The sequence below is a fragment of the Aristolochia californica genome, unplaced genomic scaffold (genome assembly GCF_029961685.1).
Source record: "Aristolochia californica isolate CCGP_79_NKW_82.1479 unplaced genomic scaffold, dmAriCali1.0.hap1 SCAF_10, whole genome shotgun sequence".
Classification (NCBI taxonomy): Eukaryota; Viridiplantae; Streptophyta; class Magnoliopsida; order Piperales; family Aristolochiaceae; genus Aristolochia; species Aristolochia californica.
This window is the reverse complement of record NW_027181771.1, coordinates 3,888,102-3,960,190: the sequence shown is the minus strand read 5'-3', so window position 1 is coordinate 3,960,190 and position 72,089 is coordinate 3,888,102. Positions and strand designations below refer to the sequence as shown.

The window sequence follows — 72,089 nt, the reverse complement described above, 5'->3', positions numbered from 1 at the left end:
TCGTTCCAAGTTGGTTGAGTAGACGGAAAGGCATCTCTGGTCTACTCAAACACTCAAAAGAATTGGAAATGAGATGGCTTAATCCCAACCATAAGAAACTCTCTCGCAACTGTCTTATTCTCATTCAAACTGTTATTCTTCAATGGGTCCGAGTTGGTGAAGTGAGAGCCGCAAATAGCTCTGATTCTGAACCAGACAGCAAAATGGGTCTAGTATTGAGATATGAACCACACACAGAGCCCTGAGGTCACAGCATTAATCACAAGGCATCCACGGCAAGTCATATCTTCCTTCAGGAATGCTCCATGGCTAGAAAAATTATGGTTGTGGTTCTGCCACTCTTTAGTGTTTTTGCAAACAAATACACACTGCCGGATATCGCCGGAGTCATTTCTTCAACTATGAAAGTGAATCCAAGCTATCACACCATCAGACTGATGGTACTACTTGCACAGATTTTTATCGATTCTGCACATCCTCTTCATCGTCCCCGCCCGCCTTTCTGCTCCATTAAGTTGCCTTACTTTCTGTATTGTTACTGTAACAGGGATCCCACCTGTCTTCCTGAGTCACTGTCACGTCCTTGAAAAATCTCGAAAAATCTAGAGAAGTCCTCCTCTTCGACCCAACTCCTTTTTGAGACTCCCAGAATAAACTATTTATTTTTACATCGTTTCATTTATAGTGCCAATCTTCAAGTATTTTTTTCTCCAATTACATCAAACTAACCTCGTAGGTGCCAACCTTCTCTAGATTCATTAATGGTTGTATCTGCCACTTGAGACAGGTAAAGCTTTAGTTGGACCGCCCAATTATTATTTTGTTGCTGGTTTCTTTCAATCCATGATGTAACCCATGAGAGTTTTTTTTTTTTTTTTGTTTAAATTCTGCTTTTAAACAGATCTTACTCTAATAATGCATCCCAAAAGTGATGTATGTATGACGATTTGCTGAGGTTGTTTTCAGCTTCTGGATTACACAACTTTGAAAGTCCGGAGTTCAAACATTTTCACACTAGTAGCAGCTGGTTTGGGACAAAATGTGAACATAGAGAGGGTGCCCAAGTGCAATAACTCCCACATCTCATGTTTATTTGTGGGTATTGTGAACTCACTTGAGGACCAACCGTTCTTATCACATATGAATTATAATGACATTGCCAATCTCTTACACCATTCAAATAGTTGTACCTTTCGATGAAGAAACTGTTGAATTTCTGCAAAATAGAAATACTTTACTGATTTATTGTAATTTGAGTACAATGAGTCTCTATTTATAATAGAAAAAAAAATAGAACCCAATTACAATTAAACTGTTTTTGTTTCAGTTATACACAAAGTTAGACACTAAAAGGTAAGTTCTAGAATAATAAATAGAAGATTAACATAACTAAAACACATTTAACTGAGACTCTTCTGTGAGACTGGCTTCCTTCCATGAGACTCTTCTTAGACTCCACCATATTAATTCTGGCTCTATGAAACTTTTTACTATGAGAAAGACTCTTCCATATTTGCTCTCCAACACAAGAAAAGTGTAAAAATCTTGTACATAATTGTGTCCCTTTTTCTCTCGGTCTCTCTTTTCAAGGCAAGACAACCATGAAATTGAAAAGAAAATCTTGGCCATTCAAGTCAACATAGACAGAACAGGCATCATTATCATTGTATTTCAAAACATCTTCAAATAGGGCTACATACCTAGTGGCCACTTTTGCTTAAATCAATCAAGCAAAAGTCTTGTTGACTGCTATGACTTGTTAGCTCTTTCGTCCATTGTTCTTCAATCAGCTGTTCCAAGTAAAATTTGCGAGTTCGAACATAGAGGATCAAACTAAGGATAGTTCCAACGAAACAAAACGATCCCCAAATGAAGAACGTAGTCCTATAACATCGCGACCCCATGCACCTCTCTTTTTTATCAGGTGCTTCCATCTGATAAAGAATTGCTGCCATATACCCAAAGATAAAGGATCCTATTGGAATGTTTATTACGAGGATATTGTGGTTTATGCTGAAATTTTTAGCACCAAATAACTCAGAAGTTGTAGAGATTGCAACAGAAGTGATTGCACCGGTGCACACTCCTATAATAGCTGTTGTTAAGTACAAGAAGAAGTTGGTAGTACTAAGAAGCATGAAGAAGGAGCCCGTCATCATTGCCATGAGAATAAATGTGGTAGCTGGTCTTGAAACCATGACCTTACTCCTGACCAAACGAATGAATAAAAAGATGAACTGTTAGCCGTCTAATGTTTTAAAGTTTCATCAACAATATCTAAAAGAGAGTTTGATATCAATTACTGATACCACATGAAGGAATCACAGGTCTAGGCGAGATCAAACTACACAAATAACACTAAAAAGAAACTAAGTAAAGAATCTAAGACGAAGACAAGAGGTGAATTCAAGTTTAAAAAATATAACGAATTCCAGAAAATCACCAAAGAAAACAAACAAGGAACAGATCTTCATTTTCAAGTTTTAAATTCTCAGCATCTGGTGAACTACAGAAGGTGGATTAAGGAGCTTACTTTGGGAGAAGATAGTCCACTAAAGATGGCACAAGACGACCAAAGAATCCGAATGAAGATGACAAAGAGACCAAAGAAGAAGCATTAGACATCCCACGAGATTCAGCTATTTGTCCCAAGTTGTTCAAGAACACCAACCCAAGAGTTACACCAAACATATACTCAAAAAAGTAGAGCCAAAAATCCAATCTCTTCAACATCATATTAGGCATAACTTCTTCTCTTACTCTCATTTCTGCAACTACTTCTCCCACCGCTCTCTCTTCACTCTTACCCACTGCTCTCTCTTCAACAGAAAGATCATCCATCGTAAAATCATGCACCCTTTCACTCTTCGCTGACCACTCTCCTCTTAAACATTTTGTAACAGTTGGTTCCAAAGAAATGATTAATGGTGCTGCAAGCAACAGTCCGAGTCCTACTGCATGAAGCTCTGGTGAGAGCAGGGTTGATAGTGGGCCAACGCTGCAAACGATTGCATAAATTCCAGTCATCCCAGTTACAACAAACATCATGGCCAGCCTACCTTTTATTTGCTCGGATCCTCTGAGACGTATTTCTCTGACCAGTGGAGCAGCAATAACAGAAACCACCATAGGAACGATCGAATTAAGGAGGAGGTAAGCCTTAGCCTTTTTGCCTGGTGAGTTATGGAAAACCGCATCAACAATGGCAGTATAAACTTTTGCACTTAATCCAACATAGCTTGTCGAGAGCCCAACTGCAATCTGACGATTAGAAGGGAAGTTCTTTATGGTCACTATGTAACAGACTGTATTGATCCAACAAATGCTATTTCCAGCAATAGTGGTGAGGAGAAAGATAACCCAATAGGGCAGTGAAGAGATCGTGTTGACAAGGAAAAGATACTGCACACCGTAGCCAACTAACCCGAGGATGGCACCTATAATTAGCACTAACCAGAGTGGCAGATGCATTGCTGCAATGCCGGAAAACCAACCGAAGAGCTTCCCTGCATCGGAGGCGAAGGCAAGGTTGTTGAGCTGAATTTGGGAGATGGAGAGGAGGTCCTTCAGTTGGGATGAGTAAGCCGGAAAATCAGAGTTTGTCCCGTTTATGGATTGGAGCCAGATGATACCGATCAGGCTTAACCATTGCAGTGAAGACGGAGAAGACATGATTGAAGTTTGGAGGTAGGAGACGATGATTTAGTGTCGTACAGATATAAGGAAATCGGAGTGGGTGTATAATGTTTGGTGACCATCAATAGCTATTTAAATTATGTGGCTACGGAGATGATACATAGCCAGCTTTATCGGCTCTCCCCCAAGACAGGAATACGGGTGATCGTTGGAGTAAATGATGCAAAAAATTATAATAAGACCCGTAGCTTTCAACGGAGAGGGAAGAGAAGGAACCGCTACGTAGGTGAAAGAGAAAAAAGCTTGGTTAAGATTCCACTAAAACCTTTGAACAAATCTCATTAGAGCCCTTTGCTACATAGAGTTTGAATTAAACTACGAAAAGGTTAACCTAACAGGCCAGCTAGGACACAGGCTCACAGTCGTTGATCGCACGGTAAAGAAGGATCATGTAAGGAAGAATGGGAAAATCACCATTGTTGCACGATGGTAGAACTCAGAACTGTTGCAAAAAAGAAAAAAAAAATGAGAGGCAGCGTGGAGCCCTGCTCCTCCCCCTAGAGCTGCCGGTTGGGAAAAACCCCTCATGCTCCCCTCTGTCATGTGGAAGCTTCAAATGACAAAAGAGAGGATGGAAGCCCTTCCCACTGACAGTGGAAGGAGGAAGCCCCACCCCATCTGTAAAACAAGATCCAAGGAGGGATCCACCTTCTTTATTTTTTCAAATTTTTTAACCTGATGGCATCATCATGATATCATCACCAGTTAAATGGGGCTGAATCGAACTTATGACCTCACAGAATCAGGAGTCGGGTTTTCTAACATTCAACTAGAAGTCTTATTATCATTACATCACCCCGTCACATTGGAAAAAAATTGAAAACGAGTGTCTGCAAAAACTTTGGGGCTGAGAATGCTTTAGAATTATGAATCATGACGTGAACCGGAATTGACAGAGGATCATGACGTGAACCGGAATTGACAGAGGATTGTTTTTGGCTAGAAACATCACTGAATCCATCCCCAAGGCTATCGGAAGTGAGATTTTTTACGTGGTGAGTTCACTATCTGCTTGGACGAGTTACTTGTCCTGACTCTTCCGAGTTCAGACGGTTTCAACATGTCCTGAAACACTTAAAAAAGAGCAGCAAAATGGTTGTGCCATTGTGATTAAGCTACTTCCACGTAGTCAATAAAATGGCAGCATTAATAACAAGGCAATCAAGACATGTCAAGATCAATCAATATGAACAAATGAGAGTATTTGGTTGGGAGCCCACATGAATGATCTCATTTAATTCATTCACATTACTTGAAGACTGTTTACGGATTTACGGATAGATAAAGGTCGGTGGAATGTCAGCACTACCTGAAGCAACATTTCCCACAAACCACTTTGAAGTATCCATCTCTTAACTTCGATTCACCAAAGATACTCCTGAAGGGGTGGCATCGAGCCGAGCCGAGCCCGAACGTGCCTATATTCGAGCCGAGTTTGATTTAAATATTTCGAGTCGAGCCTCGTCTCGAGCCTAAAATTGTTATCGAGTTCGAGCCCAAAAATTTTAACCGAGTTCAAGCCGAGCTCGAACTTCAACATACATTTAAAACTTTTCAAAAAATATATATTAAATAAATTTTATATAAAAAATTATGCATACATTTTACATAAAATTGGGCATGACCTCTACATAAAATTGGGCATAACCTATATATATAATACATGTACAAGATTGGGCATGACCTCTACTTAAAATTGAGCATAATCTATGTATATAATACCTATATAAAATTCGGATTGACCTCTACTTAAAATTGGGCATAATCTATATACATAATACTTGCATAAACACTCCATAAAATTGTATATATATTCCATAAACACTCTTTGAAATTGATTATACACTCCATACACTGTATAACATTACGAATAAACTCCATACAATAATCAAACACAACAAAATTAAATGAAATATCACTATCAATTTACAATCACCCAAATAAAAACTATAAATCCATTATAAATTTACAAACTATAGTTGTTTCTCTTCATGCTAGAAAACAATATACGTCCCTTCATGAGCATAATCTCCACCTATGACAAAAACAAAAAAATAAAATTAGTTATTGTCAGATAAAAAAATACTCTTCCACTACTAGTTACTTAATATTGTTAAAAATATTAAAATTACCATGATGAGAAAAACATGAAAAATCATGTAGCTGGTAGCATTATCTCTACACTTTTCTTCTCAGGTTGTAATCATAAAACAAAATTTTAATAAATAAAACTAAAAAAATACTAAAAAATATCATAATAAATAATTAATCAAAGAAATTCACCTTTGGATTTTTTTTACACCGTGAAGAGCCCGAACCCAATCACTGCCACAAATCAAAGCTTGAACTGTATTTAGTGCCAAGGAAGAACGATATGAGTATATTACTAATTGTAGACTTTGAAGCTAGTGCGGATATGAGAATTATAAGGGGGGTTAGTCAACAAACTTAAAATTTGAAGTTCATCTTCATCTCTTGCTTCAAATTCATTTCATTCATCTACATAAAATTCAATTTCAAACATGGTATTAGAGTGGACAAGTTCATGTACACTAGAAAACAGTTTCCAATGTTAGTGTCTCAAAATGAGAAAAATAAAAAAACAAGAAAATAAATAACTTATAATAGTATACTTAATTAAAACATAATACGTAAACCCCAAATTAGGTAAAACAAACATGATTACAACATGAATAAGTAATTTAATGTATAATTAAAATAAATTATTATATTAATTAATTAAATTAGATATTATATTATTTAATGATTACAGTTTATTGTACATTAATACAATAATTACGAGAGCCAATTAACTGTGCACATGATTAATTATAAAAAATAAATAAATAAACAGGAAAATTTGATCAAATGCTAACTTTAACATACTATATTTTTATGTATTGTTGCATTGTCCAGAGGAAAAACAGAATTAGAGGCAGTTAGGGCTGACAAAATTGCATCGTCCAGAGGAAAAACAGGTTGAGAATAGGATTTGCAAGTTTTTTTTTATATAAAAATCGCATGTACGAAACTCGCATGTGTGAACTGCATGTGCGAGTTCGCACATTGTGTGGGATGGAGAGTCGAGGGGGGAAAATAATTTCCCCCCTCAACTTATGTATCGGGGGGGTTCTGTGTCGTTCCAGTGAGAGCGATGATCGGCTGATCTGACGGCGACAGCAGGCGGTAGTAGGGGGTGACGACGACGGGAGAGGGTTCAGAGTAGCTGTTCGAGCTGGGGTATGAAGAGGCAAGGGCGACGCTACGGAAGTCGACGACGACGGCGATGAGAGGCAGAGCAGGAGGAAGGATTAGGTGCAGCGGTGGCGGCGGAAGGGGCACCGACGGCGAGAGGGAGAAGGGAGATGGAGGCCGAGAGAGGGAGAAAAAAATTTCGGAGGAAGAAGAGAGAAGGGAAGGAGGAGACCAAGAGAGTGAGAACGCGGGAGAGAGACCGAAAAAAAAAATTGGGAGATGGCAGACTACCAAAAATTTCCCAAATCCCCTCGAATCCGTTGCTCGTTAAATTAATGAGCCGTTGAGCCGAATTTGGCTTTGGTCGAGCTCAGCTCGTTAATTTAAACGAGCCGATTTCGGATCTCAAGCTCAAGATATACCGAATCGAACCGAGCCGGCTCGGTTCGAAGCCACCCCTACTCTTGAAGTAATCTTTAAAGGCAAAGTTGAAGGCCTGCGTCAAAGAAGCAGTTGCTTACTGTGTTGGGTTGAAAAACTATTCTAGATTTAATCAAAATAAAATAGAATGTAGCACAATAGAAGTAATGTTCAGTCAGTTAATCTTCTTCCAACTCTTCATCCCATTCGGCTTAGTTTGAACTAGTCATCCAATTATATGAATGAATTACTTCTAGCAAACTTTTCTATCTCAACTCGTCTAGTTGACCCTCGATCAACTTTCTCCACTACTCCTTCATTTTTTCTCCTTAATCATTCAATTGTTCCGGCAAATGACTTGTAATAGAACCTTTTCTCTCTCCAATCTTTTGGATGGGCTGAAGTTGGATGGTCAGCCTTCCTTACTTCTCCAACATTTACATGCAACATTTGGTCGGTTTGACTAGCATGGCCGAACTTCTTCCTCCTTCAGTTTTCCTTTCTAAGTTGTTTTGCATGGAAAGTTTGGTCCACTTGGATCCCTTTAGGCGACTTTCCTCTTTTCACCTTTTCTCCTTACTTTCTTATTTTCTCTTCTTCTTTTTTCTCCATTTTGGGGGGTTGCTTACTCTGTTTGAGCTTTCTTGCTTTGGCATATGGTACTACTCAATAACTTGACAACGTGCCTTTTGGCAATGGTTGCTTACTTGTCTCCATCTATGGGTTCAGTCATATACTAGTCAAACAAGTGTATTGCCCAAAAAAATTCTTTGGAGCTTTTTGAGCTACAAGTCAATTACAATGCACAAATTAGTAACTTGAGTGTTTGCTATCATCAAAATACATTCCTGGAGTTTCTTAAGTTCAATAGAATGATGAAGCGGTTTTACTTAAGCTAATGAAATTTGTGTTATCACAATAAATGGGAATTTCATTTTAATTCAACAGTGTTCTAACTATTTTTCATTGATGCAAATATATAATAATCATTGGTGGTTGAAAGAACCACTAAATGTTGTTTCTTGAAAAATTAAGAAACTAGAATGTTTCCTAGCATTTGAAAACTGTCACATGTGCTCTGTCTTTCAATTTTACTATTGAAAAAATCAGCATCAAAGTACCCAATGATGTTTATGGTTGTATCATTTAAGTACCAAACACCTAAGTTTGGTGCCCCAAACAAGTATTGAAAGATTCTCTTTACAGGCTCTAGGTGTGAATCTCCACATTTTGGTTAGAATCTAACACATAGGCAAACTAAAAATATGATTGATCTATTAGTTGTCAAGTAAAGTAAATACCCAAACATACTTCAATATGATTTCTAATCTATGGGCCTACTACAATTTTCCAAGGCACTCATGGGTGTGCTAATAGGTTTCACATTTTCTATATTTGAACTTCTTAAAGTCCTTTGTGTACTTGGACCCATTCATGAAAATTCCAATTTTCAATTTGAAGTCCAAGAAAGAAAGAGAGTTCATTCATTAAACTCATTTCAAATTCATTTTTCATGACCTTAACAAATTCATCATATAAAGAGGTGTTAGTTAAGCCAAATATAATGTCAGCCATGTAAATTTGGACTATAATTAAATTATGTTCATGACTCTTAGTAAATAAGTTGTTATGCACACTGCCTTTGATTCCCATTTTCACTCTAGGAATTCATTAAGTCTCTCATACAGAGATCTAGGAGTTTGTTTCAAACCATATAACGCTTTAGGCAATTTATACACTTGGTTTGGTTTGGTTAAGTCCTCAAAGCCTTGGGGTTTGTTCTACATAAACTTCTTACTATATGTAGCCAGTCAAGAATGCACTTTTAATATTCATTTATTATAATAAAGTTTTTGTGACATGCATAGGATAAAAGTATTATAAAGCTTCCAATATTACTTTAGAGACAAAAGTTTCTTCAAAATTTATTCTTTCTTCTTGGTTATATCCTTTGACAAGTTATTTGGCTTTGTTTCTCACAATTCTAATTTGTCTCATCAGTTTAGTTTTAAAAAACCCATTTTGTATTAATGACTTGTTGATCTAGAGGTCTAGGAACTAGAGTGTAAACTTAGTTTCTTTCAAATTGATTAAATTCCTCTTGCATTTTCATTATAAAAAATTCATCTTTTTCGACTTTGAAAATTTGTGTGGGTTCAATTGAGAAACAAAGGCACTATTTGCCTTATGTTTATGTTCAGGAGATTTCTTTTGGGGTTCCTAGGAGGGGAGGGGGGGGGGGGGGGGGGGGGGGGAGGAGTCCAAAATGAAGCAGAGATGATTTACTTGTGCATTACTCCGTTCATTCGATTAGGCCATTAATGGTGAATGAGCTCCTCTTCATTTGAATCATGCCAGGTATTTCATACCTATTTTGCAAATCATTCGTATGAAGCGATCATGCGGGATGCCTCTCCCTCCCTCGACGAAATTTTTTTTCTCATTTCGCTCTGTTCTCCCTCTCTCTCGACCTTCCTCTCCCGAAATTGTTTTCCCTCGCTCTCTTCTCCCTCTCGGTTTTTCTCCCTTCTCAGCCTCCGTCGCAGAGCTGTCATCACAGAGCACGGGAGATCAAGCCTCTGTCATAGAGCCTCTTGGCCTCCCTCTCTTCACCCTCTAGGCCTCCCTCTCTTCTCCCTCTCAAAGTACCATTGGAGCACTGCCACCGACGTTGTTGCTTGTTGGCCCGTCGTTGTCTCCCGCCATTATCAGCGTCGTGAGAAAGACGACGCTGGTTTAATTTTTCCTAAATTAGGGAAAATTAAACCAGCGTCATAACTTCATTATATTTATTTTGTGAAATAATCCATATTTTTATTTATAAATTAATTATTTTTATTTATTCAGTATATTCATTTTGTAATTAATTCATTAAATTAGTGATTTAATAGTTATAATTAAAATATTGTTAAAGTAAACATTTGATAAATTGTTTTGGTTTAGTTATCCCATTGATATAATTAATTAAACCAAAGCTTTTAAGTTTTGTGGCAATATATTATTAATTAATAATATGTAAAAATATTATTATGTTATTGAAAATATAATATATTTATTTATTTATTACTTTATTAAATTAGAGGTTTTAATATTAAAATATATCTTATGTTATTAAAAAATAAAAATAAAAATTTATTTATTTATTATATTCGCTTATGTTATTTTTTAATTAATTTATTTATTTATTATAATTTATTCTAGTCACATGTAATTATTATATTAATTTATAATAATCTGTAATCATTAAGTAATATAATATAGTCATTCATTAATTAGTTTATTAATATATTTTAATACTACACATTAAATCACTTATAAGTGTAGTAACCATGTTTATTTTGATTAATTATCTATTTAGGTATATGTTCTATTTAAATATATTATAAAAAGTTACTCATTCTCTTGTGTATATCATATTTTTCATTTTGGGGCATTAACATTGGAATCTATTTTCCAGTGCACTTGAACCGGTCTACACTAGTCCCCCAAGGATGAGTTGAAGTTGAATCAATTCATTTAAGATGAATTGAAATCTTAACTTCATTTCAAGTTTATTGAGGACTAACCCACACCCCCCCCCCCCCCCCCCCCCCCCCCGCCCCCCTTAGTTTTCGCCTTACCCATGGGGTCTCCAATAATTTGTTCAAAGGGTGATCAACCATAAATTCATAGTTCTTAGGTTATCTCCAATACATCGACCCTTCAAAAAAATTTACCTAGGTTATCCTTTAGTTCTTTGAGTATGAACACTTTGCATCCAAAGATTTTAAAATAGCTAATGTTGACTAGGTTATCCATGTACAACTCGCATAGTGTTTTCTTGAGAGTGGGCCTAATACTAACTCGATTGACTACATATTTAAGCTTTGGTAAAAAACCTACTAGGTAAGTTGTATGCATGAACAACATCGACCCTTGAATAAAATTTACCTAGGCTATCCTTTAGTTATTTTATATTGAACACTCTGCATCCAAAGATTTTAAAATAGCTAATGTTGACAAGGTTATCCATGTACAACTCGCATAGTGTTTTCTTGAGAATGGGCCTAATACTAACTCAATTGACTACATATTTAAGCTTTGGTCAAAAACCTATCAGGTAAGTTGTATGCATGAAGTATAACTCTTTTCGTTTCAATTAAAATTCTAATCTTTCTCTCCACTATTGATCTAGGTTGATTCATATCCTAGATTTTGATCATAACAAAACTTAAGCTAAGTGAGCTAATAATGTGCAATTCAAAGCATTTAAGATGCATTTCCTTCAAAGGTGACACAACTACAAGGTCTATGAGGAAGAACCAACAAATCTGACACAAAGACCTTAGTGACAAGTCACCATGAAAAAGCACCTATGAGGAAGATGAAGAATTTAAGACCTAGAGTCTAAGTCATTTAGAAATATCTCAAGAACTCTTAGCTTTATAAGAGGATAGTTGTCCAAATTTCAATTCTTAAGTAAAAGTAAGTTTTGAAGCATAAGACATATAATATTTTCTAAAATCATGTTTTCCAAGCTTATACATGTTGAAGAATTTGTTCTATGGAGGATTAACTTGTAGTTTTTCTTTTTGTTTACTTCTCTTAATTGTCCCTACGTAAGAGGAGTCATTGTAATTTTTTTGAGTGAAGCATATAAATAAGAAGCTAACGGAGGAAGGGGGGATATGAATCATTCTTCTTCTCGTTCACATCTTCTTCTTCTTTTTCTTTTCTTCACATCTTTTTTTTTCTTCCTTCACTCCTTCACACCACCTTTGGAGAAACTCAAACTCAGTGCGTGGAGTCCTAGGATCTAACATGGTATCAAATTGGGGCTCTACGATTCCATCGTTTTATCACTTATAAATGCCTAAGTTTATTTTGTTGGTCAACAACCATGAGCTTGTAACCTTCAAATAAGTTTCAGTTTTCTTGCTTCCTTATTTTTCTTTTTCTTTTGTTAATTGAGGATGGAGAGACTTACGCATTGAAAGTCCACGTGAGTGTATCATGCATGTGGCAAGATAAGTTTAATCTTTCTTGTTGAAATTGTTCCTTCATGCATACGTTGATACTCTTTATGAAACCAGTATTTTTTTCTATACTTCTATGTACAAATGCAAAAGACTTCCTTTTTTCTGGTAACCATGAGATTTGTAGGATAAAAAACATTATGCATGATAATTGAATAATTTCTCTACTCTTGCTCATTAGTTTGATCGAGTTTAAAAAAAAAAAACAAATGCATTGTTACTGGAATTCTAGAACTCTAAAATTTTGGAAGAAGTGTTTGTTGAAGGAAAAGATATGCCCTATGTAGCTATGCATGCAATAAGTGTAATTTTTACATATTTTAGTACTTAACTCATTCATGGATGTATAAGGCTATTTTTTACCCTTAGTATATTTTTCCTCATTATAAATAAATAATAAGAGAGAGTGCTCGAGTATGAAAGTGAGCATTCTCTTTCTTTGGTGATCAATTTACTCTCTTCACATGTTACCTCTCTAAAACCCTAGTTCTTCTCCTTCTCTTTTGTTCATCTTCTCAACTCTTCTCTTTTTTCTTTTTGCCTTCCTATTAATTCTACCAAGCCCTTCACAAGAGATGAAACTCTAGAATCTTACATGGTATAATTGATTTCAGGATTCCATACTATCAAGATATTCAACTTAGAATGTTGGAGAGAAGAAGGAAGAAGAAGAAGAGAAGAGAAGAAGAGAAGGAGGCAATGTGGATTGCTGCTTGATTGAGTTCCATCGGGCATTCTTTGTGGAATCATAATTCGTCTTGAAGAGATTTAATCCATAGAAGCTCACTTACCGCATGTGAAATGGCTTTGTATTATGCTTTTGCACGGGACCTTGCAACCACCTTTTATTTTTTACTCCTCCATGTAACAAGGTTGACTCCAACTAGAGTACCATACCCTGAAGTAGATTTTCTATCATCTGATGATCCAACCCAATCCACATCGGAAAATCTTTGAAATGCCTTTTTCAAGTACATAAGAATCCTCTCCAATGCCTACCAATGAGACATTTGAGGTTTATGCATAAACTGACTGACACACTGACTGCAAAAGAAATATTTAGTCCAATCACAGTACGATAGATAAGCTTGCCAACTAGTCTCTAGTACTTGCCCACATCAACTTCTTCTCTTGAGTCGGCACATAGTTTTGTATTTGTCTACATAGGGGTGTCAATAGGGCGACATCCCATTATTCATGTTTCTTCAAGCAAGTCAAGAACATATTTTTTCTATGATAAGATAATAACATGCTTGGACTAAAAAACCTCAATATCAAGAAAGTACTTAAGGAGCCTCAAGTTTTTCGTCTTGAATTTATTGCATATCGTGTTTTTTACTTGACTAATACTATCGGTATCACTATCCATCAAAATAATATCATCCACATATACAACAAGTAGTATGACACCTTTTTCAGTATGCTTGACAAATACATAATGGTCCCTAGAGCACCTTGTGAACCTGAATTGAATCATTGCTTGACTAAACTTGTCAAAACCAGGCCCACAAAGATTGGTTCAAACCATATAATGATTTTTTAAGGCGGCACACTAACTCCCCCTCAACCACATATCCATGTGGTTGTTGCATATAAATTCCCTCCTTAATATTGCCATTGAGGAAGGCATTATTTACATCTAGCTGAAAGACAAGCAATCAGGAATTAAAATCGAGAGATAATAATAGATGCATCAAGTTGAGCTTGTCGACTGGAAAAAAGGTTTCCTTATAATCATTCTCATAACATTGTGTATAGCCTTTAGCCACAACGTAGGCTTTAAGGCGTGTTATTGTGCCATCCAAATCCTATTTAACAATGAAGACTCATTTACAACCCACCAATTTTTTGCCAGTTGGTAGGGAAACAAGGTGTCATGTTTGATTCTCGTAAAGCGTTGTCATCTCTTCGTCCATGGCTGCTTTCCATCCTGGATTCTGTAGGGCCTCCTGATAAGACTAAGGAATAGTAACATAAGAAATAGAGGCAAGAAACTATTATGGTCTCTGACCATGGACCGTGTAACCCGACGGAAGGAGAGCTCTGCGTCCAGCACAGGTTCAACACCAAGGTGTTGTGGATGTCCTGGTCTTCATATGATTTCGAATTCTGGGTGAAGTAAGTGACGGAAATGAGAAAAGGGAAGTGCTCGGAATAGAGGGGAGGAGATGGAGGATAAGCCGACTCTGAGGGAGACAGTAACCTGGTTCGTCGGAGAAGAACCTGTCCTGTTTTCTTATTTCAATTTCATTCCCTTTTTTATTTCATTCTACCTCCTCTTAAGTTGTTCGCTGAGGGCCCAAAAGATTTACAACATTACCATTATACGACTTACACGCTCAAGGTTGAATCATACAACATAAGTTAAGTAGCTACTGAAATAAGATTTACAAAAGTGCCATTATGGCTTACACGTTCAGAATGTTGAGATAATTGTTGATATAATTGCTGAGAATGCTGAAATAAGTCAAACACAAAACACGAGTGATCTGCCTCAACAGCGTCGTCTTTGAATGACTCATTCGGCTATCGAGTCTATAAAATCACTCCCCCCTTTGAAAGAGAGTTTGTCCTCAAGCTCAAATAAAGGGTACACTTGCTGAAACACTTGTAAGTCTTCCCAAGTGGCCTCGGTCGGATCAGTATGTGACCACTGAACCAAAATCTGGGTGTTGTCCTGGAGCTGCCTAGACTGAAAAATGTTGACCGGAGTGAGAGAGACCTTACCTTCTTCAACCAGTGGCAGAGCAGGGATGGACTGAGGTGTTGGTCCCTTGAGAGGCTTGATCAGGGAAACATGGAAAACATCATGGAGTTGAGACTCTGGGGGCAGTTGGAGCTGATAGGCCACTTGTCCCACTCGCCGCAAAATTTTGTAGGGACCAAAGTACTTGGGGGATAACTTGTGGCGCATCTCGGCAATGGAGTGTTGGCGATATGGATGGAGTAAAAGCCAAACAAAGTCGTCGGGGTGGCACTGCACATCCCAGTGGTGTTGATCATACTGAAGCTTCATGTGGGCCTGAGCTTGCTGAAGCCGGGCGAGGGCACTTGCTAACAACTGATCTCTATTTTGCAAGGCGTCATCAACTGCATCCACTCAAGTGGACCTTGTGGTATATGAGAGCAGACAGGTTTGGGGGGGTGGGGGCGGGGGGGGGGCGGGCGCTTAGAGAATTTTGAAGGTCATCTCCTGTAAGGCGGTATGAAAGGAGGTGTTGTAGCAATACTTGGCCTAGCTAATGTAGTGAACCCATTTTTTGGGGTTGTCCCCCACAAGGCACCGCAAGTACTTCCCAATGGTGTGGTTCACTACTTCCGTCTGACCATCTGTTTGAGATTGATAGGCCGACGAGTATTTGAGTTTCGTGCCACAGAGCCTGAAGAGTTCCTTCTAGAAGTCACTAGTAAAGATCACATCGTGATCACTAACTATTGACTCTGGAATGCCATGCAGACAGACAATGTTGTCAACAAAAACTTGGGCGATTGTGGCTGCGGTATACGAGTGGGCCATGGGCATGAAATGGGCATACTTGGAAAGGCGATCAACCACAACCAAAAGGATGGATTTGCCTGCTACTCTCGGAAGGCCTTCAATAAAATTCATGGAGAGGTTGGACCATACCTGAGTGGGAAAGTCGAGGGGTGGGAGCACCCCGGCCAGAGACAAATGGTTGGCCTTGTTGCGCTGGCAGATCAGGCATGCAACAACATATTCAGCAACGTGAGACCTCAACCCAACCAAATAAAAATCGTCGCGTAACCGCTGTAAAGTTTTCTGGAGCCCCTCATGGGCGTTGTCATGGTAGGCTGATAAAATTTTCAATACCAAGGAAGATGAAGGTAAAAGGTAGATTCGCCGTTTGTACAGGATGAGGTGGTTCAGGATGGACCAGTGAGGCGTCATCTGACCTACTGTAATTTTCTGAGACAGCTATTGTAATTTTGTTGTGTACTGGTGCTCCTGACGTATAGCCTTTAGCAGCAGTGGTGTGGGGGTGACTGATGGCTGCAAGGTGCATTGCTGCTTCTGATCGACGGGAGAGAGCATTCGTTGCTCGATTCAAGGGACCCAATTTGTGTTTCACGGTAAAATTGAAACCCATGAGCTTGCTGATCCAATGTTGTTGAGGTGGCGTGGAGATGCGTTGGTCCAACAAGAACTTCAGGCTGGAGTGATCAGTGCGGATGCGAAAGAAACGACCCCACAAATAAGGTCACCAATGCTGCACGACCTTCGCTAACCCGATTAATTCTCGCTTGTAGGCTGGTGATTTGTGATGGTGGAGGGAGAGTTGTCGGCTGAAGTATGCAATGGGGTGCTGGGATTGATGAAGGACTGCCCTAATTCTGCTGCCAGAGGCATCACATTCCAGCACAAAGTCGTCGTCAAAATTTGGCAACTGCAGCACCGGTGCTGAAGCAAGAGCTTGTTTGAGCACATTGAAGGAGTTCTCTGTTGTCTCCGTCCACTGGAAGGCGTTACGGCGCAGCAAGTTGGACAAGGGCGCTACAAGGTGGGCATAATTATGTATGAACTTTCGGTAATACCCTGCTAAGCCGAGAAAACCTCGTAGGGCAGCAACATTGGGGGGGGGTGGCCGCTACTGTATCGACTCTATTTTGGTGGGATCCATAGTGACATCGGATGTTGTAATCACATGACCCAAATATGCCACCTGTGGCTGACCAAAAGAGCACTTGGAGCGCTTCAAGTATAAGTGGTGAGTTCGGAGGCAGCTGAAGACCCGACGCAGGTCTTGGAGGTGTTGCACCCAACTCTTGCTGAAAATCAGGATATCGTCAAAGAAAACAAGGACAAATTTTCTAAGGAAGGGGCGAAATACCTCGTGCATCAATGCCTAAAATGTGGATGGCGCGTTGGAGAGCCCGAAGAGCATGACAATGAACTCGAAATGGCCAAGGTGAGTGTGGAAGGCTATTTTCTCGATGTCCGGAGGATGCATGCGGACTTGATGATAGCCGGACAGCAAGTCGAGCTTGGTGAAAAATTTGGCCCCGTGGAGTTCATCCAGCAGCTCATCCACCACCGGGATGGGAAACTTGTCTTTAATGGTCTTGACATTTAATTCCCGGTAATCAACACAAAACCGCCATGTGTGATCATTCTTCTTCACCAACAAGACAGGGGACAAGAAGGGAGAGGTACTCAGCCTTATGAGGCCCTGGTCAAGTATGACAGCACATTGTCGTTCAATCTCATCTTTTTATAGGTGGGGGTATCGATAGGGCCGCACCACCACCATTTCAGAGCCAGCCTTCAAACGGATTTTGTGGTCATAGTGGTGCAAGGGCGGTAGGTTGTTGGGGAGGTGAAATAGATCATCAAATTCATCCAGCAGTGTTAATAGTGGGTTGCTGTTGCTGGATGGTATGCAGTTGTGCTACACCTGTGGTATGACGGCCCTGAAGTGTGACTATGGTGTGCTGCAATTCAAAGCTCATGGTAAGGGCAGCGAAGTCCCATAAAATTGGCCCTAAGGTCTGGAGCCACTTAACGCCAAGAATGAGATCAAAACCAGCGAGGGGTATGATGCAGAAATTTGTTGAGAATATGTCCAGCAATGGAGAACTGGACAGACTTGCTGACCCCATAGCTTGGCACTTTGTCCCCATTGGCAATAGAGACTGATGCGATTAGCTGGGATTTCATCAAAAGTTGCAAATACTTGGCGGCGATAAGGCTGATGAAATTGTGTGTGCTGCCTAAGTCCACGAGATCGACAAGTGGTTGGGTGCCAACCAGCACACAGACCTACATTGTGGGGATGGTCTGAATGCCTGTAATGGCGTGGATGGAGACCACAAGTTCCTCAGCAGAAAACTCTTCCACCGGTGGTTCTTCCTCGTCTTCGTCTTCCAGTTCCACCCAAAAAAGTTTCTTGTAACGGTGCCCGAAGGTATAGTGTTCATCACAATTGAAGCATAACCTATTTTCTTTCCGGGCTTCCATTTCGGGTATGGTGAGTTTTTTTATGACTGGTTGTTGTGTTGGAGGGGGTTTTGGGTGGGAGGGAGGAGGGTTGTAAGGATTGTTGCGCCAGTGAGAGGAGGTGGATGACCCTCCCGAGGTGGTTTTCCCAGTTGGCCACGTTGGCTTCTTGTTTTGAAATTTGTGTTTGGCCTCCAAAGTTCGAGCGAAATTCATAGTTCGGGTCAAATCTAAGGGGGGCATGAGTTCTACTTCCAACCTCAATGCCTCATTTAACCCTGCTGTGAATAAGCTAACTTGTTGATCTACTCTGATCACTTGGCTAACTCGGGCTAACTTCTCTTGAAATATCTTCTGGTAATCAGCAACATTGTTGGTCTGTTTTAACAGAATGAGATCGCTCAATGGGTTAGCATGGGTGGAAGGCCCAAACCGGATGGTGCATAATTCTTTAAATTTGTCTCAACCGATGCCCAGATGTTCCTGTTCCAGTTAGTGGCTCCACAACTACGCTTCTTCGAGCATGTGGAATGCGGCCAACCCAACTATGTCCACTGCAGCAGTACGTTGATGGGAAAAAAAATTCTCTCAGTGGTATATCCAAGATGAAGGGTCCTCTGACCCGCTAAAGAGCGGAAATTCCATTTTTGTGTACCTTGGAATGGTGGTAGGCTCTGGACGTCCTCCATTCGGACTATAGTGTCTCCCTTGTCCATGATTTTCTGGGCGTCCCCCATGTGGAGTGGGTGTCCTACGAATCAGTTGGTGATCTCTTCCATATGCTGAGACATCGCCTGAGCGACTGAATGAGACATTGTGCTATCCAGCATGATTGCCAGTTGACCCTCTGCCTCGTCCTGCCTTGCTTGCATCTCTTTTCTAAACTTTTCAAACCTCTCTTCCTGGCTTGACATCTCTCCCATAGTTCCCTGCTCTGATACCAATGTGTTATGGTCTCTGACCATGGACCGTGTAACCCGACAGAAAGAGAAGTTTGCGTCTAGCATAGGTTCAACACCAGGGTGTTGTGACGTCCTGGTCTTCCTATGATTTTGAATTATGGGTGAAGTAAGTGAGGAAAAAAGAAAAGGGAAGTGCTCGGAATAGAGGGGAGGATATGGAGGATAACCCGGCTCTGAGGGAGATCGTAACCTGGTTCATCGGAGGAGAACCAGTCCTGTTTTCTTATTTCAATTTCATTCCCTTTTTCATTTCATTCTGCCCCTTCTTAAGCTATTTGTTGAGGGCCCAAAATATTTACAACGTTGCCATTATATGGCTGACACGCTCAAGGCTGAATCATACAACATAAGTTAAGTAGCTACTGAAATAAGATTTACAAAAGTGCCATTATGGCTTACACGTTCAGAATGTTGAGAATGTTGAGATAATTGCTGAGATAATTCAACATAAGTGCTGAGAATGCTGAAATAATTCAAACACAAAACACGAGTGATCTGCCTTCAACAGCGTCGTCTTTGAATGACTCGTTCGACTATCGAGTCTATAACAGAAACTGACAACAAGATGGTGATACTTGATAGGTGGATAAAAATTGAGCAATGGGGTGAGAAGTGGAAGGTCGGGTGCAGCCCTAGGTTCTTTCCAAAGAACAATAGGCCGGGTATCAAATGGAGGACCAAAAAGAGGGGGTGGTGAAGGAAATCTTACCTCATCGGGATTTGGAAACTCCATAGATGCAATGTCGGCCAATGCTTCAGGGGGCGGGGTAGGTACATCAATACGGTCATGAGTTGTTGAGCCATCAATCAACATAATAGGCTTAGGAAACTCAATTGTTGTAGGAAAACAGGTGGGGCACTAGTAGATGGATAAAAGGGTTGTTCCTCAAAGAATGTGACATCACTCAAAACAAATAGTTTCCGAAGAGACGAATTGTAACACATATCATTTCTGAGTGCGAGAATACCTCAAAAAATACATTTAATTGCACTGGGATCCAATTTAGTAGTATAGGGAAAAGTTATAATGAACTAAATAGGTACACCCAAAACTCTCAAAGAAAGAGAGAACAACTTATCACCAGGAAAACAAATGAGAGTATAGTGTTTGGTTACCAAGCACTGCAGAAGGTAACATGTTAATAAGTGTTGGAAGATGGGCTCAAGCCCACGAGCTCAAGACAAGAAGCCCACACGTCAAAGGAGTGGCATATGTGTAAAATATGGTACTTTCCATAAAGATGGCATAGAAGTGTAAATATGTGTTCCTTTTATGTCTTTGGTTTTATCAAGTTGTAGCCCTAAGGGTATTGTAAAACTATAAATAAAGGCATTGGCTAAGAGGTAGGGCATTGAAGCACTCTCCTCTCTTTCCACAAATTCGTCCAGCCCTCATTTTTCTTTTTGATGCAACCCTCTTCTCCCTTAATCCAAACTCTCTTCTTCCACGTTCTTCTTCTTCTCTTCTCCTTCTCTCTTCTTTTTCTTCTTCTTTCTTGTTGATCTAAAGTTCCTTTCATGAGATCCTAAATTCTACATGGTATCAAAGCAAGGAGTTTAGGATCTCTTCATGGAGTAATTATGAAATTTGTTCAAGAAGTTGTAAAAGAAGTTCAGTCATAAAGAGATAAGTTCATCATCTTCTTATTTACATTTTTTTTTGTTTCCTTTTCTTATTTACATACTCCTTTTTACTGTTTTTCTTTACTTCTTGAATTTTGAGTCACATCAAGTCAAGATAAATCTTTATATGTTGTAAAGATTTATTTCTATGACTAAATTGATGTTATAATCTTGACTCCTTGTAAATCAATTACAAGAATGATCAAGATCATTTGTTGTTTGCATCTCATTAAGATTGATGGGTGAAATTCAATTACCTTTTTGTAATTTGGATCCATCTCATTTGAGGTAGAATTCCAGCACATGTTGTTGTATCTTCTCCTACTTTAGGTTGCTCATGGGTTTGTGTTGTGTTGTTGGATGCCCATTACATGTTTGATGAAATGCCAATAGCAATTTACCCTTTGTAGTTCCATTTTTTTTTAACTTCAACAATTGAATTTTTTCTTACGTTGAAGTCTCCCATGAGCTGAAGATAAATCTCTTCCAATTGTCTTGGTTTGTCGTTAAATCTTCTCTAAATTTTTGTCTATTGCTCATTTGTGTTGGAGTTTGGATTAAGGCCTAATCGGTTGCATCTACTTTCTTCTTTTTGTTCTTATGAATACAAGAGAAGTTGAGTGATGGCTGGATGTTATTATCACTTTCTAAAGGCACAAATTTGTTGATAATTTGGTGCTTGCCCTTGTGAAAGAAATTGGTTCTTGTTCTCTTTTGTTGGTGATTGATTTGGTCTATGGGTTCTTCAAATTACATAGAGTAATTGTTCTTTGAAGAAGGCATTTTCCCTTGACCTCCATATTTTACTTGCCTCATCATGGAGATTGGATACAATAGTAATAAGAGTGATATACTCCGTATTACTACAATTCCACTTAGAAGTCTCTCCAATTACATGAGCTGGTCACAATCAGTTCGGAGGGTTCTTATTACTCGTGACCTCTTGAGCCATGTTGTTAACTTTCCTCCTCTGATTGATGATGAAGATGCGTCCTACCACAAGTGGGTTAAGGATGATAACATGGTGATAAGTTGGCTCATTAATAGCATGGAAGAGCAGGTGGCCAACAATGTGGTCTACTTGGAAACCGCCAAGAACATATGGGACACTTGTGCCAAGCTTTACTCAAGCACTGGTTCTTTACAAAAAATATATAATGTCTTACAAAACATGTTGCATACGAAACATGGAGATAATATTCATGAATTTTTGGTACGGTTTTGCGGTCTTCTTCAAGAATGGAAACTAGCTCAGCCATATTCCATTAATATTGCCGTTCAAGAACGACAAAGAGAAGCTTTGGCAGCAGCCATTTGCTTATCGAATATTAAACCATACCTTGAGGTGGCCAAAACTCAACTTCTAAGTTCTTTTGCTCTTCCATCCTTCGATGATATTAGTGCTACATTACTTAGGATACCAGATCCATCCCCTCCTTCTCCTATTGATGCTCCATCGGTGATGTTCTCTGGCAATCGGGGAACACCTTCCTCATCCCGAGGACGGGGCAGAAATATGAGAGGGGGTCGAACTATGAGAGGGGCTGAAAATAGAGGTGGTAGAATGGGTCAGAATTCTTTTCGTACTGAGCCTCAACTTTGCACTTATTGTGGTCGTCAGAACCACCTTGTGGCATCATGCTGGAAACTTCATGGCAAGCCTGATTAGACCACAGCTAACCCAGTCTCAGTTAGCGTTGAGAAAAATGAAGATAAGGCTGAATCATCATCCGAAAATATGACTCTTACGGCTGAGGACTATGCGGCATTTCAGAAAATGAAGTCCTTCATGGAATCATCTACTGTTGCCACAACTATTGCCTCAAGTATGCTTTCTTCCTCTTCTTCCTCTTCCTCTTGGATCATCGACTCCGGGGCCTCTGAACATTTATCAGGTAACAAACACTTGTTGCAGTCCTTATCTCCTTGTTATCCTCATAAATTCATTACTATTGCTGATGGTACCCAAACCAAGGTCTTTGGCAAAGGTTCCTCCTCTCTTACTTCATCTATTCCCCTTCAAGATGTTTTGTTTGTTCCTCAATTTCCTTTAAATTTGCTCTCGGTTAGCCAATTGACCAAACAATTAAATTGCTCTATCACCTTCTCACCGTCTTCTTGTGTCTTTCAGGATCTCACTACGAAGCAGGTGATTGGTGGCGGCCATGAAAAGGGAGGTTTGTACTACTTCACTCTTCCACCATTAGCTGCATTATCGTCCACTACATCTAAGGCCCAACTTTGGCACAACCGACTTGGTCATCCATCTACCCTTTCACTTCGTTCTTTGGTTCCATCTTGAAAAGGACTTTCTAATATCAGTTGTGAGGTTTGTCAATTAAGTAAACATGTCAGGAGTACATATTCTCCTTGTCTTACAACTACAAGTACTGCTCCGTTTGACCTAATACATTTTGATGTATGGGGCCCTTTATGTGTCTCAAATATTTCCCAATTTAAATATTTTGTCATTTTTGTTGATGATTTTACTCGAGTGACTTGGTTATTTCTATTTAAAGAGCGTTCCGAAATTCTTCCTTTGTTTAAAAATTTTCATGCTATGGTCTTGACACAATTTGGGAAGAAAATTCAAACCCTTAGATCTGATAATGCTAAGGAATACATGTCTCATGACTTCAAATCATTTTGTGAGAGTAATGGGCGTATTCATCAAACATCATGTGCCTATACTCCTCAACAAAATGGTGTTGCTGAAAGGAAGAATCGTCATCTTCTTGAAGTTGCTTGGGGCCTCCTCTACTCCATGAAGGTACCCTATTTCTATTGGCCTCATGCTATACTTACAGCATGCTTTCTCATTAATAGGTTACCTTCATCAGTCCTTCATCATAAAACTCTTGTACTCTATGTTATTTAATGGTGAAGATCCTTTTTCTCTTCCTTTGAAAGTATTTGGATGTACGTGTTTTGTTCATGTTACATCTCTACATAAAAATAAACTTGATCCTCGGTCTATGAAGTGCATTTTTTTGGGATACTCTCGCACCCAGAAAGGTTATGTCTGTTATAATCCTACCCTTCAAAGGATGTTTATCTCTAGGGATGTGACTTTCTTTGAGGACACTCCCTTCTACTCCTCCCATGATGCTCCTGCACAATGGACTTGTCCTTCTACTACTCCTTGTCCGCTTGTGCCGTTCAATCTTGAAGTGGATCCATCCCCTGATGCACCGGTCGTACCTTCACCTATGGAGTTGTCAGATCCACCTGAGGTAAGTCCTTCTCCTCCTATGTATGGGCCTGAATTTGATACTCGGCCTATTGCTTTAAGAAAAGAACGTCGCTCCTGTACTACTTCGCATCCTATCTCAAATTTTATGTCTCACCATCGCTTGTCTTCCGAGTGTTTTCAATTTCTTTTGTCCCTTTCTTCTACTTCCGTTCCACAATCGTATCAGGAGGCCCTGAGACATCCAGGATGGAAGGCGGCTATGGATGAAGAAATGCACGCCTGATATGAAAACCAAATCTGGTACTTAACATCACTCCCGAAAGGTAAAAGACCGGTTGGTTGTCGATGGATTTTTTCGGTGAAACATAATCCGGATGGATCGGTTGCTCGTCTTAAAGCTCGACTGGTTGCTAAAGGCTATAGCAGTGCTATGGGATAGATTATGAGGAGACCTTCTCTCCTGTTGCAAAATTGAATTCGGTACGCATCATCTTGTCTATTGCTGCTAACTCCTCATGGCACGTCTATCAGTTGGATGTTAAAAATGCTTTTTTAAATGGTGATATCAGTGAGGAAATTTATATGGTTCAACCACCTGGTTATGTGGTTGAGGGGGAGTCAGTATGCTAGTTAAAAAAGTCTCTATATGGGCTTAAGCAGTCCCCTCGGGCTTGGTTTGATAAATTTAGTCAAACACTCCTACGGTTTGGTTTCCATCGGTGCTCAGTTGATCATTCCGTATATTATAAAGATACGGACAAAGGGAAAATATTATTGGCCGTATACGTGGATGATATTATCTTAACCGGTGATGATGCTTTGAGCATACAAGAGGTGAAACAGATGATATGTCAGGAATTCAAGACTAAAGACCTTGGTATGCTTAAATATTTTTTAGCTATAGAAGTTTTTTAATCCAAACATGGGATAATATTGTCTCAAAGGAAATATGTCTTGGATCTCCTTGAAGAAACAGGAATGAAGGGTTGTAGACCATTTGACACACCTATGGATACAAATGTAAAATTATGTGTCACAAATGAAGAAGATATTGATATTGGCAAATATCAAAGACTCGTGGGAAAACTGATTTATCTCATGGTAACTAGGCCAGACATATCATGTGTTGTAAGTGTGGTGAGTTAATTCATGCACAAACCACAAATTACCCACTGGCAGGCTTTAGAGAGAATATTACGTTATCTAAAAGGAGCTCCAGGAAGAGGATTGCTGTATAAAAAACATGGGCACTTCAATATAGAAGGCTTCTCAGATGCAGATTGGGCTGGATCTCCTGATGATAGAAAATCTATATCAGGATATTGTACTCTGGTTGGGGGAAACTTGGTTACATGGAAAAGTAAGAAGCAAAATGTGGTTGCAAAATCTAGCGCCGAAGCAGAATACAAAGCTATGGCCCATACCGTTAGTGAACTTTTATGGATTAGGACCCTTCTTACTGAACTAGGTTTTTATAAAAAGGGGTCCATGAATCTGCATTGTGATAATCAAGCAGCCAATCATATCACTTCAAATCCAGTTTTTCATGAAAGAACTAAACATATTGAGGTGGATTGTCATTTTATACGGGAGAAGTTTCAAGCAGGAATAATCTCTCTCAAACATGTGTCATCTCAAGAGCAAGTAGCTGATTCATCTAAAATCTTATCGTTTATATGTGGCAAACTGGGTATTTATGATGTCTTTTCTCCTCCAGCTTGAGGGGGAGTGTTGAAAGATGGGCTCAAGCCCACGAGTTCAAGACAAGAAGCCCACACGTCAAATGAGTGGCATCTGTGTAAAATATGGTACTTTCCATAAAGATGGCATAGAAGCGTAAATATGTGTTCCTTTTATGTCTTTTGTTTTATCAAGTTGTAGCCCTAAGGGTATTGTAAAACTATAAATAAAAGCATTGGCTAAGAGGTAGGGCATTGAAGCACTCTCCTCTCTTTCTACAAATTCATCCGGCCCTCATTTTTCTTTTTGACGCAACCCTCTTCTCCCTTAATCCAAACTCTCTTCTTCCACGTTCTTCTTCTTCTCTTCTCCTTCTTTCTTCTTCTTCTTCTTCTTTCTTGTTGATCTAAAGTTCCTTTCATGAGATCCTAAATTCTACAATAAGATAATAGGTTATGTGGATGGCATGGGGCCAGTAGAAATGAGGTACATGCATGCGATATTGTAGAGCACGGGCAACCTCAAGAAAGTGTCTACTTTTTCTTTCAGTCACACCATTTTGTTGTGGTGTGTAGACACAAGAGGTTTGGTGATTTATGCATTTGTCCTAGCAAAGGGATTGGAAGTCTGTAAACAGATATTCCTTGGCATTATCAAAGCGAAGAATATTTAAGGTGGTGTTAAACTGAATAGATAAAAGGTTTGATAGAAACTCAGGAACAAATAGGACATCTTTTAAATGAAGAGTAGGTGTAGCAAATGTGGACCCCACCCACATACCTTGGTTTGGGATCCATTAGTTTTAAAAATAAAATTACAGATAAATAAGGAGATATAGAACTCAGGAGGTTACTATTACCTGTCAAGTGCTCAGAAGTCCTAGAGTCAATGATCTAGGATGGAGAAGTAGCTAAAACCATACATGTTATAAAATTAGCAACAATAGGAGAAATTTTGTTGGAGGTGGCCTGGTTTTTGTATAAGCCATCAGACACTTTATCTTCTAAAGTAGTGCAAACTTTTCGGTAGAGACAGTCTTTTGGCCTCTGGTATTCTTAAGAGCCATCATATTGCAAGCTAACAATATTTAGTGAGTAATAATCCAAGATAATCACTTCGAGGATTTTAGTCAAGCCGAGTTAACATCTCAAGTTATGTCGACTGAAGAGACTGAGTCAAGCTGAGTCAAGATACCGAGTTAAGCTGAGTCAAGATACCGAGTTAAGCCGAGTCAAGATACCAAGATATTCAACATCTCTGTAATCGAAAAGTTGGGCATAGTGGAATTATTTTGACAGGCAGAGTGGCATTTACAATGGACATGAAGTAAATGATAATAGTCTGAACTGGGACATGAAGTAATGAGGAATTGGAATGTCTAGCGCTGAGCTTGTGAGTCTCAGTTTCATATACCTAGCTGGGGGGTGAAGTGTGCTTGCTCGATTTTAGACTTTGGATGTAAGCCAGACAGTAAGCCACCAGTTGGAGATGTCCAAAAACAACAATGAAAATTTGCTGCTAAAAGAGATACGATTTGGCTCGGGAACATAAGAATCAATTTACTGATACAATTTGTTTGGCAATGTACAAAAATGTGCTCGGGAGACAACTACAAGAATCAATGTTTTCCTGGTATATTGATGTTGATTTTTCAGGACTCCATGGATTTAGCTCATGGAGAAAAAAAAAGAGAGGCTCATTGGGAGAAAATAAGAGGAAGAAAAGGTTATAGACTTGATATCCTAACCCTCTCCCTGAAGCTCTATTTATATATTCATGAAACTATTGTATTACAATAATACCCCTGAACTTAGGGGGTTTAGGGTTTTAACCCTAGAACTTTAACTTCATTACATCAATGCCAACTCTATGAGATGACCCTTTATTTACCATCCTGCCATCATTGTATATGAGCCTTCTCCTTGATTTGTGGGCCTTGAGCCCGTCTTTTATATATCTTGGATGCATGTCTTCCTTGGTCTTATGGGCTTGGGCTCATCTTCTAATACACTTGGATATGTGGGTCTTCTTTGGTCGTGTGGGCTTGGGCCAATCTTCCAACAATTGAAAGAAACTTTCCAACATAAAACAACAACGAAACTGAGACTTGTATATGCAACAACTTTCTAGCGAAACAACAACTTTCCTAGTATATGCAACAACGAAAACAACAAGATGCTACTGTAGAGTACTACTGAATCCAGATTTAATGAAGTCAAGATGAGATGTTCCAAAAATTAAATAGATGCCAACGAAGTTGTTGCTGTTTCAACCAAAAGAAATTCTGGAATTCTGTCACTATTGTTGGAATCATCTAAAACAGAAAGGTCCTTGTTGTATGTTGTTGGAATGATGGGATGAACCGTATTTTAGGAAACTTCTAGCAGAATGAGATATGCCAACCAAGCTATGTGAGAGCAAACTACGATCAGGTTTGTAAAGGGTCCTCTTGCTCAAACTATAGAGCCATGATCCCTAATGAATGCGAAGTAGAAACTCCAAAAAGCTTGAAGCCAAAAACTCTAGAAGATTCGTAGAACATAAAGATCCGTAGAACAGAAAGCTTGAAGGCAAAAAATATAGGAAGGATGAGTAAGGGAACACCGACAGATAAGTTTCTACCAGGCATTGAAGCTTTTGGTTCAGAGCTCAGGAGTAGCAGCTAATATCATTCCTTTCACTCTTTGATCACCAAAACCACCAAGAATTGAAATGCATGCAACACTATGGAAATGAAGATCATGTCAATAATAGTGAGGATCAAGTGCAAAGTAACATACAAATCTAGCAAACTCAACCACTGAGGTTTGCATTCCCAAGCAAATGCCAAGATATGGAACATGATTCTCCCGAGCATACTTTGTTGTTCTTATCAACGTACCCAAAAAAATATTAACAAATACTAGGATACCAACAAGGGTAATGAACCAGGATTATGGTAGCAAACAGATTTGGGTTATGAGCTAGCATAGCAATTTAAGATACCAACAAGTATACCGAGCAAAATAGCAAGCATACCAATGTATGAATGAGCATCAGATTAGCAACAACAATTCATCAGAGGATGCAGATTAGAAACATTAAATAGTTATAATACCGAAGGTAAGCATGGGGTGTCAACTGATTCAGATCCAAGAACAAGGGAAAAACTTATCTTTGTCATGCAACTCCTTCATGTCAAACAATTCCTTCATGAATCATGACCCAAGTAAAAAAAATTGGAATCCTAAAATCACAGGTCTGATACCATGTTGATTTTAGAATTCTATACTATTAAGATCTTCTACTTAGAATGTTGGAGAGAAGGAGGAAAAAGGAAAAGAGGAGAGGAGAAAAGGAGAAGAGGAAAAGAGGAGGAGGAGAGAAATGGTCATGTGGAGGAGAGAAGAAAGGGAAAGAATTAGGGTTATGGAAGATATCCAAACCCTCACCTTAGCCTTCATTTATAAATATCAAGAATACATAAATTATAAGTATACCCTTCACCCTAAAAAGAGTAAGAAAAATACAAAAAATATAAGATACTTACAATAATGATACCTAAGCTTGTCTATGTCTTTCAACAAGTATCACATTAGATGTTCTAGGGTTTTATGGAAATACTCTCAGAAAAGGAGAAATCAAAAGAAGAAGCCCAAATAAACTTCACTCTAGGATATTTAGGAGAAGAATTTGAAGGCCAAAAATATCAGTTTTTCATACGTGACTTAGGCCAAATGAGTAAAGCAAGACCCTTGGTTCTTTCATCTAAAAATTCAGTTTTTTTTATTGAATCATTGAATGTCAAATTGAGTTCAGAAATTTCAGATTTTTTCTTGAGAAACCCAATCCTTGCTCAATTTGTGATATTTTTATATGAAAAAATCACTCATATAAATTTGAAAAGTCCCTTCTAAGGGTGATAGTATGAAACATATTGCTTCTTTTGTTACATAAAAAAACGGTTTTATATTTTTATTTTATTTAATTTTTTTTTTGTTATTATGATGGTATATTAATTGAATAGGGTTAGACTAAGTTGAACCAGGTTGAACTAGGTTGAACTAAGTTGAACCAAGTTGAACCAAGTTGAACCAGTTTTGACCAAGCTCTTTCACTGCATTGATTAGTGACTGGGTCGGTTTTCTTAAAGACGGAGAGAAGGTAGGAATTGGTAAAATTGCTACCCGGGTTTACATCTGACTGTCATCAGCGTTCGCTGGAACGGCCTCTGGCGCCTCCGCAGCTGCCCTCGATAACTCGCAAAAGCAGTCCAGATTGGAGAAGCCAGTCCTGATTATTGTTTGTCCTCTCTCTACCCTGCTCTCTCTAGCGCTGCACCCCGTTAGAGAGATGGGCAAGAAAGCTAAAACATCTCGGAAGGGAAAGAAGGCATGGCGCGCAAATATACGCACTGACGATATCGAAAAATTCTTCGAGAGATCTACCAAGGACGCTCTCAGCGGCGGCAGCCTCGATGCAGTGCCCAGCGACTCCCTTTTTTATGTTGATAAGACCAGAGGTATGGAACTAACGGCGGTACCTTGCTCACCGGATTTAATTTTTCCGCTTATGGTTGGCTTGTTGCTAGGGTTTATTGATGCTTTGATTTCTCTAGGATGAAATTATTAGGGTATGTTTCATTTTATAGCTGAACAAACTAATTTTCGTTCGTGGCACTTACTTTGTTTGATGGACCTGTAGTTATAGTTGTCGACGCGTATATCTTTTTGAATTGAGCCGCTACATGTTGCTGTGTTTTCTACACGTTTTAGATCTGGTTAGAATTCTGTAAAAGTTGTGTAGCAGTTATAGTTTGTTACATAAACTGATGAACTTATCCATTTATTATTCTTATTCTTGATTGATGGAGTCGTCTTGAATGTTTAAATTTACTTACAAGAGCTATTAGATTTTGTGCATTTTCTGGAGTGCCTTTTGACTCCTTCAGTGGAAATATAGCTGACATGCCTCCGATGGAACCCTTCCACATGTTCATTCTAATGGAAAGATATAATCGTATTGCTAATGGACCAACATAAAATTCGCATGTTTATGTAAAGTTTCTCTTTACACTGTAGGTATTCATGCATGAATAATTCAATGATGTTTTTCATTACTTAGTGGCCTCATGTTCTAGATTGGTAGTAGTGTAGTAGACAATCTAAAACACTTGAGAATTTGCTCTATCTGAATAAGATGCCCTGCAATAACCAATAGGGGTGGGCATGGGTTGGTTTCTAGGGCGGTTTTTAGAAATCCAATCCCTCTCTGCTACCCTACCTTAGAACTTGTCCTTGTAAAAACCTGTGACAGGGTTGAAAATCCTACCCTGTCTCAGCATTCCAAGCTCATCTCTGCTCCATCCCATGACCATTCTATTTTTCAAATAATTATATAAAATATTTAAAAAGAAGAAAAGGAGGCGGGATTAAGTCCAACTAAACTTCGTTGCACCTAACTTTTTTCTCCTAAAAATGTTTCTATATTTGATTGAATGCGACTTACTTGTATTTACACACATGCCGTTTTATTTATCATTAAAAAGGATAAAAATAAGAAAAATGTCCAGAATAAATTCCAATCATGAATGCATGAGACAAGAAAAAAATATATAGTAAGAGGCAATTAAATTTAAGTCACTTGATTCAACTTAATAGTTAAATTAAAATTGGGTGTTGTCTAACTTAAAACGGACTTGGATCCATATCAGTTAAATGGGCCTATAATGATAAAAAAAATAAAAAAATAAAAATAAAAATGTCTTTTTATACATTATTTGTGAAATTAAGAAGGTAACTATATAATTAAACTCCGTGGGTCAGATTCGTATGTCGATTGAACATGCATGGGATTTTCCCCTTAACCTGTCCCTCCCCAGCAGGGTGGGGGAAAACTCCTTTCCCACCAAAATTTGGTTGGGTCTAGTCAGGTTCATTATTTAACCCAACTAGTTCCCACCTCTGGTAACTGAGCTTTCTATTTTTTGTGGGTTCTGTTTTTCCTGAAAGGTGAACTTCTTTTACTTTAATAGGTGTGATTTCTGTATTATATGTTTCATCCCCTATCCATTGGATTCCATTAGCTCCCCTGATGTGAATGAAGAATGGTTAACTTGAGATATGTTTGCAATTTTATGGTCGGTACCTGGTTCAGTGAAGCACAAGTCTAAACATGATACTATGAAGCTGAGGACCCACCGATACCTGATCTGCTCTAGGCATAGATGGGATTTCTCTTCTGCCCTGTGAGGCAGAGACAGTTATTACAAAAAAACTTGGTCTGACCCATTGGATTTTGGGATTATATGTATGCCCCATCTTTTTTTTATAAGTGTCATAACCTTTCAAAAAAGAGAAAAGAAAAAGAGCAAGCTAGGATAACTTTTCATAGAAACATTTTGACTCTATGCTGTTCACTCAGAAAAAAAAAGTAGATGATGTTGGATGCATGAACACAAGAAATGGAAAAGGTTGGGAAGGAGGCAGGTTCATACGGTATGATGAGGTGGGGATGTGGCAGGGATAGGGTTCAAGGATGGTTGTTGGGTGAGGTCAAGTTTCCTGAAACCTGAATTCAACCTGACTTGTTGGTGTCCCTACATGAAGTAGGTTGGTAACAGAAAAGCATAAAAAGTCAATTGCAGTAAAATGCTCTAAACCCCTCTCATTGCCATCTCAAGTTACGTCTGATTTACGAAAACCGTCATTAGGCTGTCTTGGAAAAAATAAAAAATTAATCCAGGCATAGGGTTTATTGGGCAAGGCCTCTCTTGTTTGTCTTATTCCTTTATCTTTTCAGGGAGAAAATGTTCTGGTTGATGGAAAAACAACAGATAAATGCAAAAGATAGATACCGTGGAATGAATTTTACTGGACCTCTTTTCAGTTAATAGTGAATCGGCACCAAACAAAAGAAAATACAAATTTTTTTTTTACAATCTACAGTTCCTAAGATTTAACATCTGTATAATATTGAGAATAAAGAAGTGTCCCCCTTCTTTATCAAATCAGAATTTGCGACGGTTAGCTCTTCAAAACTGAACTCTTAGATTTTGATCTTCTCAATTAATCTTTTTTTATTGTCTTTTCTCTTTTTGGTTTTTTATTTTAGGTTGTTGGGTTTTCTTTGGTTTAAACATGTACAAAAGGAAAAAAATCAAAGAAAGCATTGAGGGAGGAGAAGTGAGGAATGTCATTATGCCATGTCCATGGCAAATATTTTTTTCTAATTAGTTTTCTTGATACATTTGATGTTTGAACTTTCTAGAATGCGTCTTACATTGCTTAATCATGTTTATATTGGTTCAACATGAAATTCCAGGTTCCTTCAAATCTATCTCTGTTCTGAAAAGCAGCAACGGTTTGTTTATTGAACAGGAGTCAGATAGAAAACAATAAAAGAATACATCATGACAGGCTTTGATTTTTGGAAATATTTATCTATTGTTATTGTCATTTTACCAATTTCCATTTCCTAAATTCAGTTTGTTTATCAAAGAAATTGATAGGTGTTGTTTGTTTTGATAAATTAGATTTTACTATAAAGAGAAAGATAGAAAAACATAGGGAGAAGGTTCTGCGCTGCGATAGTGTGCTGCAGAGGAATTCCTATATTCAACCTATTCCATTTACAACAGTAAAAAAGTCGAAGAAGAAACAAAAACAAGTAAAGAAAGTGATATCAGAAACTGAAGACACTCCCAAGGTTTGAAAATCAATTTCATATTATTTTGGAGTGCCAGGTTTGCTTTGTAACATGTTTATTCATATTGTTGTTGATCAGGAAGAGCAAAATTTAATTCCAGCATTGGCTGATATATGGAAAGGTAAATACCTTGACTAATTTGCATTTTGCCTATTGTATGTTCATACTTTGGTGTTTTGAGCCAACATTGATTGATTTGTCTGAAAGATAACATTGATTGGTTGTACTTGGAACTTACAGATGGAGAGGATGTTAAAACCAAAAAGGTAGGTTGTGTCTGTGTCTTTTTTTCTTGTACATGCATGCTTGTGTATTTCTTCTCAGTTCTTTTCTTATCATGGGTTTTTGAAGTTTCCTTATGTTTTCTTTTTGGCAGAATACAAAGAAGACTCAGATTCCAGCTGTAGAAGTAGAGCCATCTGGTTGCTCATTCAATCCTTCATTTGAAGCTCATCAGGTATCATTTCCATTGACCATATTCCTCCAAATAGAACACAATTTTTTTTATGTAGTTCTTAAGTTTCTTATGTTCTGATAATTTTATTCTTTCTCTTTTTAAAAAGGATGCCTTATAGCTTTCTTTATCTTTTTTTTCTCTTTTTCGTATGCAGGATTCACTTGCTCAAGCTGTTGCCAATGAAATGCATAAAATCTACAAAAATGAATTAGGACCTCAGCCTGTTCCACTCACCGTGCCTGGTGAATTAGTCGGTGAAGAAGAGGTTGGTTTTGTTTTTTTGTTTTTAAAGAAAGATTGGTTTTCTTTGTTCTTGTCTTCTACTGATAGTGCAAGTATTGTTTTTGTTTAAGTTGAGAAAAATATAGTGTAGATGAAGGAGAAAATTGGGAGAGATTAAATCAGAATGTGAAAAATATAAGAGAATTAGAGAGAAAAGAGAGATATAGGGAGAGAAGATAGAGAGAAAAAGAGTAGTAGAGCTTGGCAAGTGTCTCTATCCGCCCTTCACTTTCTATAAAATAGGCATTAATTACATATAGGAGTGGCAGTGGGTTGGCTCAACTTACCTGACCTGTTCGGGTTCAGGTTAACCCACTTAAATATTAAAAAATAAAAAATATATAAACATATGAGAAAATGTATGGAATTTTTTATTTTATAAAAAAATAGTTAGTAAATAAGTTTTTTAAGTTTTAAAAACTAAAGAACAAAGCGTCTGAATACATGGATGCAACTTCTGCCGACTCGTATGCTGTCCTACATAGCATACACATTGCTGCTGATCGGCTCTTCTTTCGTCTAATGGTTGAGGGGGGCTCTTCTTCAGAAATTTCATGATGTAGACAGGATGCAGAGCCCCTTTGGAGATTACTTGCTCAATTTTGAGGTGATCTCGGACATATCTTGCAACCTCTTTGTTTCTTGGATTCATGTCTCAAGATTGATGAATTCTGCTGTGGACAAGGTGGCAAAAGATGGGCTTTCCCTCACTCACCTCACGATATTTCAACCCCTTAATTGCTATTGCTGATGTATTGTTTTCTTTTCTATGTTTTCTGTTTTCATTGTTTTTGAGGTGATCCCCTGGCTTGTGGGGGGCACAGCTTGTGGTCCCTTCTCTCTCTTAATAAATCCCCTTTTCAAAAAAAAAAAAGGAATAAAGTGTCTGGTCTTGTTCAAATATATTGAACCAGACCATTTTGGTCCAATTTTTACTCTTTTAATCAATTAAACCAGCACCGTCAGATTCTTGTATAAAATCTGAACCTGACCTGTTTATTAATCGGGTCATGTGAATAAACTTGTACCCGACCTATTTATAACTTGGTTGGGTTCAGGTCAAATAAATGGGTCAGGTTCAGATCAGGTTACCTGGGTGGGTCAAAATTTGCCACCCTTGCTTATATATTGGTAGAAATACCTCTCCATATAAATCGAATGAAAAGTGATTATATAGGATTAGGTAGATAGAAGAGTAGATAGAAGATTTTGAAGAGAGAAGAAGCGAAAGAGGCAACGATAATGAATGGGTATTTTCTAGTTCTTTGGTGAGAGACTAGTACTCCATTTGAGTACAATAAGGAAAAGTACAGAAATATCCCTATCACTAGATTAGAATCCATTATAATTCCTTGTTATAGAAAAAGCGAAATATATCCAACTTAAACACTACCTAAGTGAGAGGTTAACTAAATTACTCATTCACCCATAAGCATAATGACCAAAATACCTCTGAAGGATATATTATGCAACACTCTAGAAAGCTGGTAGGGAGTTTGGAGATTATGAAGAAGGTGGAAATTTCATGTAAGCTCCAGCCCACTGACAAGCATCTATTATAAGGCCACAATATCCACACCCAAGGTCCTTCTAGGATAATCTTCCATCAACATACAAAGACCGATCAGAATGGAATTAAAATTGAGGTTTCAGAATTTAATGGAAGCTAGATGCTGAAGGCTACCTTGATTAGATGGCTGCTAAGAAGGTTTCACCTAATAAACCAGTTGCTTTGGTAGTGTTACAATTAAGGACATGAGTGACGGCTTGGAGGCAAACCACAATATTCCTCCAAAGCCAACTCTTTGAGGACCACCACTTGGCAAGAGATGAAGAGGTTAATCGGAGAAGATTTGCTGCCCTTTAGCTACCGTAAAGTGTGAGAAACTTTATAGACTCACACGAGGCACGAAATCCTTTTCCAAATATATTGAAAAGATTTATAAATTGCTAGCGAGTTATTGGGTTGGGGAAGCTCAAGATCAATTGGTGTCTCATTATGTAAGTGGGGTAAAACCCTCTATCTATAGGAAATTATGTATGCTTACCCTTGCTTCTTTTTTGGAAGAGTTCATCAAAGCTAGATATGCTGAAGAAGATGAAAAGTTATCTTTTAGATCACCAAATTATCAACCGTTAAACCATCTAATTTACCTACTATTGCTAATCCACTTCTTGATACAACCTATCCTTCATTCTCATCTTCAAAGACTACCTTAGCCTCCTCAATTCCAGCATCTGTACCAGCCCAATATAATACCATAGGTGCATGTTTTAAGTGTGGAAAGATAGGTCATCAAAGCGTAATATCCACAAGTTAGACAACAAGTTTTAGTTTTTGTTGATGGATGTGAAGAAAGGATGGTTTTATATACTACCAAGGATTCAAGAAAGCATTCCTAACTTTTTTTTTTTTTTTTTTTTTGTTGAGAAACACTTGCAAATTGTTCAAGCGAAGAAAAAGAAGTTAGTGATGGTATTACCTTCGATGCAGAAAATTATGGTAGTCAATTATCTTTAGTGAATAGAAGGTCATTTCTTATGCCTAAGAAGGTTATGGAGTTATGTCACAACATCTTTACCACCACATTCTCTTGGGGGTCTCACTGTGAAATTGATTTCAGGGAGCTGTAACTATATTTTCTATCAAAGAGTGGTTTCCTAGCTCAAATTGAAAACAAAAGTTCATCCTTAACCTTACATGCTTGCGTGGTTGAATACTTTTAACGAGGTACCAGTCTCAAAAACTTTATAAAAAAAAAAAAAAAAGTACCAGTCTCAAAAAGGTGTCTTGTTACTTTTGGCATCGGAGATAAGTATAAGAACAACAAATGGTGTCATAATGTTCCCAGTCATGCATGCCCCCTTTTACTTGGAATGTCATGGCAGCATGATAGACAGGTAATACATGATGGCAAGAAAAAACACTTACTCTATTGTCAATTGGAAAAAACTCATTTCAAAGGATCATGAAAAGTTCAAACCCATTCTTTCCCTCTTTGGACAGATTTAGAGAGGGAAATTGATGAATAAAAAATGCGTTTTGGTCTTGTTTCTACCTTCCAACATAATGGGCAGCAAGCTGAAATGGAGTTACAGAACCATTATACATTCAATGTTTGTCACTATATTATAACGGGTTCTTTTAAAGAGGGTGAATTTAGTATATGACTCAATTGTAGAAGGAGAAGGCCATCCAAAACAATTGAATATATATAAATGAAGGAAAAAGAAAAGGAAAGACAGACTGAAATATTTTTGTTTGCATTTTAGAAATGTTACTATTTTAGGGAAGTACTCTGATTTAGTATTTCCTATCTAGGGAAAGTCAATATGTTTCCACTCTTAGTAGTTACCTAGTTGGCACTATATTTCCAATTAGGAGAGTTTTCTTTAGGAAAATCTTTCTCTTTTAGAGGACTTTACTAAAATCTCCACTTGATGAAAAGAGTTTCCTTTATTAGTAGTTATAGAGGAAGTAAAACTGGTCTGATTTTGATGCCTTTGGTAATCTCCACTTGTGTTTGGACAAGAATTATGGTTTTGCGCTTACGTATGACAAATGTGAGTTGCAATAGAGTAATGGCAGGAACGATCTGCATGTTGTGGCTCCAAAGTGAAAAAATGGTAGAGTATTAGCGCTCGAACGATTCAACCTCTAGGGTTTCTTCTCTAGCTCAGAGATTCTTCTTTAGCTCTCCTAGCTCAGAGACTCTTGTTCAGCCCCCCAAGTGGGAAAGGAACTCATTGTTTATAGAGGGTGAGAGGTAGTTCAACCACCTGCCTTTCTCTCCTTCAATCTCTCTTTGTTAAGTCTTCAATTGGTGCGATTGCGACATGTGGTAGGACTAGTTCTTTAATCCATGAGATCTTGACACTTGGTGGAGTCAAGTCTTCATTTTTTGAGATAGCAACATGTGGTGGACCAAGGTCTCTGCTATGTCGGATGTTGTGGAACCATGTTATGCCATGGGTTTCTAACCAGTGATCAAGTTCCTTCAATCTGGGTTGTTGATTGATGTCGACAATCCAGATTGTCAATCCGGGTTTTAATGTTGGTGATCAAATTTTCATGCCTATAATTGTCAATTTAGAAAATTCTTAAAGATAGTAAGTCTACTATTAGTAGTTTCCATTCTATGTTAGTTGCTGGTATTCTTTCTAAAAAAGGTTGTCAAATTAGCAAGTCATAATTCAATTGTAATTAAAATGTTTATTTCTATGAAAGTTCTATTATGGTGATCCAACTTATTTTGGCAAGTCTTTGGATGTTTTAGAGTCTATAAATAGCTGATTCTGTCTTAAATTTGAGTGATTTTTGTTTAGAGTTAAATCCAAGTTTTCTTTTATTTGCCACAGCAACTTTGTTTCTTTTCTTTTTGTTGATACTTGGTGGTTTTTTTCTCATGTGCTAGCTAATGCTAGTTACAGAACAACCCCTGAAAATTCAACTTATTCGCTTTAAACTTGATAACCAGGAATTTCCTAGAGTTGAGAAGATAGAGGTTAGGTTACTTTTATTTCCTCCTTGTTTATTTACTATATTTCAGAAGTATGCTACACCCACCCCCACCCCCAAAGTGGTCATTGTACTAAAGTTCAGTCCATCGAAATAAAATTATTGTTTCATCATTGAGAAAAAAAAGACGTGGTTATTATTTGATTAATTATTTTATGATGTCCATGTTCCAAGATCTAGAGTTGATTTTTCTTTGGCTTCAGCAATGGATTTGTTTACTGGATTTGTTTTGGCCCGTCAACATCTTTGATTTGCTTACAAGATACTGAGACCTATGTCTTCCAGATATATTTTCTTGATGCAGATAATGGTGATGATGATAGTGATGATGCGGAAGATTTACTAGAGAAAGGTGAAACTGGGCAGAGGTTCGTTTCTATTTGTAATACTAGTCTTACTTTACACACACAAACACTCATGTTACTGTTGTTTTTCTGAACCTACGGTTTGGATGAAATCAAGGGATAGTTGATAAATTGATTAATTTCTTGGATGTGACATGATTTTTTCACACCTTAGCTTTTTGGTATTTGCTGAGTTTTGTGCAGGCCATCAAAGCGAAAGCAAGTGACTCGTGTTGAGTTAAATCGAAGAGCTAGGCGCAAAGAGCAGCAAAAAGTGGAGGAAGAAGAGAACAAGACAAAAAATGTCTCCAAAGAGATTGACAGGTGGTTTGCATGGGTTATTTACTTTCTTCAAGGCCTTTTCTCCAACTAATTGCCTGGTTCCGTAATCAGTTTACCAGATATACTCAATGAAATAGCTCAAGAGGATGAACAAAAGAAAAAAAGGCATCTCAGGCGTGTTTTAGCTAGGGAAGAGAGACTGAAACATGCCCCACCTCGTCTGGGAAAACACAAGTAAAGTTATCCAGATCCTATTATCCACTATTTATATGTACATATCACGATCCGGCTAACAAGGATTGATGCTGTTCATATATGATTTATATATGTTTCCATGGTAACTTCTTGTTCATGCTCTAGGATTTTGGTTCTCTTTCAGGTTTGAACCTGCTCCCGTTCAAGTTTTGCTGTCTGAGGAAATATCAGGATCTCTTCGCAAGCTGAAGGTTTGCCAGCACCACTCTCATCTTCTTTCCTTCTCTGTCTGTAACCCCCCTCCTCTCTCTCAGATGCACACTTTTACATCTTGTTGACTGACTTGTTTCTTTGACTCTTGCTAGGGTTGCTGTACACTTGCAAGAGACCGATATAAAAGCTTGCAGAAGCGAGGGTTTCTTGTTCCTGAAGCTAAACGCAGAAGGTATGCCTATCCTTTTACAGTTGTTATAAAAATAAAGAGATTTGGGAAGAAATTGAGAGAAATAAGAGAGTAGAAGAAGAAGGAAGCAAGCAGCCTTGGGCATTGAAGTTCGTGCCAGCAAGGCACAAGCTTCCTCTTTTATTTCAGGGTTAATTGATAATTACTAAAGGACAGAAATGCCCCTACATACATAAGATGTCATATCTCCTAAAATACAGCTCTAAACTTGAACCACAAGCATATGAGAACATTGTCTATTCAACAGACATTAACTAGGATAAAACACAATATAGGAAATGACCAAAATATCCCTGAACTGTTCTAACATGTCCTATTATGTGGTTTTAGGAATCCTGAGAAAGCCATTTTACAAGAACGAATTATAGTAATAGAAGAAATAGAAATATTGCATTCTCTACAATAAAAGAGAAATTATACGGTACAAGTAACAAGTTGATGAGCTTCTCTCTAGTAAATCTATTGTATTTCACGTTGACTTGTTTTCAACTGTCTAGAGAAATATTGGTTTTGCTGCAGATGCAACGTGTCTATTATGTCCAATTTCTATGATTGCTTTAGTTGATCTTTAGGCTTTTCTAGTCAAGGTTGGCCAAGTAGTTGGATGATTCATGTTTGATGCTGCAAGTGTTAATCTGGCTTAAATCTGGTTCATCACATTTGAAATTGGAACTTGTGGAATTCTTTATCCGGCAAACAGAAATATTTTGCTGGGAATATCAGTATTAGACTGATGTAGCATGGAAAAGTAGTTGACAGTTCTTTTTAGCCTTCACATGCACTCTCTCTATAATTTACACCACATCCCACCCGGACGGAGGGAGGGAGAGCCTAAACCCTAAACCTTTTCCAGAGAAATGGGAATATTAGTATTAGACTGACTGTAGCATGGAAAAGTAGATTTGACTGCTTTTTTAGTACTTCACATGCACTGTCTTTACAACTTAACGGGACCCTAACCCTGAGGGAGGGAGGGATAAATTGCTCCTACCTTTTCTTACATATTTTATTGTGCCCTTTAATTGTAAGCTTCCCTCTTTTAGGCTTCATTATTTGTTTTCTGGTCTACCAGTCTGCCATTGCTTTTGTCTAACCGGATTTTTTGATGTGGTCTTGCTACTCAAGAGTGAGAAGGTAAACATTGAACCGCAATTTGAGGCTTCTTCTTATGCCTCACTCATATATTTATTGATTTAAGTAGGGGTTCCATGTTAGGTAATCCCAACTTGAGGGCGAGAATCATAGTATAAAGATATTGATGAACTTTGTACTGATTTAAGTAGACCACTGCAAAGCTCATCTGTCATTCACAGTCAAGAATTATTTACAAAATTTGTTTGTGCGATAGGGTGCAGGCAAAAGCAGATCTATGTAGCATGTTCCAGTGTAGACTTAGCCTCATTTCTGCCTTTCTTTCCCATGATGACTAGGAACGTGCAAATACTAACTTTCACTTCGAATTCCGGACCTGAACATCCTGCTGCTCATGGTTTTGCAAAAGCTTCAGCTTTAGCTTCCTTGCCATCTGGATGTGGCAAGCTGAACATGGCATGCTAACATCCATGATCTATATGTGCTAGTTTGACAGGGAGTTTGAAGTACTTCATGTAAAGATTTTCATTGTTCATGCAAAACATAATAAGGGAGACTTCTTGTTAAATAAGAAGTCATTTTTATTATTTATTAGATCTCTCAATTTTAGTTATATTTAGGTTAGGACAGTGTAAGTGGAAAAATAGAGAAATAATGTGGAGGAGAAAAAGAGAGGAGGGAAGAGAAAGAAAGGAGAGAGAGTGGTAGGTTTAGGATTTAGAGAGAAACCCAATGTCAGAAGGAGAGACCCTGAGGGTCGTGAGTGAGGAGCCAAACCCTCCTCACATTTTTGTATTTCACTAATCATATGAAACAAAAATTATAAGAATGCCCTTAGGCATGTACGCTGTTTCAATCCCAATCTAATTATTGAATACCTACCTTCCTACACTCTTACTCAAGTTGGAGCAAACATATAAAATTAGCCTAGCTTGGTACTTAAAAGATAAGAACTTTACCTTGGGTAAGGCATTGCTAAAAAAGTTGCCTAACTGGTCTTCAGATTTCATAAAGGAGTAGTGATTTTTCCGTTTATGACAATTTCTCGAATGAAATTGACATCAATGTATTTAGTTCTTTTCTGAAACACTGGGTTGTTGAGAATAAATATGGTTGCTTGATTATCACATGACGTGACCATTGGCTTCACTGATTGAATTCGAATTCAACAAGTAAAGACCAGCTTGAATCATCTCACAGGTTGTCTGGGCCGTTGCATGATACTTTTACACTTTGCTCCTGCATATCTCCAAGTTTCCACCAACAAAAGGGCAATAGTCACTAGTAGATCATCTGTAAAGCTTAGACCTTACATAGTCGGCATTGGACTGACCCATAATGTCGATATGATCATGATGCTTGTAAAGGGTCCTTTTCTTGGCACTTTTGAGGTAACGAAGGAACTGAAGTACTCCTTCAAGATGTATTTTCTAGAGGACATTCCATGAATTGGCTGATAATCCCTCTTGCAAACAGAACATCTGGACAAGTTACAATAGCATAGATGAACTTGCTAGCTTGCAAAGATACCTCTTCTTATCCTCTAGAAGAGGAGAACTATCGCCATGTATATCAGAAATTCATGTCCATAGGAGTATCAACCGGCCGAACTCCTAAAAATCTTGTTTACTCAACAAATCTGTAATATATTTTCTTTGTGAGAGGATGAAAACTGTTTGTTTCTTGCCACCTTAATGCCTAGAAAGTATCTCAACTGACTTAGGTCCTTAGTATGAAAGTGCTTACCAAAAGGCTCCTTCACTATTGTAATTCCCTGCACATCATCACTAGAGAGAACAATATCATGGACATATACTATGAGCACTATAGTCCCAATGTTCTGTCTTAGGATAATCATTGATTAGTTAGAACTACTTCTGTGGATATCAAGGGCCAAAACCACCCACTGAACTTGTTGAACCAAGCTTGAACACTCTATTTAAAACCATAGATAGTCTTGTTTCCCTTGAGCAGCAAATCCAGATGGTTGCTCCATATAGACCTTTTCATTCAGATTTTATGGAGAAAGGCATTTTTATGCCAAGCTGATGTAGCTTCTAGCATTTATTAGGAGGAATAAATATAAGAATTCTTGGGCTGGGGTATAGGAGAGGAAGTCTCTTTGTAACTTCCTATCTTTCTTAGCAGCAATTGATATAAGGATTCTCACTGAGTTGAGCTATGGTGTAGGAGAAAAAGTTTCTTCATAATCAATGCCATATGTTGGAGTATACACTTTGGCCATTAGTCTGGCCTTGAATCGTTCAAGGGAACCATCTCACTCCCCCTCTTGGATATTTGATTCAGAAGTCTTTACCTACATGTTAGGTATGTCTTCCTTGTTTCAGCCATTAATCCGTCTTCTTCATATCGTAAAGTTACTTTAACTGATAGGTCCACCTCTCCCAGATATCCTTAGATGTTCCTAAGTTTCTAATTGATCTCTTATTTGTGAGTCACATTATTGAATCTTGAAACTCTTTTGTGACTTTTTATCCTATTACAGATTCATCCTACTTATGACATTTATGCTTGGGACATGTCGTCACCATTTAAGCTGCATTAGTTTTTTCCTTCACTGCCTGTAAATATCTCATTTGATTGTGAGTCGTGTCAGTTGGGAAAACATAATTGGTCTAGTTACCTAGTTAGTTTTAGTCGTAGCACCAAGTTGTTTGAGTTAATTCATTTTGATGCATGGTGTCCATGTCGGATTCCTAGTCTATTTGGTTTTAAGTATTTTGTGTCATTTATTTAGGATTTTAGTTGAGTAACTTGGGTGTATCTCCTATAGGACAAATCCGAAGTCTTTGGTGTATTCTTGAATTTTTTTATTCAAATAAAAATTAATTTAGTGCTTGTATTCATGTGCTTCGTATTGATAATGGGTTAGAATATCTTAACCATAAGTTTTTTGACTTTTTGTGCCTCCCCCATCAAATGTCTTGTCCTTATATTCAACAAAATGGGGTGACTGACATCTTTTTGAGGTTACTCGGACTCTATTACTACACATGAACGTTCCTAAGTCGTTTTGGAGGGGTTATTGTTTTAACTTCTTGTTTCTTAATTAATTGCATGCCCTCTGTTTTGAATGGTCGGGTTCCTTTCTAACTTTTAAAACTGCATTGTAAACTATTTGATATGGTACCTCGTGTTTTTGGTTGTAATATGTTTGGAGCTTCAATTGATAAGTTGTTACCTTGGTCAATCAAATGTGTCTTTCTGGATACTCTCGTTGACAAAAAAGATACAAATGCTATGACCTTGTTCGCGGGAAGACATATGTCTCAGTTGATGTGACCTTCTTTGAGCATACCCTGTATTTTGAGTCCTGTAATGAGATTCCTGTTTCTTCTGAGTCTTCTTCAGATAGTCCAGTTCCAATTGCTGTCTTGGATGTTCGAGCTCCATCAGGTTCCTCTTTGTCTATTCGTGTCTATAGTCGCAGTCCTTGTGCTGTTGTAGTGCCTCCAACAGATAAGCCTACAGAGCTACCTTCTCATGCTCTGTCGTCTTTCTCTTTGCTTGTAGGTTCTGTCCTATTAGATGTGAACTTGCCTATTAGTCTACGGAAAGGTAAACGGTCTTGCACTTCCTATCCTATCTCTAAATATGTTTCTCTTGACTTTTTGTCCCTTTCCTTTAAATACTTTGCTATGTCTTTGTCTACTTCTACTATACCCCATTCAATGTAGGATGTTTTATATTCTCCAAAGTGGAAATGAGCTATGGATGATGAAATGAGGGCTTTGGTGTCTCAAGGAACTTGGCGTCTATGTGATCCTCCAGCAGGAGCTACTGTTGTGGGGTGTTGTTGAGTTTATAGTATAAAATATAATGTTGAGGAGACAAGGAAGGTATTTAAGCTGCAAAAGGCTATTTATGGACTTAAACAGAGTCCCAGGGCGTGGCTTGAGAAATTTAGTACTGTAGTAATGTAGTAATGTAGTTTGGGTTCCATTGGAGCTATTCTGATCATTCTATGTTTATACTTAAGAGGAAGACTGATGTAGTTATTTTGGTGGTCTATGTAGATGATATTGTAAGTCTGGTGATGATCTTAAATAGTACTTGACCACACATTTTCAGATGAAAGATTTGGGCCCCCTCAAGTACTTTCTTGGCATTGAAGTTGCTTGCAGCAAACGAAGTATTATTCTCTCCTAGAGGAAATATATATTAGATATGCAACAAGAGTATGGTTTGTTGGGTGCTAAATTGGTAGATACTTCCATAGAAGTCAATCATAATCTTCATGACACACAAGGTCTTGCTCTCAAGGACAAAACTCAATACTGATGCCTGTTAAGTAAATTGATTTATGCTATAGTTACCAGGCCAAATATTTCATTTGTTGTGGGAGTTGTGAGCCAATTCATGGAAAATCCACAGAAAGTACACTTAGAAGCTATTCGGCGGATTTTAAAGTATTTGAAGGGTGCACCTGGAAAATGTTTGTTGTATACTCAAAATGGAGAGATTGATGTACTTGGATATTCGGATGCTAATTATGCTGGGTGCTAGATGGACAAACGGTCTACATCAGACTACTGTTGTTTTGTTGGAGGTAACCTAATAAGTTGGAAAAGTAAAAAAAACAGACAATTGTGGTTAGATCTAGTGCAGAAGTCGAATATCGAGCAATGACTCATGTAGTTAGTGAGCTCATGTGGATTAAATTTGTTCTTCTTGAATTTGGTTTCCAGTTACCAGGTCCTTTGCTCATGAAGTGTGATAATGAAGTGGCTATCTTTATTGCAAGCAATTCTATATTCCATGAGAGAACTAAACATATAGAGGTTAATGCCAATTTATTAGAAATGCAGTTATGCAAGGAAAGGTGGTAAACTCATGTGAAGTTTTGAAACCAAATGGTGGATGTGTTTACCAAGTCATTGGGAAGAAGTGAACATGTATCCTTCTGTGATAAGCTGTGGTTATTTGATATGTACTCTCCGACTTAAGGGAGAGTACTAAGCTTTTCTTCTCCTACTATAAGAATGCCTTTAGGCATGTAGAATGTCTCAATCCCAATCTAACTACTGAATTCTTACCTTCCAACAGGCAGCAATATAATTCTTTATTGTAAGTAGGCAGCAAGGGATGCCAGGGAGAACATACTTATCCTTTCACTTCACTTTTTCTCAAGACTTCCTAGCGAGCATTGTGAGTTCCCAAGCTCTAGCAGCCAGCATGAACTACTGTGAGGGTTGACACGCCTTATTTACATCATAAGAGAATCTTAGTTGGCTCTTCATTAAAATAAAATTGATTAACATATTTAAAATGGTATAGAAATTGCATAGGTATTAGAATGCAAAAGAACTCTACTGAAATAGTCAGGAAGGAGTGGGAACTAACAAATGTTTGTAGCTTTTGAATAATATATATTACTTGGTCAACTGAGGACATTCAGTATTTTACTGCATCCCAATTCCGCGGAACAAACAAGTCTCATAATTCAATTACCTTGTTGCTTTAGTAGTGGTAATAGGTGTACTCACTAGCATTTGTGCAATGAATTAAAATTTGATTGACTTTGGTTTCTGGTGCAGGGTGTAGTGAATTGGGACAAGTGGGCTAATGGATGAGTGGTGATCATCTGCATAGACCTTAGTGTTTGGAGGGTAGTCTTTTTTTTTCTTGTAATCGTAACATACCTTTAGATGTTTGAATAGGATCCTTCAATTGGGACCTTTAGTGAACAGGCCTATTATTGGATGCTTTTTATATAGTACTTGTTAATTAAATATAATATTTTTAAAAGTTACTTTTCATGTTAAAAGCTTGTTTGGAAGTTACAAATGAAACGTCACTTTTTATGCTTAAAATTCAAAAAAGTAGTGTTTGATGTAGTTTATTTAAAACTCTTTTAAGTCCAAGTTGGATGAGATGAATAGGAGCAAGCTCAGTTGTAGCAATGCCCTACACTCAAAATACTAAATCCAGAGGTGTGCAAACAAGCCATGAGCAACGTCAACTGAAAACCACAACTAGAGTCTAAAATGTAAACTTGCAGATGCTATCCAATTACATCAAAACACAGTTATAATTTCATTTATGTAATCCAACTGGCCAATAATTACAATTTAAACCAACAAAGTTCCTCCCTATATAAGGCACATAAACCGAATAATGAAAAAAACAAGAACTAGAACTAGTACTCGAAAGATGTCATCTTTTGTTTTTCATTCCTCTCAATCTGCAGATCAATGTTATTCTTGGTATGGAGCAGCTAAGCAGATCTGGCTTTTATGTAGAGATGGAACTATAGTAATCTTAAGACGGCTAGTGGTTATTGAATCTATTGGACAGTATTTCCTTTCTTAGAACAGACTTATTTTGTTCCATCTAGGCATTAGTAAGGAAATCTTTACGCCATGCCCTTGTCTTTTTCTTGTGCTATTGTCAACTTTATAAAAAATGAAGGGCAATAATGCTTAATTTATGCTGAATATACTATCAATTTTGACTGCAAAATGCTACAAAAGTGGCTTGAACCATCCTATGAGGGAACAAACCTGTTTTCCTCATTTTTAAAAAATGGATAAGAAGGATCCCTAACTAGGAGGCCTAGTTAACTTAGGCGTATTACCTGGTCTTCCTTCTAATAACCCCGTTTTATTGCAACAGGTTAGTTACATATTTTCTTTGAAACAAAGATATCCAAGACTTACTCCGAGTTACCTCAACACTAAGGAAATAACTCAAAATTTTCAAATCTTATGTCTGAATATGTACTTGTAAATGACATTTCAAATTATTAATACCTTGCACATCACTCGTAGATAAAATAATATCATCAACATACACCAACAAAATAATAATATCAATTTGTCAATTTAAAACAAATAACGAATAATCACTGTGGTTCCTAAAAAATCCAAATTGCATAATCACCTCACTAAACTTCTCAAACCAGGATCTATGACTTGCTTTTCCGAGTCTACAAACCTTTTGCTCTTCTCCTTGAGCAACATAGCTAGGAGATTATTCCACACAAACCTCTTCAAATAAATCACCATACAAAGGCTAGTGCTGATTCACAACCACAAAAATTAAAATACATATCAAATTACGGCTAGCGACTTGAGAAAAAGTCTCAGCAAAGTCTTTGTCATAAGTTTTGAGTATACCCTTAGTGTCCAGGCAAGCCTTATAATGATTAATAGAGCCATCAAAGTTGTACTTTATCATATATACCCAACAACAGTTAATACTGTCCCTCTATCGGGCAAATAAAAGAGTTCCCAAGTACCATAGATTGTAAATCATCCATCTCCTTATTGGATTTCTCATTTCTCACAAAGAGAAATAATTCATTGATTTGTATAATTTGAGTATGTTGGACTTCTATTTATAATTAGAAAAAGTACATAGAATCATAATGAAATTAAACTACTCGTTCCAATTACCCCCACAATAGAATTTTTAATTATAATCAAACTAAACAATAATTAAAGAGAACTTAAATAATTTAAACACCTTTTAACTAAGACACTTCTATGAGACTTCCTCTCATGACACTTTTATTAGACTCCACCATTCCTATGATGATCATGTAAGACTCTTTTATAATTGCCCTTCAACACTCCCCCTCAAATTGAAGTTTGTAATTTTAAATTGCAAGAAAAAAAATTCTTGGTCTTCAATCTTCTTTGGATAAAAAAATCATCATAAATGCAAAATCTTCATATTTTGTTTTCCACTTAATTGAATATTTTGGTCACTTAAAATAAAATACCTCTTTCTTTGTACTTCTTCTACTTCTCCCCTTCAAACAGGGGATAATAAAGGACATAAAGACCCATCTTGGACAAAATAAATATGGAAGAAAAAATCACTTCTAGACATACGAAAAATGGTCAAATTTTGAAAAAAAGAACTTTGCACCATTTCAAAGGCGGAAAAAGCACCTAATTTTGGGCAAAAATAAATAAAAATAAATCTAAGTGTAACTTAAAAAAATCACCACTTGGTTAAATTAAAAGATTTGACTCACGCTGGATATTGGATGCACTCTAGTATTCTACAAGTATAGGTCTATAAGCATTGCTTAGAAATGATAAAAATAAAAATGAATAAATTTAAGAAATACTAGAGGAACACAAATAGCATCACGTATACTTAAAATGGAAGGAGGTGATAATGTAATACTCATACTTCCAAAAAATAAGGAGGTGCTCATTAAATCAATAGATTAATGAGAATGAAGCAACATTAAGTGAGAAAAAAATGTTTACCACAATTGTCCAAAAAAATAGAAAGTTTTGGGAGAAGCTCAAGAACGTATAACGGTAGTAAAGGGTAACGGTAGTAAAGGGAGTTGAATAAGAGAGATTGCTTAGCCTAAGAGTTAATGGCAAATATAAAAAAAAAAAAAACTCCAATAGAAAAAAAAATGTGACAAATAGTTCATTCTTCTCTCTTGTTTCTCTTTTGAAACAACATGGAAACTCTAATTTAGGGTTTCATGTGGGAGACAAGTTAATTTTGTTCAGAAAAAGGTTTATTGAGATTGGGATTTCAAAGAAATTTTTGTCCATATAGGAGTGAATTTATGCCATACAAACTAAATGTAATGGCTAGAGAGAAAAAAAGAAAAGAAACTTTGGCATGCATGGTTACTATATGGTACATGCAAAACACAATTTTGATAGAGAAGAAAGGGCTGATGTGAATTCTTGTAAATTGATGAGGTATGCAATTAAAAAAATGAAACTTTGAAGTCTAGTGTTTATGTACTTAAAGGAAAAGAAATCAGAATTGAAACATTGAGACTTATCTTTCAGGAAGAAGTTTAAAATTAGAATCTTTGAAATCAACATACTTCCATCATGACCTTTGAGTCTTTTGATATTTATATCTCTCTTTAGAAATATGAATTAAGAAATGGTTTGCTAGTTAGAAACTAGAGTCACAAAGATTTCTTTCCAGATAAAATTCTTTATATAAAGTCTAATTCTTGATGGCATAAAGAATCTTGAAAAATGAAGCCTTTTGCTATCACTACAACCTTGTCTGCTACTTGACCTTTGCTTGTTTCAGGTGTATATTTCTCTTTTTAAAAAACTGGGATTACCAAAATTATTTTTGTATTAGAAAATAGACTCAAATAGTTTTTCATAAATATATAATTTTTAATATGAAAAGTATTGTGTGGAGGGGAGAAATACTAAGAAAAAATTGGTATCGAGATATGAAAACATCAATGAGGAAGAAAAAGTAGAATACAAACTTAATCTAATAGAGATGATAGATAAAAAAAGAAGAAGATCACATTATCTTTGTGAGTTGACTAAGTCAACTCACAAAACCTACTTTGTTACCATATTGAAGTTCTAAAAAAGAGAAATAATTCATTGGCTTGTATAACTTGAGTACATTGGGTCTCTATTTATAATAAAAAAATACATAAAAATCATAATGAAATTAAACTACCCAAGTCCCACATACACCTAAAATAGTAGTCCTAATTAAAATCTAAATAAACAACAATTAAAGAAAATTAAAATAGCTAAAATTCATTTTAATTGAGATGCGCTTGAGAGACTTCCTCCCATGAAACTCTTGTTAGACTCTACCATATTAATTCTCATTCTTTGAGACTTCGCTCTATGAGAGTCATGTAAGACTCTTCCATAATTGCTCTTCAATACTCCCTTTCATAGCACCCTTTGACTTAGTGCATAAAAATGCCTATTTTACAGACCTAGGGAGAGATGCAACAGATAAAGATGAGGTAAAAACACGAAATGACGGAGATAAGTGAGAAAAGTAACATACTTAGACATAGATACCTTGTACTGGGTTTAGAACAAGAAGCTTAGTGTAAGGAAATCATAAGATGAAGATCAAACAAGGAAGGGGAGAATTTTTAGGATCCACAACCAAAGAAGAGGACATTGGAATAGGCATATCTACCGGTAACTGAAATTGGTGCACCCCCTGACAAGAGACAACATCTGCAGCCAGAGGAACATGCAAAGACATAGGAGCAAAACCAGATAATACAAGAGGAGAAGAACTAAAAAAGAACATGCAAAACATCAATTAACTCAAAGAAATTCCAAGATAATGGAGCATAACAATGATACCCCTACTGAGAGCGACTAGCACGAGAGGATAAACAGGATGATCGATCATTCACGATGCAAAATGAGAAGTTGAAGAGTCTTAAATGGATCTTCAATTCATTTTTTCATTCCAAATTATTCCCAACTCCAAGTCCTAGCCATTCTCAGAGTTCCAAAGCCTTCACTACCATTCCTTTTCGTTTTTGAGGTATTCCGCCTCCAAATCGAGGAAAAACCCTCATTTTCTCACTCTTTACACCAAATCTGAAAATCCAACAATGGTTCACACAAAATTGATGGCAAAGAAGAGGACTCCAACCATGGAGGCTGATTTGTGCAACGAAATACCCAATTGGCGAGAGCGTTCCGAACTTCGCAACAAAAAAGTAAGTATTTTCAACATTTTGCTTAAAACAACATTGTGGAGCCGAATAAGTTGGATGTAGAATTTTATAGAAGAGAGATTGAAGGTTTTGAGGCCATTTACCCCTTGTTGGTAAAGGTCTTCTACCTGAAGTTGCAGGTAGAAGAGCTTTTCCCCAAAAACTTGAGACTTACATCGTATGTGAAGAAAATTACAGTGTCAATTTGGTCCATGGAGCTGAATGATTTAATGGGGAGTATCTTCATGAGGAGGACAAGGTATGTGAAGGAGAATTGGCTGGTAAACCTCCATAATGACTGCCCTAGAAATATTCATGATGTTATCCTACTAGTGTTTGGTAGATAGTCGGTAGCTCGTATGAGGTCAATATAAAGGATCTCATAATGACTCAACGGGTAGTGATGGAAATTGTCATCCACGTCCTCAACCCGAGGAAGGGGATATTCTCCCATCTAAGCACAATTGACATCTTTTGGATGCCAGCCATTACACCGAAGGTGAGACTCAACTTCGGCTATTTTATGGTGAGTCGGATGATGGACATTGCAACTAGTTCAAGAGTAGACGACCTCCCATTTGGTCAAGAGATCACTGCCATCCTCTAACACTGTGAAGTAGCCCTCACCGATAAGCAGAGTGTGGACATCACTAGAAAAAATGTCCATCGATGAGACGAAGGTTGGGAAGTTTGGCTTCACCACGTGGAGAGGTCAAGGTGTGCAAAAGGAAGGCACCTTAGGCAGTTGGCTTCGGGGATGAGATGTGCCTTGAACTCCAAGCATACGAATTTGAGTTAGCCAAGAGGAGAAGGACCACAAAAAGAAGGACCTACTAAGTGCTCTCGACGACGCGGTAGATGATGTTTACGCTGCACAAGCGGCCATCCTTGCTACCCAAGAGCAACTAAAGACCGAGTAGGTAGAGATTCAAGTCAGTCTGCAAAGGGTCGAGAGTATGCTTGAGGCCATCATTAGTTGTCCTACTCTGCCTTCCTAGCCGTCCTCTGAGACACCATTTTTATTGACTCCTATGTATCTACATCTGCTTCTATACATTTGTATTTATGATTGAGCACATATATTTACATTATTTTTGTAAATTTTAAAAGTTATATATGAAATGGTCTTTAAGTGCTAACTTTTTTTTTACTCGTTTGTCCTTTGAATATCTTTTTGAGTATGACAAAAAGGGTAAGAAACAGATTAGACCCATTAGGCACACTAAAAAAAATTACAAATTGAAACTTAAAAAGACTAAAATAAGATATGCATTGATTAAGGGGGAACCGTTTCTCAAATTTGCATATTTAACTTACCTCTGACCTGGAGATGATGTAATTTTTAATTTTTCAAATTTAGGTTTTATCTTCATAAAAAATAGAGAGATTGTTGATCGTATGTTGACTCCCTCCTTAATTTTGATGATAACAAATTATAATAGAGTTGACAATTGTAAATATAGTATTTCATATACTTTTCCTTCTAGAGATATCCAATTTAATGTCTAAAACATCAAAACGTAACAAAGACTTCAAGCATCATGCAAAGTCAAAAACTCTTCAAGAAACACCCTTAGAAGATGAAGACAAATTGAAGATTAGAATTTTAGGATTTACTAAAACTCGTCTATGTAAAAGAGAGCTTGCAAGTTCTTCCAATTTGAGGTACAATACAAACTTGTAGCTTTAAGATATAACATGCATTCAAACTATCATATACACATTTCAAACATATTAGAAACACTTAGGATCATTCATTCCAATGCTTTAGAAGAATATTAGATGAAATAACACTGGAATGATCGATCATCTAGAAGTGCACTTGCCAAAATTATAAAGCATGATCAATCATCCCATTTGGGCTGATCGATCAATACTATCTAAGCAAAAAAATAAATTCATGTTGATTGATCGATCAACCTCTTAGACTGATTGTGTTAGAAATTAAATGCCCTAATTCCAAACTAACGAGAGCAATAATAATAAACGTGGAAGAAGGAAAAAACAAGTACAAAAAAACACAACAAGAGTTATACAGGTTCCCCTCAAAGTGAGACTGCGTCCTGTCTTCCGCCACTGCAGTAATCCACTATGAAGATAAAATAGTTTACAAGAGAAATCACACACTTACACGTGTTTCTCTCTAACCTCTCGGGCTGCAACTCGAGATGCTCCTCGGATTATCATAGTGGTGACCCTCAATTATAAAGAGAAAATTAGGGCAATCGCATTACAAGAGTGAAATTCTCAAATTGCCCTTAATAAAATAATAATTAATATATCGTGGACCAACTCAGCGGAGGACATTAATTAGGCTCCACAACTTAACAGATTGATCATATAAAACTTTGTGAGCTCAGGATATAAATCATGATCAATCATAGGAAGTTCATTGATCGATCATACTTGCAATCCACCTCCAGAGGGAAATCCGATTGATCAATTTTGTTACAATGTGAGACCCACCATGGTGCACGAACTGGTGGGACCCACCATGAGGACGTGGGACACCAAGAAGAGTCCTCACCCAAACTAGCACGAGTTAAGAAGATAAGAAGCACAAACTGAAATGAGTTAGAAAACTTGAAGATCAAGTGGGACTCACAAAGATACCACAAGCTGGAAACCTTATCAATATGAGTTAGAGGATCATGTGGGACCCACATGGATAAGGCCACGAGCTGGCCTCCTCCCTTATATTCACGTTATTGAAGAAGAGTTCTAGTTCAACTTATATTGGACTTCTAGTAGATTGGGTTGATAGACTTATCTTAGAGAGTTAGAGTTGGAATGTAATTACGAGATTGAAAGGCTAATTGTATAAGGACTCTATCTCTTCCTATAATATAAATAGAGGTATTTTAATTTGGAATTAATTAAGTTACACATCTCCTTCTTGAGTAAATCTCTCTCTCTTTGCTTGGTGCACATCTCTCTTTTCTTTTTTTCTTCTCTCTACCTGAGAGCTCTTCTTCCCTTTTCTTCTTTTTCTTTCTCCTTTCTCTAGCTTAGAATTTTGGAAAAGGGATCCTAAATTCAACATGTAATCAGAGTATTAAATTTAGGATCCCTCGTCAAAAAGAATGCTTTAAAGAAGTGATGATCAACACCACTAAAAGAAGGCTCTTTTGTGAAGGAAGATCACAAACCGTGAGATAAGTACTTAATTTTTTTCCCTTCATGTTACTGGTTTTCGAATTTAGAAGATAATTTAAAGATGACTATGTGAATGCTTTTCGTCTTATTTTATTATGGATATGCATCCCTCTCCATCTAGAAGAAGCTATAAAAATAGTTTTGTCGGTTTGGAAATTCTGTTAACCGAGACCAGTTCATGATCAAATTGTTGAATTTTTTTTCATGGGAACAAGTGTCCCCTGATATAGAAGATTGTTATTGAGTTTCTTATGAGTGGTATTAGAGAAAAAAATCAGAATAATAATTTAGCATCAATGCTAAAGTTCCCCATACATCGAGTTATTTGAAGAATACTATTTGGTGTTATTGTTAGAATTTTTTTGAAGAAGGGCTTATCATGGCCGAAGAGAATATGAATATCAAAAGTGATATATTGAGAATTACCACTATACCCTTACGTGGGGTATCAAAATTTTGAGTTGGTCCACATCAGTTTGGTGGTTTCTTATAACAAAAGACCTACCTGGTCACCTCACCACCCGAGGACCACCTATTGATGAAGATGATATTTTTTATAAAAAATGGTTGAAAAATGATACCTTGGTGATTAGTTGGCTAATCAACAGCATGGAAGAACATGTCTCCAACAATGTCATTCATCTTGACATTGCTAAACGAATTTGGGAGACATGTGCTAAACTGTACTCTTACCCGGATACTCTACATAGACCATATGATATTCTCCAAAGGATGTTGCATACTAAACAAGGAGAAAATATTCATGAGTACTTGGCCCGCTTTAGAGGTTTTCTTCAAGAGTGGAAGTTAGCTCAGCCTTCAACCAAAAATATTTCTATACAAGACAAGCAGAAGGAAGCCTTAATTATTGCTATTTGCCTTGCAAATATTAAACCCCATCTTGAGATTGCCAAGAGTCAACTTCTGAGTGCTTCTGCTGTCCCCAAGTTTGATGATGTCTATGTAACACTACTCCGTATTCCAAACATTTCTTCCTCCTCTACTGAAGTATCATCCGCTATGTATTGTGATCATTGAGGACCATCATCTAACCGCGGCGGAGCCCAAGGCAGAGGTTATAGAGGAGGCAGAGGAAGAGGCGGAAGGACTGGTGCTGGCAGAGCAGATGGGAAAAAATGTACTCATTGTAAGAAATTTGGCCTCACTATAGATCAATGCTATTACAAGGATTACAAGGCATGAAGTTACTGTGGACAATATGGTCATTATAAAGAAATATGCTATAAAGCCAATGGACAGTTAGAATTGACAAAGGCTAATCAAGCGTTTGTTAGTGATATAAAAGAAGAACAACCCACAAAATCAGCTACACATAAATTTTTTACTGATGAAGAGTATGAGCTATTTCAGAAAATGAAGACAATGCTGAGTTCTTCTCCTAGTTCCTCCACAACTACTGCTGCCACTACTTCTTGTGGTATGCTATCTGCCTCATCTTCATCTTGAATAATTGACTCAAGAGCCTCCAAGCATCTTACAAGTAACAAAAAATTATTACATTCTCTATCTCCGAGTCTTTCACACAAGTTTGTTACCTTAGCTGACGATTCTCAAACCAAAGTCTAAGGGAAATGATCCACTTTTGTCACACCATCACTTCTGCTTACTGATATTCTTTTTGTTCCTACTTTCCCTTTGAATCTATTATCTATTAGTCAGCTGACAAAATATTTTAATTGCTCTGTTACCTTCTCACCCACTTCATGTGTATTTCAGGATCTTATAACAAAGCAGGTGATTGGTGGAGGCCATGAACAAGGGGGACTTTACTACTTGGACATGCAAAAAATGAATATGGTTTCCATTATTGAAAATGAGACAAGATTATGACACAATCGGTTGGGACATCCATCTGCACAGTCTCTTCATTATATGTTTCCTTCTCTTAAAGTAAGGTCAAAATTTAATTGTGAGGTTTGTCAATTGAGTAAACATTAAAGGAGTACATACTCTCCTCGTCCAGAAGTCAAAAGTGTTACTTCATTTTCTTTAATTCATACTGATGTTTGGAGGCCCTTGAGTGTCTCCAACATTTCTCAAACAAAATATTTTATTACTTTTATTGATGATTTCACTCGCACAACTTGGTTGTTTATATTTAAGGAGAGTTTTGAGATACCATTTATTTTTAAGTCATTTCATGCTATGGTACTCACACAATTTGGTCAAAAAATAAAAATTCTTCAGTCTGATAATGCCACAGAATATGTTTCCAAAGACCTTGACTCTTTTTGTCAAGAAAATGATATTATCCATCAAACATCATGTGTCTACACTCCTCAACAAAATGGTGTAGCCGAACAAAAAAATTGTCATATTCTTGAGGTAGCTTGAGGTTTATTATATGCCATGAAAGTTCCATACTTTTATTGGCCTCTTGCAGTCCTTACGGCTTGCTTTCTTATAAATTGTCTACCATCTTCTGTTCTTGGTAATAAATCTCCTTACTCTAGATTGTTACCAAATGATGATCCATTTTCACAACTTTTGAAAGTCTTCGGATGTCAATGCTTTGTTCATAATTCATTTCCTAGACACAACAAACTTGATCCTAAATCTATCAAGTGATCTTCTTGGGATATTCTCACACACAAAAGGGTTATGTTTGTTATAGTCCCACTCTTCAACGTTTATTTGTGTCCAGGGATATAATATGTTTTGAAGACTCCTCATTTTATTCTAATAGTGCTCCTCCTGATCTGTCCTCAGTACCAAGTTCCCCTCGACCGGTTGTGCCCTATGATATAGAGATTATTCAACCCCCAGAGCAAGTGGCCAACACCACACCTGCCGAGTTAACAGATCCAACAAAGGTAAGTCCTTCATCCCCAGTTATTTTTGGCCCTCATTATGATACTCGTCCTATTGCTATAAGGAAAGAACCTAGATCATGCACTAGACCTTCTACTTCTCATCCCATTTCAAATTTTGTGTCTCATCATCGCCTCTCACCTTTACGTTGTCAGTTTCTTTCTTCTATTTCCTCCATATTTGTTCCATAGTCCTATCAGGAGGCTCTACAATATCCACGGTGGAAGGCAACAATGGATGAAGAAATGAAGGCACTTAATAACAATCAGACATGGTCACTGGTTCCTCTTCCAACAGATAAAAAACCTGTTGGTTGCAAGTGGGTTTATACTGTCAAACATAATCTGGATGGGTCAATTGCACCACTAAAGGCTCGACTGTTTGCCAAAGGTTATACTCAATTTTATGGAATTGATTATGAAGAAACCTTCTCTCTAGTGGCAAAAATGAACTCGATATGTATATTATTATCTCTAGCGGCCAATTCATCATGGCCAATATGTCAACTTGATGTGAAAAATGCATTTCTGAATGGGGATATCAAAGAAGAAATTTATATATAACAACCACCTGGGTATGTGGTTGAGGGGGAGTCAATATTCCACCTCAAAAAATCTTTGTATGGTCTAAACCAGTCCCCTCGGGCATGGTTTGAGAAATTTAGTCAAACCCTCATATGGGCCAGCTTTTATAGATGCTCTGGAGATCACTCAGTATTTATTGAAAACACACTGAGAGGTAAGGTAATTTTGCCTATATATGTTGATGGTATCATTTTAATTGGTAATGATTCTGAGGGCATCCATAAAACAAAGGAAAAAAATTGTGCTGAATTCAAGACGAAGGATCTTGGACTACTCAAATATTTTTTAGGTATTGAAGTATTACAATCCGGACATGGGATTGTGCTATCTCAAAGGAAGTATGCCCTTGATCTATTAGAGGAGACATGAATAATGGGATGCAAACTAGCAGACACTCCTATGGACTCAAATACAAAATTATGTGGAGGCACAAGAGAAGATGTAGGTATTGGAAAATATCAAAGACTAGTGGGAAAAATTATTTACATGTATAACAAGGCCGAATATATCATATGCAGTAAGTGTGGTAAGTCAATACATGCACAAACCACAACTTAGTCATTGAAAAACACTTGAAAGGATACTACGATATCTTAAAGGAGCTCTAGGAAGAGGGCTTCTCTATAAAAATCATGGTCACTTCAACATCGAAGGATTCTCAGATGTAAATTGGGCCGGATCCCTGGATGACAGAAAATCTACTTCGGTATTTTGTACGATGGTTGGAGGAAATTTGGTTACATGAAAAAACAAGAAACAAAATATAGTAGCACAGTCTAGTGCAGAAGCAGAATACAGAGCCATGACACACTGTTAGTGAACTCCTATGGATAAAATCTCTTCTCACTGAATTGGGATTCTACAAAGAAGCTTCGATGGATCTATATTGTGATAATCAAGCAGCAATACACATTACATCAAATCTAGTCTTCCATGAAAGAACAAAGTATATTGAAGTGGACTGCCATTTACACGAGAAAAGTTCCAAGAAGGTGTTTTATCTCTAAGGCATATATCATCACAAAATCAAGTTGCAGATATTCTCACCAAGGCGGTCACGCACAAGATTATGTCTACTATCTGCAGTAAGCTGGACATTTATGATGTTTTCTCACCCCTAGTTTGAGGGGGAGTGTTATAATGTGGGACCCACTATGGTGCATGAGCTGGTGGGACCCACCATGAGGACGTGGGACACCAAGAAGAGTCCTTTCCCAAGCTAGCACGAGTTAAGAAAATAAGAAGCACAAGCTGATATGAGTTAGAAGACTTGAAGATCAAGTGGGACCCACAAAGATACCACGAGCTAGCAACCTTATCAATATGAGTTGGAAGAGCATGTGGGACCCACAATGATAAGGCCACGAGCTGGCCTCCTCCCTTATATTCATGTTATTGAAGAAGAGTTCTAGTTCAACTCATATTGGACTTCTAGTAGATTGTGTTGATAGACTTATCTTAGAGAGTTAGAGTTGGAATGTAATTAGGAGATTGAAAGGCTCATTGTATAATAACTCTATCTCTTCCTCTACTATAAATAGAGGTGTTGTAATTCAGAATTAATTAAGTTACATATCTCCTTTTTGAGTAAATCTCTCTCTTTGCTTGGCGCACATCTCTCTTTTCTTGTTTTCTTCTCTCTACCCGAGAGCTCTTCTTCCCATTTCTTCTTTTTCTTTCTCCTTTCTCTTGCTTAGAATATTGGAAAAGGGATCCAAATTTCAACATCGATCATACCATGTCATTGATCGATCAGCTTAAAATATCAGTACCCAACGTGAAAATATTGATCAATCATACCAACGATCAATAAGACATATTTTGATAGAAAATAGCCGTTACACTCGATTGATCGATTAATAACTTTACACTGATCGATTAATGTAAACTCAACTTTTTATAAACGGGAAAAAAATGGCTAGTTTGGTTTGGGTAACTTATAAATACCCTACCAAACCTCCCATTGAGAAACTAATGAGAATTTATTAGTACATCCATAATCTTTGGTTCTCATTTCTTTCAAAATCCTTCCAAAGTGCTTTTGTGAGAAAGAGTAAGCCTATACTTCAGAAAATTCCTTCCTCTTCTCTCAAATCCTCTCCATTGCATTTCCATTAGACAAGCTCCACCATTCTCATTGTGCTATAAAGCTGGAAGCTTGGATTTCTCAAGAAGCAAATTCTCTTCAATTGATAAAGGGTGTAAGTGTTTATTCTTTCTTTTGTATTATGTTTTGAGAAAGGTTTATCTAGAACGTATTTGAATCTAGACAAAAAGGACCTAGATAGAGCTCGAATCTAGCTAACCTCTTTGAGACATTATTTTTAAAATCATGTATTTGAGCTACACATGGCTAAAAGAGAGCCAAAATCTTTTTGACGTGAAGTCCACCTAATAGAGCTTGATTAGTGGAATTTCCCAAGCATGAGTTCTTGGGCAGTGGATACCAATAGGGATTATTGATAAAAAAACATCTCGCGTCATCTATTGTGGTTTGTGAGTATTTTACGCTTTAAATTATATATTTTCATGATTTTACTTTCCACACCTTAAGAAATTTTTAACCTGTAATTCTAAATTCACCCCCTTCTTGAGGAGCCACCTGGACCAACAAAGGTAAGCTCTATATATTTCTTTATGCAGAGATATAATTTTAACTTTATTCTATTATTTTATTTCAAAAAATTTCTAGTACACTTGATAAAGAATTCTCCATCAAGACCATAGGGGACTTAGATGCCTTTCCTGGTCTTCAAGTTCACAATAGATCTAGAGGCTTGATTGTCCACTAACACAACTATTTAATCGATAATTTAATCACGCTGGCATGACCATGTGCACACTTGTAGCCAATTCTCTTATTGTTAACACCAAGACTGATATTGATAGTCCACTCTACCCTGACCTCACTCACTATAGAAGCATATGAAACTATGACTCACCTAGATATATGTTATGTTTTCCATCTGGTAGCTCAATTTACACACAAATCTATGAGTATCACAATCTATACTTTTTTATCTAAAAGACTCCCTTACTCTTAGTATCACTATGAATCCTCCCCTCAATAATAATAACCTTATTAGTTTTTTTTTATGCTGATTGGGGGGTTGTTGCCTCACTCATCAGTCCATAACTGAGCAGCCAATCTACTTTTATCAAATATTAATCTATTGGTTTGCCAAGAAATTAACCACAACCTCTAGCTCTGACACCAAGGACAAATATAGAGCTTTGGCCGCTACATGTGTAGGAACTATCTGGTTAGAATATCTACTTAATGATCTGGATTTACTTATTCCAATTCGTTAATTTTTTGTGATAACTTAAGCACTACTTCTATTGTAGCATATCTGGTTCTTCACTCATGGAGCAAGCAAATCTTCATTGGCTATAATTTTGTAAGAGAGGGTGGCGGCCAGTGAACTTCAAGTTCAACGCATCCCCTCATCCGAACTAGTGGCCCACAATCTCACTAAAACCACTTTCTTCCTCTCATTTTTCTTCTCCTTAGTTCAAGATTAAGCTTTGTCATTCTCCATAGCTAAGCTTGAGGGGTCATCATAAGAATATTCTCATGACAAGTTAGCAACGTCATCGTTTTGATCATTGTCCATGTCATCAAACATGAAAGCATCTCACTCTCTCCAACAATCAAGTTGATTAGGGTCAACACATAAACACAAGAGAGCTCGAGGGAAGAAGAAAAGAGATGAACTCTGGCTCTTGGGAAAAAGAAGAGAAAAAACCCAAGGAGAGAAAGAAGAGGAAAAAAGAGAGAGAAGTGTAAGGACAAATTTGAGCCAAGAGGAAGAGGCGTGAATGCTCTACGTCATGCCTTGAAGTTGTATTTATTGTTGTGTGAAGGTGTGTACAATGACTATATGCTTCAAAAGAAAACAGACATAAGAGGAAATGCACCAACTTGCATAATTAAAATTCTATGTCATCTTTATGAAAGTTCTCCTTATTTACTAGCCATGCCACCCCTATACACATGGGTGTCTCTTAACACTCCCCTTCAAGTTGGTGTTTGTAACTTTACTTGCAAATAATCTTAGTCAAGAAACTTGTGTGCTTGAAAAAGATAATTATATTGCTTGCTTTGATTCTCTAGTTCTTGTTCACATCTTACTTGCAATCTTCATCTTGTTGTCATCTTATCTCCCCCTTACTTTGATATATTGGCCACATAAAACTTGATTACTACAACATGTAGAATTCTTCATTGTTGGTTAACTTTGTCTTGTACTTCTCCCCCTCAAGTTGGGGATCTCTTTGTTCTTTATTGAGAACTTAATGGTGAGAGAAAAAAAATCACTCCTAGCTATATGACAAAACTCCATACACTAGTTAAAATGGTTATAGTCTGAAACACACTCCAATCAATTGCAATGATGAAAAAATAGCCCAACTTTATGGCACATCAAAGAGACTACTCACTTTCTAAGGGTAACTCACTCAAAAAATACCTCTTGGGTGAAGAATAAAAAGACTTGACTTAAGTTTGATGTTAGACAAACACTTATACTTTTTAGGTAGTGGGTCAATAAGCATAGCTCTAAAGTGATTTTAACAAAAACAAATTGAAGAAAGTACTTTGAGGAATTAAGGGTGTGAATAAAAAGATAACAACTCTTATGCTTCAAAAGGAAGGAGGTACACAATGCAACTCTTCATACTTCCAAGTAAGAAGGAGACACTTTTAGACCAATAAATGAATAAAAAGATACTAAGTTTTACTTAAGAGGGATGTAAAAAAATAATTCTTATATGAACATGATGATTAAGGAAAGTTAAAAAACTCTAATAAGAAAGCTTTGAGATGGAAGATAAAAATGAAAACTTTCTAAAAATAGAATTCTCATATAACGCAATTGTTTTTTAACACAACTGACCAATTTGGAAAGAAATATTCAAGAGATAATTTCTAAAATAAGAGAGACTTAGGACACCAATATTTTGAATTTAGAATGGGCAAGCAAGACTTTCTAATTCAAAATTTTTAAACTTTTTCAGAAAAAGAGACTAAAGTCATATGGGAAAAGACTTCTCTTAAGGAAATTAATGTGATGTGAGATCAAAGAAAAAAAACTTTTAATGAAGGAAAGATACTTAAGTTGGTAAAATCTTGACTAGAGTTTGAAAACAAATAGGAAACTTAGCCAACATTAGCAACTCAAAAGGTGAAGCAAAAAATTCGGCTTAAATTTTGATTTTTGCATCCAACTGGATACCAGCGTGACCTTTGATTATTCCAATATAGATATCTCTCTCTAGAAAGATCAGATTGAGAAACGATTTATTGGGATAGAAATTAGACTCATATAAATTTCTTTTGAGATATAAATTTCAATATAAATTCCCAATTATGTTGCTAATCGAAATTGTTTTGCTACTAGACCTTATCTGCTTTAGATATCGATTTTTCTCTCCATAAAAATCTGATAGCAACTTTTTTTTCTTTTTCTTTTTTTCCCCTCTTTTCTTCTCCTTTTCCATCTTAGATCTTTGCCTGCTCTGATACCATGTTGATTTTTAGGGCCAACACATAAACACAACAAAACTCAAGGGAAGAAGAGAAGAGAGGAACTCTAGCTCTTAGGAGAGAGGAGAGAAAAAACCAAGGGAGAGAAAGAAGACATGGTGTAAGGAAGAATATGAGCCAAGAGAAAGAAGCTTGAATGCTCTACGCCATGCCTTGAGGTTATATTTATAGTTATGTGAAGGTGTTTACAATTACTACAATGCCCTTAGGGCTACATGCTTCAAAAGGAAAAAAACACATAAGAGGACATACACCAACTTACATAATTATAATTTTATGTCATATCTACAATAGTTCTCCTTATTTACGAGTCATCCACCCCTACACCCATGGGTGTCTCTTAAAAAATCAAAACAACCCAAGCCAGCCAAAAAATATTCCTTTTCTCTCTTGAGATTACAAGTCAACAAGAATTTAAAAACTTTTCTTAATCATTAGAGATTTTTAATTTTAATGTAATAACTTTTTCCTAGAAAGTCTCTCAACATTGTTACAATTTGTTAACCTTAGAGAGTTGAGAATAAATAGGACTCTTGTTTCAATCAATCCTCAGTCAATATAACTTCACTCCATTCATTATATATAACTTCACTCCATTCATTATATATTATCCTCAACTTTTCATAGACAAAAACGAGAAATTTTGGGTTGGAGGAGGAGGTTAGGACAGAGAGAAGAGACAAGCTAGGGAAAACCCATACATATCCAATCTAATGAGTCGAATCAAACTCGATATGGGAACCACAAACTGCACCTAGTTTGCTAATTGATCTACCCAATTATTTGAATCTAGGGCAGGTCAGGTAGATGGGGTGATCAGGATTCCCAACTTGAATCACACACTGACGACCCGAGATCGACTCACCTAAGTTCTTAGTCGATCCGCCTAATCACAAAAATATGACTAGAAGAAAGGGATCCACACGTTATCACATTGGAAGTGTGTGATACCAAAGCCTAGTTATGTCTTGCAATCAAATGCTCTTTCATTATACTTTTTTTCCCGATTACCGCGAAAAGGCTGTTTATTTCGTGCATGAATAAATTTTTGTTTTTTGTTTTTTCTTTTCAAATTTGGTTTTCCTAGTTCAAAACTATTCTAACAAGGATGTACTATTATTTTAGTAGAGGAGAAGGCACCCACTTCCTTGGTGCTTGTTCTAATTGATCGGGTGGTTTCCAAGAAAGGAGATACATTCATACACTTCCCAAGTGTGTAATAGAATCAGCAAAATGATACACACTCTTAACTGCAAGACGTTGGTTTGCTTGAACTGAGGAAAGATGTGGATGAAACGATGAGGTTTTATTACAAATAAATAGCATAAAAAAATTATGTTCTGTCACCTGTACCATTCACTAGATCTCTTACGTGTTAGGGCTTTTACTTGGTTAAGAAAGTGGAGACCCTTCTTCTCTTTTAGTGCATATTTCCAAACTTCTCTATTTTAGTGAGAAGAATTGATTCCGAAAGCCACTTAAAAACCACAAATATTGAGGACCACAAAGTCATGGTCAGGGACACAAAAGGTCTAATGGATCCAGCGAGTCGAGTGAAAAGCAGAAAGAGATGCTTTGGTAGTTTATTAAGCAGTGGGGATGAAGAGGAACCACCAAAAACAAAGAAACTACAATTGAGCGAATCCATAAATGTTTCTGTTTCTGAATCACACGAAAGCAGTAGAGCGTCCAAAGATAGGCCTTCCGTGAAACTACTCCATGCAGGAAATGGTCCATAGACCGGAAATTATCCTCAACCAGTTTAGAAAGTGATGGATACATGTCCCTTGTTCTGGATATTTGTGGGTTCGGTTAAGCATCATCTATTATGATGTTTTGTCCAGGCTAGAATAACTTGAAAAAAAAAAAAAAGGTCCCAATTCTAATCAGTTAATCGATCAATATTCCAGAAATGAATCAGCTTTCTTCAGTTCTTAGCTTACTAATCAGCTAATCGGTCAGTGTGCTAGAAATGAATTAGCTTACTAATCAGCTAATGAATCAGTTTTCTTCAGAAATGAATTAGATTTCTTCAGTTCTTAGCTTACTAATCAGCTAATCGATCAGTGTGCCAGAAACGAATTAGCTTTTCTTAACTAGGTGTGTCTAAAGGTAAGGAAAAAAAAAACGATAGATGAAAAGAGATGATAAGAGAGTGTGAACAATAGGGGATCACATCATTGCTCAAAATCTGAAGAAAATGAGTTTCTCCAATTATCAATTATTGGGGAGTCCAAGAAAGCAGAAAGTGACTAGTCTGTTAATAATTGAGGCAGACTCATTTAACAGAGGTTCAGCATGCATTTAAATCTTATTCACTTATTCATTATTTGTTTTCCCCATCTTTCCATAAATCTTCTGACTACATCCAACAAAATATATAGTACTTGCATGGAGTCTTGTAGGCATGTACCTAACCAAACTTCTTGTCTTTGGCGTTCACCTTATCCCCTTGGGAATTTTTTAATGTCCAATGGGTTTTTCTCCTCTTCTCTCTTCTCTCTACTTTATACTTTTATTAATTTTGTTCCATTCTCACATTTGCATGTGAATGTACTTTCCGAAGAGAAAACCTCACGTGACCTTTTCAATCCAGAGTTCTTAACTCTTCTTAACTCAACCAGTAATTTACTTTCAACCTCCATTGATAACAATGGAAGCTCCCCAGAAAATACAGTGAAGCTGGTCATTCAAACTGCAGGCACCCGAAGTGCTTGTCGGAGATCCTCCTAGGTGCCATGCTTGAGGAATAATTTAGCCATCCAGAATGTAATATATTGTAAACAAATAAGTTAATGATTCGTGAAGGCATCAAGATCACGAGCAACCCACAGAATATTTCCAGAAACAGTTGCCTTTTCATCCATGACTGTGACATATGGCTCATCAGTTTTTTTTTTTTTTTTTTTTTTCTTTTTTATATAAATTTCTTCTCTTTTTTCTTAGGTTTTATAGCGTGAAAATGGGTCCACAACAACGCGTATCCATCTCCCATAAAACGACACAAAGCAGATCATGTGTTGGAACCATTTTTATGTTTCTGGTTTTTGATTTAATCGCTCATATCTTGCAATATGGCCATGTTAGCTTCGATATGTTTGCGAGGAAATTTCCCTTTGGAAAAAAAATAATATAAAGCTCATTTGACAACATCACATGTGAACGAAAACAATCAAATCAGGACAAGAATCTTCCTCAACCCCCACTTATTGGCAACTAACAGCAGTGAGAGATTAATTAATAAATCGTTGAGTAAGCAGAGAGGAATGAGCTTCTTTAATTATTTCGGTTTGATCTAAGAAGAGAGAAGAACTTAAACAACCCAGATGCCTGCTATTCTATCGAAAACATGAACAGAGCAGAATTTCGAACAAGATTTGCTGATCACAGTGAAGTTGCATGAAATTTTGGAAGGGAATAGGAAGAAAAGGCATCGAAATAATGGTTCTGAACTGGAATTATGATAGCGCTTTGTTTCTGTCACTGGACAACATCTAAATCAGCATGATAAGACGCACTGGAACGATTGAATTTGTAGTGATCTGCTGGCGCAGTACACTCTCGTCTTTTTAACGACGTAATCATACTGATAAGCATAAAGTCACTATCTACAGAACGAGAAAACATACAAGAAAAGATGGCAGAACTTTTACTGATCAGAGAAACAGCTCCAAACCTCACGGCAGAACTGAGAAAAATAAATAAATAAACAAAAAAAAAATTCTGCCTAAAATGTTGTTAGTCAAATTACAATCAACTGCACCAGTCTGTCTTTCTTTTGTCTCAATCCCCATTGAAAGGATCCAATCATGGATATAAAAAAAAAAAAAAAAAATTCTTTCTTGTCCAGAGAGCAAAAGAAGGGAACGAAAATCCACTCATCAATCTCCAATCTTCCATCTTCTTAGAGCCTTCAAAGAAATCACTCTTGAATGAGGAAATCAGCATCTCCCTCTCCTCCTCCTCCTCCTCCTCCAAAAAAAAAAAAAAAAAAAAAAAAAACGAAAAGAAAAAAGCAAAACTAGACCACCCTAAACAAGCAGAATGCCTATGAAAGGGCATTGGGCAAGAGACAAGGGAAGGAGCAGGAGTATGTGTATGGGTAGATTGTTGTGTTGTAATGATTAGGGGGCACACATGTGAACAGGTGGGTACGTGGTTTGTCCGTGTGTAGTAGTGACAACGCCGTCTGGAAGAGGGCGATGGAGTGGACATGAGAAAGGCCATAAATTCTCCCCACACAATTGCTCATCACGGCCATCTCTTACTTCTTCTCTGCCAACTTTAAAAACTTTTCAGCTGGGTTGATATCTCCATTCTCCAGAGACTAGTACATCATTTTTAAATATGTTTTGTTTCTGCAAATCATCTCCTTCCCCATTTCATCATTTCCTCCTTTTTTCACCATCATTCATTTGCACATCATTTTGTCTCTACAAAGTAGAGACTCAGAAACTAGTAATTAACCAGGGCTTCCTGCTGCATTCAAGTCTTCTTCTGTCTAAGCTGCATGAATCAATCGATGAAATGGTTTTATAAAAGTGAAAAGAGATCTTTGACTGCTTTGCTGCTTCTTTATTCTTGGTCAATTCATTCACTGGTTTGTTACTCTGATATATCCCATTTCGTTGGAGGGGATAGGTGAGGTTAGACCAGGCCTTGGCGAAACGAAGCCATGAAAGTGAGAACAAAAGCTCATTAATTTGCCATTAATATTATTGACACAGTTTGCATCACACACAGATGGCTACGAGTGATGAGTTGGGTTGTACTGGAATCGCATGAGCACGTGTGGAGAAGATGGCCGAGACAAAAGAGTGACGACTAAGAGAGAGAGAGAGAGAGAGAGAGAGGAGAAGAAGAAGGAAGAGGAGGATGGAGTATGGAGAGAGAAAGGAAGAGAGTGAGAGAAAGAATCCCCCGTGAGGAGTGTTTGGAGGCATTGACAACCAAACATCCATTTGACGCTTCCTTCGCTGCGTTCGATGGCGCCCCGATCACGAGACCAGATTCCTCCCTCCGCGTTTTTTTTCTCCCACCTGTTTCTTCTCTTTCTGCCCTTCCATTTCCTTCCTTTTTACGTTTCTGCTACTCTTGCCAGTTTCCCCATTTAAATTACATTTCTTTTTAAAATTTCTATGCAGCATGAACTGGGTTGATCGCAGTAGGGTAATATGTTTTGTATGGCTATCAGTAGCTTGATCTACGTTGAGATTTTTCTTGATCAACATCAGGAAACATTAATTATTATTGCGATTTTTAATATAAATCACGGTAACATGTTAGCGACTTCTCATGTCAATAACAGAAAATAGCCAATTTTCTATTATATTAAACTCCGACCGAAACAGTTTTCCATTTTTTTATTGTATTATTTTGGTAAGTAAGCTGGGATTGAGCTCGTGCCTTTTGGATTATCCTACGATCTCGTCTCAGTTGTAACCTCCTCCGTGAGCAACAATTAAATTTGAAAGCTTCAGACAAAATTATGATTCTTACCGGATGATAACAAGCAACTAAACCATCACTTTCATATTTTATACATAAATATACAGGAGCACTCTCTCAGCTAATAATTCATGTTTCCTACCTGAAACGATTTGCTCATGAAATCATTCTTCAGTCCGAGAATGGGCAGTTTCGTCACTGAGAATTCTATGTATTAAATTCCGATTTGAGTAAACTGAGGCATTCATGTGGGAAGCAACCGGATTGATCATATATCTTTGAGGGCTCTGCTTCCCTCCCTCTATGCAAAACCCAAGCAGCAGCAGCAGCTCAGAGAGTAAAGGGAAAAAAGAGAGAGAGGAGAGTGTCGAGACTGAAAGAGCCATGGTTTCTAGAGAGCACAAGCGAGCTGCTCTGTATGAGAAGCTGCAGCTCCTTCGTTCTGTTACAAACTCTCATGCAGTAATGCCTAAATTTCTGAGACCTTACTTCTATTTCATATTTCTTTACCCCAGCAGGGATAGGATTTTTACTTTTTACAAGATGAGGCTTTTGCGGCCAATGGCTTGGTGCTGATTTTCATGATTGTCTACTGCTGCTTCATCGAAACTATCTCTTCTCTGCTTCTGGTTTTCGATATTAATCTATAAAAATTGTTAGATTTTCTGCTGTTTTTTCCCCAAATGTCTATTATCTCTTTTCCTACCACCAGTTCCAGCTTCCAATTGCTCTGTGTTAATTATCTCCATTTTTTTCATGGATGACTTTATCATTTTCTCTCACAAACCACTGGTACTTTTAACCCTTTTTCAAATTCCGAGTAGCCCTCGTGTACAGTTTCTCATTTTTCCTTGTTTTTTTTATCAAACACAAACATGAACAGAGTGTAACTCCTCCCAGACAGATGCATTCTATATAGATCATTTGATCATATTCCCTTATAAGCGTTCAACACAAGGAGATTCAGTACACATCCTCAGAATATTTTAGAAGAAAGTATTACATGCTCAGGAAAAGGAAGAACTTCGAAATAAAAAAATGCTCCAGATTTTGGAAATTCTGCTGTTCATGATCTATTTCAATCTAGTGACTGGAATCGTTTTAATCCCTAAATTTCTATACAGCTTAAGGTGTCTTATTTTGTTTACGTTTCGTATTTCTTTCTGATGGCAGCTGAGTAAGGCCTCGATCATAGTAGACGCATCCAAGTACATCGAAGACTTGAAACAAAAGGTGGAGAGATTGAATCAAGATATTGCATTGGAGCAAACTACTTCCGATCAAAACCTGCCTGTGGTATATATTTACAGCATTCCAACCCGCTCTCTTCTTTTTCTTTTTCATCTTCTTCCTAATATACCCAGGTGTTCCTAGGGTGAAGACCAGTCATAATTTTGCTTATTCCTGTCGATGGTGTGCTCACAGGTTACAGTCGAAACTCTAGAAAGGAGCTTCCTAATTAACGTATTTTCAGACAAAAGCTGCCCAGGATTGCTTGTCTCTCTATTAGAGACGTTTGAGGAGTTGGGTCTCAACGTGATAGAGGCTAGGGTTTCCTGTGAAGACACATTTCACCTTGAAGCCGTGGGAGGAGAAGTAAGAAGTTCATGTTTTGCTTCAAGCTTTGATTCTACTTGTAGACAACAAATGCACACGTGTGTGCCATACAGATTGAAATTTTCTGTACTTGTGCACCACCACTATAGCTTCACCACTATAAAACATCCAGTCTGGATCAAAACCACAACATCCATGACAATTTACATGCAAAACTTTGAATTTTTCAGTAATTTTTTTTTTCTCTTTTCTTCACGCAAGATGGTGAGTAAAATCAAGGGCTTTTGTAAACTTTTGCAGACTCAAGATCAAGGGGAGAACATTGACGCTCAAATGATAAAACAGGCTGTGATGCAAGCTATTAAGACTTGGAGTGGAAGTGCGGATGAAGACTGAGTGTCTTCCCTTTTCATCTTTTATTTGTAATTTTCTCTTGCTTTTCCGTTCTCTGTTTTGAAGGAAGCCTTCCGAAGAAGGTGGAAGGCTCTTTTCATATCTCTGTATAATTAAGTTTATTGCAGGCTTGGAGACCAAAGTCCGACAATGGTGTCTATGGAGGTGAATTGAAGTAGTAATGTCCATCAAAGAAAAATCGTTGCAAGTTCATTGGTCATTTGATCTTCTTGATTAACAAAAATCATTAGCAAGGAAATCAAACAAGGGACACGGATCATAGAGCTTTATTTTATCACACTATGATGACTATCATTTATTAGTTCCATTTGACCATAGCACCTACAGAAGGAGAGTTAGAAGACATTATAATATTCAATGTGATGCAATCCCTTTGTTTGGTTGGACCGAGGGCAACAAAACCCAGAACACCAAAGCTGTTAACTTAGAAATTGCAGGGATTTTAAGCTAATCAAACAAGCTTGATATGCATCAAGACTCTTAAACTAAAGTTTCAAATGCAGTTAGTCAATTATATTTTATATTAATGGATACGATACTCGGCTTTGAAACATGATATTATAATTGTTGTAGATATGTATTATTTTATTTTTTTCTTCCTCAAAGGACTTTGAGTGGCATTCTTGTAATACGAGGAAGAGTAACATTATAATTAAGAAGAATAGGCACCACCTAGAAAATAGGGGAAGAGGTCGCATCTATCTCTTATCTTTTAGGGGATGTCCTTCTCCTTATTATATATGAATGAGGACTCTTAACTTAACAAGGATCTAGAGAAATCCAAGGCTTAGTTTGCCTTGCAACCTAAGGAAGGTTCAATGTTAGTACCACAATGGAATTTTTGTAGTGATTGCTCTAATCTCCCATTTATATAAAAAAAAAAGGGAGCTTAGCCTTGTATTCATTCAATTCACTAGTGAGCATTTTCTTTCCCGTAATTCATTTGTTCATTCTCTTCCTTACTCTTTTTTTTTTTTTTTTGTGTTCTTGTTTTTGAATTAGTGTTCAATTTTTTCATGGTATCAAAG

General features: G+C 37.3%; 3 protein-coding genes across 4 annotated transcripts; 2 read left to right on the top strand and 1 right to left on the bottom strand.

The window, feature by feature from the left end:
* Nucleotides 1-1,344: 1,344 nt before the first annotated feature.
* Nucleotides 1,345-3,672, bottom strand: LOC137942771 (protein NUCLEAR FUSION DEFECTIVE 4). Its single transcript, XM_068788511.1, has 2 exons — nucleotides 2,534-3,672; nucleotides 1,345-2,208 (listed from the first exon to the last, which is right to left on the bottom strand). The coding sequence occupies exons 1-2, from the start codon at nucleotides 3,670-3,672 to the stop codon at nucleotides 1,701-1,703; spliced, it is 1,647 nt and encodes a 548-aa protein (XP_068644612.1). The 3' UTR covers nucleotides 1,345-1,700.
* A 26,240-nt stretch (nucleotides 3,673-29,912) lies between these two features.
* On the top strand, nucleotides 29,913-46,848 carry LOC137934182 (ribosome biogenesis protein NOP53). The gene is made up of 12 exons (XM_068778441.1): nucleotides 29,913-30,241; nucleotides 33,254-33,426; nucleotides 33,505-33,547; nucleotides 33,667-33,692; nucleotides 33,803-33,883; nucleotides 34,038-34,148; nucleotides 38,970-39,052; nucleotides 39,233-39,352; nucleotides 39,422-39,544; nucleotides 39,690-39,756; nucleotides 39,871-39,950; nucleotides 46,619-46,848. Exons 1-12 carry the CDS (start codon nucleotides 30,073-30,075, stop codon nucleotides 46,623-46,625), a joined length of 1,083 nt encoding a protein of 360 aa, XP_068634542.1. The 5' UTR covers nucleotides 29,913-30,072; the 3' UTR covers nucleotides 46,626-46,848.
* Nucleotides 46,849-69,325: 22,477 nt separating this feature from the next.
* LOC137942297 (transcription factor bHLH61-like) lies at nucleotides 69,326-71,260 on the top strand. 2 transcript variants are annotated; one of them, XM_068787976.1, is made up of 5 exons: nucleotides 69,326-69,552; nucleotides 70,264-70,386; nucleotides 70,516-70,686; nucleotides 70,948-71,069; nucleotides 71,169-71,260. In XM_068787976.1, the coding sequence occupies exons 1-4, from the start codon at nucleotides 69,394-69,396 to the stop codon at nucleotides 71,041-71,043; spliced, it is 549 nt and encodes a 182-aa protein (XP_068644077.1). In that variant the 5' UTR covers nucleotides 69,326-69,393; the 3' UTR covers nucleotides 71,044-71,069; nucleotides 71,169-71,260. The 2 variants fall into 2 exon arrangements, with proteins under 2 accessions (XP_068644077.1, XP_068644076.1); XM_068787975.1 differs by having other exon boundaries at nucleotides 70,948-71,260.
* The last annotated feature ends 829 nt before the right edge of the window (nucleotides 71,261-72,089 follow it).

Bases quoted from the DNA above. Each gene is read 5' to 3' on its own strand.
- LOC137942771 (XM_068788511.1), bottom strand. From the start codon at position 3,672: ATGTCTTCTCCGTCTTCACTGCAATGGTTAAGCCTGATCGGTATCATC. The intron at 2,209-2,533 runs GTAAGCTCCTTA...TCGTTTGGTCAG, and splicing joins GTGGACTATCTTCTCCCAAA to GAGTAAGGTCATGGTTTCAA.
- LOC137934182 (XM_068778441.1), top strand. From the start codon at position 30,073: ATGGGCAAGAAAGCTAAAACATCTCGGAAGGGAAAGAAGGCATGGCGC. The intron at 30,242-33,253 runs GTATGGAACTAA...TTGATAAATTAG, and splicing joins TTATGTTGATAAGACCAGAG to ATTTTACTATAAAGAGAAAG. The intron at 39,353-39,421 runs GTGGTTTGCATG...TTCCGTAATCAG, and splicing joins GTCTCCAAAGAGATTGACAG to TTTACCAGATATACTCAATG.
- LOC137942297 (XM_068787976.1), top strand. From the start codon at position 69,394: ATGCAAAACCCAAGCAGCAGCAGCAGCTCAGAGAGTAAAGGGAAAAAA. The intron at 69,553-70,263 runs GTAATGCCTAAA...TTCTGATGGCAG, and splicing joins CTGTTACAAACTCTCATGCA to CTGAGTAAGGCCTCGATCAT. The intron at 70,687-70,947 runs GTAAGAAGTTCA...AAACTTTTGCAG, and splicing joins TTGAAGCCGTGGGAGGAGAA to ACTCAAGATCAAGGGGAGAA.